General features: G+C 42.7%; 2 non-coding genes and 4 pseudogenes across 2 annotated transcripts; 3 read left to right on the plus strand and 3 right to left on the minus strand.

Annotated features, from left to right (window-relative positions):
• Window positions 1-8,769: 8,769 nt before the first annotated feature.
• On the minus strand, window positions 8,770-8,906 carry LOC119943135. Its single transcript, XR_005455613.1, has one exon. It is a non-coding gene; the product is annotated as a small nucleolar RNA SNORA7 (small nucleolar RNA).
• An 8,275-nt stretch (window positions 8,907-17,181) lies between these two features.
• Window positions 17,182-17,319, plus strand: LOC119942978. The gene has a single exon (XR_005455468.1). It is a non-coding gene; the product is annotated as a small nucleolar RNA SNORA7 (small nucleolar RNA).
• A 25,596-nt stretch (window positions 17,320-42,915) lies between these two features.
• Window positions 42,916-43,608, minus strand: LOC119942166 (annotated as a pseudogene).
• Window positions 43,609-52,352: 8,744 nt separating this feature from the next.
• LOC119942167 lies at window positions 52,353-53,318 on the minus strand (annotated as a pseudogene).
• An 8,186-nt stretch (window positions 53,319-61,504) lies between these two features.
• Window positions 61,505-63,684, plus strand: LOC119941849 (annotated as a pseudogene).
• Window positions 63,685-67,019: 3,335 nt separating this feature from the next.
• On the plus strand, window positions 67,020-70,595 carry LOC119942168 (annotated as a pseudogene).
• Window positions 70,596-72,089: the final 1,494 nt, after the last annotated feature.

Consider the following 72,089-nt stretch of genomic DNA (forward strand, 5'->3'; position numbering starts at 1 on the left):
TCAAAGAAATGCCCAGCAGCCTTTCTGAAACTGCTGGATGGTCACCAGGTCTTTTCATAATAATAATAACAATAACACTAATAATGATACTTGGTATGTACACACTATGTGCCAAGAATTGTTTTAAGCACTGTAGTCCCTGTCCCATATGGGGCTCAAAATCCTAATCCCATTTTACAGATGTGGCAACAGAGGCACAGAGAAGTTAAGTAACTAGTCCAAGGTCACACAGCAGACAAGTGCTGGAGCTGGGATTAGAACCCAGATCCCCCTGACTTGTAGGCCTGTGTTCTATCTACTAGGCCATGTTGTCTTTCAAAAAGTCTTTTGGCTTCTGGAATGCAGTATCTGCCTACCATATCAAGGCCAGAGTCTGCAGCTGGTGGGAAGGAGGCCAGAAGTAATAATAATAATAATAATAATGGCGTTTATTAAGTGCTTACTATGTGCAAAGCACTGTTCTAAGCGCTGGGGGATACAAGGTCATGAGGTTGTCCCACGTGGGGCTCACAGTCTTCACCCCCATTTTACAGATGAGGGAACTGAGGCACAGAGAAGTGAAGTGACTTGCCCAAAGTCACACAGCTGACAAGTGGTGGAGCCGGGATTTGAACCCATGACCTCTGACTCCAAAGCCCGTGCTCTTTTCCACTGAGCCACGCTGCTTCTCTAAGTACATCCCTTTGGGGGAGGCAACACTGTTACCAACGTTGTGGCAGAGTAATAAAGTCTCAATTCTGCTTCAAAATAGCCAATTATTTTTCCCCATGAATAATATAGTGCACAGTTCTTTACTCTCTCAAGAAATTGTCATGAAATAAGATTAAAGAGATAATAATAATTATTATTATGATATTTGTTAAGCGCATACTAGTGTTCCAGGCACTGTACTCAACACTGGAGTAGATACAAACAAATCAGATTGGACACAGTCCTTTGTCCCGTGTGTGGCCCACAACCTCAATCCCCATTTTGCAGATGAGGTAAATCAATCAATCAATCAATCAATCAATCGTATTTATTGAGCACTTATTGTGTGCAGAGCACTATACTAAGCGCTTGGGAAGTACAAGTTGGCAACACATATAGACAGTCCCTACCCAACAGTGGGCTCACAGTCTAGAAGGGGGAGACAGAGAACAAAGCCAAACATATTAACAAAATAAAATAAACAGAATAGATATGTACAAGTAAAATAAATAAATGAATAGATGAATAAATATGTACAAATATATATACATATATACAGGTGCTGTGGGGAAGGGAAGGAGGTAAGACGGGGGATGGAGAGGGAGACGAGGGGGAGAGGAAGGAGGGGCTCAGTCTGGGAAGGCCTCCAGGAGGAGGTGAGCTCTCAGTAGGGCCTTGAAGGGAGGAAGAGAGCTAGCTTGGCAGATGTGTGGAGGGAGGGCATTCCAGGCCAGGGGGATGACGTCGGCCGGGGTTCGACCGCGTGACAGGCGAGAACGAGGCATGGTGAGGAGAGTAGCAGCAGAGGAGCGGAGGGTGCTGGGTGGGCTGTAGAAGGAGAGAAGGGAGGTGAGGTAGGAGGGGGTGAGGTGATGGAGAGCCTTGAAGCTGAGGGTGAGGAGTTCCTGCCTGGTGCGCAGATTGATTGGTAGCCACTGGAGATTTTTGAGGAGGGGAGTAACATGCCCAGAGGGTTTCTGGACAAAGACAATCCGGGGAGCAGCATGAAGTATGGATTGAAGTGGGGAGAGACACGAGGATGGGAGATCAGAGAGGAGGCTGATGCAGTAGTCCAGACGGGATAGGATGAGAGCTTGAACGTGCAGGGTAGTGGTTTGGTTGGAGAGGAAAGGGCGGATCTTGGCAATGTTGCGGAGCTGAGACCGGCAGGTTTTGGTGACTGCTTGGATGTGAGGGGTGAATGAGAGAGCAGAGTCGAGGATGACACCAAGTTTGTGGGCTTCTGAGACAGGAAGGATGGTAGTGCCGTCAACAGTGATGGGAAAGTCAGGGAGAGGGCAGGGTTTGGGAGGGAAGACAAGGAGTTCAGTCTTGGACATGTTGAGTTTTAGGTGGCGGGCAGACAACCAGATGGAGATGTCCTGAAGGCAGGAGGAGATGCGAGCCTGGAGGGACGGGGAGAGAGCAGGGGCAGAGATGTAGATTTGGGTGTCATCTGCATAGAGATGATAGTTGAAGCCGTGGGAGCGAATGAGGTCACCAAGCGAATGAGTGTAGATCGAGAACAGAAGGGGACCAAGAACTGAACCGAACCTTGGGGAACCCCCACAGTAAGGGGATGGGAGGGGGAGGAGGAGCCTGCAAAAGAGACTGAGAATGAACGACCGGAAATGACTTGCCCAAGGTCACCCAGCAGACAAGTGGTAGCGCAGGAATTAGAACACATGACCTTCTGAGTTCCAGGCTCATACTCTATCCACTACAACATGCTACTTCTCTTTTGAACTGCAAACAATTTGTAACCATCTGAATCGTTTAAATTCTGAATCTTTAATCTTCCCTGAATTTTCTGATGCCTTCTCCCCCTTTATTCCTCTAGACCATAAGCTCTTTGTGGGAAGGGAATGTGTCCACCAACTCCATTGTATTGTACTGTTCCAAGCAATGTTCTGCACATAGTAAGCTGAATAAATACCACTGATTGATTCCTCAGATCATTAATCCCATGATTTAGCACTTTAAAACATCATTCGTATTCTGAGCATAGGAATCATTTTAATATCAATCAATCAGTGTTTTTTATTGAGTGCTTACTTTGTGCAGAGTACAATATTAAATACTTGGCAATGTACAATACAACAGAGTTGGTAGATGTGCTCCTTGCCTATAAGGGTAAAGCCACCTGGAATTTAGTCCACTAAAGAAGTTGAGAGTTGTTGCTTCTTCCAGGAATTAAGCTATGTTTCCCAACATCCTAATAGAGAAATGAGACATAGAACCCTTCTGGGCTCCTGTGACTTTACCCGTTGAACTGGTCTCTGGGTTGAGGTATGAAATTTAGTTGCTATTAAGAAAAAGTGAAAGCTTTTTGTTTGTTGCCTGAGCCAGCAGACCATATCTTACATCTTCCTTTTAACTTCCCCATTGCCTAGAACAATATGGTGTCCATCTTAAGAAGTCACATGATTGATTAAAGTTTGAATTTCAGGTTTATTCAGTTTCCTAGCTACCAAGTTAAAGGAATGAACATTGGCAAGAAACAGAATGTTACCCTAGTAAAAAGATAGGGAATCCTACACAACCATGAATACGTTGGACATAAAACATCTGGAATAGAGAAAAGGAACTTGCTGACAACTCACAGTGAATAGTTTGATTGGCAGTGCTAGTAGTTGCTTAATTTTGGTTTGAGTATTACCTTTCCTGTTGAACTATTTTCCTATTTATCACTTGTTTGAAGGCATTTTCACTACTTTGTTTCTCAAACTGTAGGTAAGGGGGTTCAACACGGGGACCATAATGGTACAGATCACAGAGGCCACTTGGTCCCTATCCAAAGAGTAGGATTTACTTGTATTTAAATAAGTAAAGATCATTGTCCCATAAAATAACATAACCCCCATCAAATGGGAGCCGCAGGTGGAGAACTCTTTTTTCCTACCCTCTTTAGAATGTGTCTTCAAGACAGCAGAGAGGATGGTGACATTGGAGAAGAAAATGATGATCAGAGATGGAACGTGTCAAACCCCCTAAAATATATATGAAAATTTCTGTCTCAAGTGTGTTCTTGCAGGACAGAGATAAGATAGGAGAAGTATCTCAGAATAAAGTCATTCATTCAATCGTAGTTATTGAGCACTTACTGTGTGCCAAGCACCCTACAAGCGCTTGAGATTAGATTTGAGATGGATGAGATTTAGCTTGCAAAATGGTAATCCAGATATAAAAACTTTAATGACCAGAGAGTTGATAGTGGTGACTAAATATGTCCCAGCCAGGAGCCAGGCACAAACTCTCCAGGATATCACAACCATGTTAAGCAGTGGGCTGCAGATGGCTACATAATGGTCATAAGCCATCGCAGCAAACAGAAAGCATTTGGCGTCAGGTAAGGCAACGAAAAAGTACACCTGGGTAAAGCACCCGAAGAAAGAGATGGTCTTCTGGGCTATTAATAAATTCATCATCGTTGTGGGCGTGATGACTGAAGAATAAGTCAGGTCGATGAAGGACAGGTTGCTGAGGAAGAAGTGCATGGGGGTGTGAAGTCGGGAGTTTAGCCTGATAAGCACGATCATTTCCAGGTTCCCCTCCAGGGTGATAGCATACGTGAAGAGAAATACAATAAAGAGGATCAGCTACAGATCTGTAAATTCTGTCAGTCCTGCGAGAATGAAGTGAGTCGCTAATGTGCTGTTCCCTTCAGTCATTTTCCTCAACGTCTGAAATCTGCTGGAGGAGGAATAAAGAAAGTGGTTTTGGTATTGATATTGGACAAGAAAGCCATTGAGGACTCCAGTGCATAAAGGACAAAGTGGATTAAAAAAGCATTCCTTCTGGTGAGATTTCTGATTGGTGTTGGGGCACTAATTATTAAAATTCTCTCTCATGATTAGAAAATAGTAAATCATATCAAATTTAGACAAAATCAAAAATATTTAGGGATGCTAAGGGAATATATCACTTTAAACCCAAAAGTCTTTTCTTATTTTTGAAATTAGTTCGTTTCTGTTTACATCAATTTCATGCCTTTTGAATATGAGAATTACCAGAAGCAGAGTTATCAGGGGATCCAAATAACTTCCTGGAAAGTTCTCTTTGGAAAGTCTCCTACCGACAGACGCTCTGTACTTCACCCTCCCCCCTCAAAAAAAGATCCAAACTTCTAGACTTTGTTGGTTTATTTGACATCTGCATACCTTTTTAAATAATTAAAACTATTAATCCATAAGAAAATATGTGACAGCTGAAAATATGTTTAGCTGTTGCAGACATCAGGGTTTCACAACTGTGATTTCATTAAACTGTGTTTCAACTCTGTTGATATCATGACCATCCAAGGCAAAAGGAACTCTGCTTCTAACTGTTGTTTTTTCCCTAGTTGAAAAACAAATATACTTTCTTTCAGTGACTGGAAAAGTTGTGAAGGCAAAAGTCATTTTAAAAAATATTCCAATCATTGCCTTATATATGTAGTTCATGCACCCTCAGAATCAAATTCCTCTGTTTTCCGGGCTGTCCCTCCCCCTCCAATCTCATTACATGCCACAGGCAGTGTTTTAATCACTACAGAACAAAGTTTTGTCCTTCTGGGATGGATGGGGAAAATAGTCACGTAGATCAGTTTGACTATTTATAACTTGCCAAGTGCATTAGTCGTATCTCATTTCTCCTTACCTGAAACATCAGTTTTTGAAGTTGAGTTTGGATACGACCTATCCACCCATCTATCCATCTTCAGTTTATTTCATTCTTCTTGCTAATGTCAGTAGAACCCCAATTCCCCTAATACATCACACCAAAGAAAAAATAATTCCTTGGTTGTCATTCCCCGACTATTAAAAAAGGTTATGAAAGTGCCTGTTTCATACTCAGTTTTACTGAATAGTCAGATTATTTTTCGTCCTAGATTAAAATAAAGAGCTTTTCTAATCAAATACGAGCCAGAAGAAGCAAAAAAAAAAAAGTGGGCCTGGAAGGATTCTCATTATTCCAGTTTAGTTCAAGTACTTTCAAGTACTGAGAAGCAGCATGTCTCAGTGGAAAGAACACGGGCTTTGGAGTCAGGGGTCAGGGGTTCAAATCCCAGCTCTGCCAGTTGTCAACTGTGTGACTGGGTGAGTCACTTAACTTGTCTGTGCCTCAGTTACTTCATCTGTAAAATGGGGATTAAAACTGTGAGCCCCCCGTGTTAAAACCTGATCACCTTGTAACCTCCCCAGAGTTTAGAACAGTGCTTTGCATATAGTAAGCACTTCACAAATGTCGGTATCATTATTATTTCAAATGTGAGGTAGCATGGTGCAGTGGAAAAAACAAAGATCCAGAAATATGAGGAACCAACCTCTAGACCCAGCTCTGCTTCTGACTTGCTGAGTGACCTTGGGCAAGTCACCTCAGTCTCTCTATGCCTTGGTTTCCTCATATATAAAATGGGAATAATATTATCTGACTCTACCGCATAGAAATGGCTAGGAACAAAACCAATGTGAAAATATCTTGGGAAAAAATGCTATATAAAAAATACAAGGTATGATAATCCAATTCTTCCCTCATTGGGGATAACAACTTAATTAGATAACATCACTAAATTCTATGCATAAGAGAGTTTAATGGAAATATGTAGATTGACATATTTAATACAGGTCGTAGTTATCAGTTTTAAGTGAGCTGAATGGGCATTGAATAACTTTAACAGGGACAAGAAATAACAGAAGTAACAATATACAGGTTTAGGAGCCCCTCTTTCATTAATCTAAAGGATTATCTATTGGATTTTAATTTACTTATTCACACAGGCTTATTTTCATTTTCACTCCACTTTAACAACTGAATGTCATATTTCCTGAGTATATCCCCAAGCTTCTAGTACCACGATGGACATTTAGAGAAGCAGCCTGGCTCAGAGGAAAGAGCACAGTCTGTGGAGTCAGAGGTCATGGGTTCAAATCCCGGCTCTGCCAATTGTCAGCTGTGTGACTTTGAGCAACTCAACTTCTCTGTGCCTCAGTTAACTCCTCTGTAAAATGGGGATTAAAACTATGAGCTCCCCGGCAGACAACCTGATCACCTTGTAACCTCCCCAGTGCTAAGGAACAGTGCTTTGCAAATAGTAAGGGCTTAATAAATGTCATCATTATTATTTAAGTCGATGCTTAATAGGTAATTTCAGAGAGAGCTATGTACATTTCAAATGTAATGACTCCTTTTCGAATGAACGATGTGGAGTCAACATTCTCAATATGACTGGAACAGGCAGAAAAAAAATATTTTTGATTTGTAGGTCACACGTATGTGCTCTATCCTCCTCTTCCTTCCCTCAGAAGATGGGGTGTTTTTCACTCTGGCCCCCTCTCCAGCTCCTCATTAACCTTTCAAGCAACGTTCATTAAGTATTTCCCTCAACCCCAACTCTCCCTCTTTAATCCATCAAACACTCACTCGAATCATGAGTTGGGGCAGATAGGGAAACTCAGAAGAGGTCAAGTCTTTAGGACTTAAAGATAGATCTTTTACCTGCAGAGCTAAAGAGCAGATAGGATTAGAATGAATTGTTTACAAAGAACTTTCCAAGACATTTCATAGTTCTGTATTACACTTTAATATGCTTAAAAATATGTTTCCCATTGAAAGTTGAGGCTGCCTGAAGTGTTAAGTGAAATGGACTCTTGGGTATTGGTTTTGTTATTTCATCATTTTAGACTGAGTTCATTGTGGATAGGGAATGAGAATACCAGCTCTGTTTTATCGTACTCCCCCAAACCCTTAGTACAGTGGTCTGCACACAGTATGTGTTCAATAAATTTGACTGACTGATAGAATGAGTATTTTATTTTGAATTCCCTTCTCATTACAATATGCTCTAACTTGCTGTGTATGTTGCATCATTAGGCTGATGCTGTGCATGGGTTTTTGAATGTTTAATTCGGAATCATCAGGCTCCAATTTTCCATTCACTGTGGTATTTGCCTCTGAGAAGATTAAGCACTTTTCTCCTCCTGTTCCTTCCCTCTCCCTTTCACCACTGGAGGTGGTGGTAGTGATACTGGAGGTATCCCAGTTACACTTCACTCCTCTAATGCTAACTAATTCACTGTCCCTCATTTTCATCTATCTTGCCACCAACCTCTTGCCCACATCCTGTCTCTGGCCTGGAAAATTCTCCCTCTTCTTATCTGATAGACAATTACTCTCCCCCATTTCAAAGGCTTACTGAGGGTACCTCTCTTCCCTGACTAAACCCTCTTTTCCTTCTCTTAGACTCCCTTCTGCATCACCCTGACTTGCTTCTTTATTCATTCCCTCCTCCCAGCCCCACAGCACTTATGTACCTATCTGTAATTTATTTATTTATATTAATGTCTGTCTCCCCTTCTAGACTGTAAGTTTGTCTGGGCAGCAAATGTGCTTGTTATATTGGACCCTCTCAAATCCTAAGTACACTGCTGTGCACACAGTAAGTACTCAATGAATGTGACTGACTGACTGACTGATGGGATGGGGAGGGGGAAAGTGTTTGAGATCCACATTGCAGCAGCTTAGGAACCTCTTGGCCCTGCCTATTTCCTGACAAAAATGAAAGAATGCATTTACCCAATTTGTCTCACTTCATATAAATTCCAAGCCCCTAGTTTTGAAGTGAAGATTCCAAAGATTTTGACAGTGAAGATAGGTGTTCCAATCAACAACCATCCACAAAGTGGATGAGGCACCGTAGCTCTTGCTGTGGCTAAATAGACTTCTGGAAATGCACTTCAGTCCTCCTCCCATTAGGGCATTTCACGCTAAAGGCCGTTGGCCACTGGACAGTTAGTTTTCCCTCCTTCCATCCAATGCTATTTAACTTCAGCCTGTATTTCTGAGGCACTGATATATTTCTCCATGCTTATTCTCTGTCTGTCTTATGCTGGTAGGTCGTGTCCGATGCGTAATGACACCATAGATACATCTCTCCCAGAACACCCTATCTTCATCTGCAATCATTCTGGTAGCGTATCCAGAGAGTTTTCTTGGTAAAAATGCAGAAGCAGTTTACCATTGCCTCCTTCTATACAGTAAAAGAGTCTCTGCCCTCGACTCTCTCCCATGCCGCTGCTGCCCAGCACAGGCGAGGTTTGAACTTATAGCAGATTGCCTTCCACTCTCTAGTCACTGCCCAAGCTAGGAATGGAATGGGCATGCCTCTGTTTTAGAATCCCTCCCATTGTCGAAACTGGCAGAGTACTGGAAACTCTCCAGGTACGACCTGAGAGGGTCCATACTTATTACCTCCCCCAAACTAGGACCAGGGACCATGTCAATCAATCGTACAATCACTTGATAGTGTGGTGTAATGGAAAGCCCAGGCCTGGAAATAAGAAGAACACGGTTTCTAATCCTTGCTCCACCACTTCTCTGCTTTGTGACCTCGGACAAGTCACTTCACTTTTATGTGCCTCAGTTACCTCATCTGCACAATGAAGATGAAGACTGTGAGCGTCAAATGAGAAGATGACTGTGGCCAAACTGATTTGTTTGCATACACTGCAGTGCTTAGTGCAGTGCCTGACACGTAATAAGCACTCAAAAAATACCACCGGTATTATTATTATTATTCACTTCCATATAAAAATCTCCCCAGTACTTAATTCAGAGCCTCTAAGTTTGGTAAATGTTTGTCATAATTGAGACGATTCTTTAGCGCTCTTCAAATATTAAGTCGAATCTGGTGGACTCAGATAAGGAGACATCTGATTCATCCAGTTTAGACTGAATATTTTTCACCTTTATTAGGCAACGACTGGGAAATCACTAAGGCTTAATAGGAACATTATTCATCTAGAGAGTAGACTGATATAAAACTTTATTTCCAATAGCATACAAGCAAGGGAGGCCAGAAGGTGTCCAAAGCTTATTGGAGAAATTCAGATAGCCTATGAAGGTGTTGTGTTGTGTAATAGGTTTAATTTTGCACCACTGAGTGAGAGCAGATCACAGGATTATTTAGCCAAATGTGTTTGTGGGTTTATTTTTGTTGAAAAAGTATAGAACTGTATTTGGCCAGTTAAATGTTGACATGACAAGCATTTACAAACTCTAACATTTAATTATTCAGGAACAAAAATACCACTTGACAAAGAAATGGATGATGATTGCATTTATAAGTTGCTATTTGTTTTGCTTCCTTACAATTATTATATTAATTAGACAAAAATGCCATGTTGAATCATGCCGGTGGTCCTTCGAACTTGGTATCCTCTCCCACACGGTTCCTCTAAATGGTACTTGGAGGAGAAGATTCTAGATTATAAACTCAGTGTGGGCAGAGAATTTGTCTACCAACTCTCTTATACTGTTTTCTCCCAAGTTCCTAGTATAGTGCTCTGCACACAGTTAACACTTGATAAATATGTTTGATTGATTGGAACAGACCAATGATTGTTTCTTTGTTATTTACCCATATGGAATGTCCTTCCAACATCTAATATTTCCCCTAATAATTCCTCTGGACTAAGCCCATGAATCTGTAGAAATTCTTGTTGAGCCCTGAATCATCTGTAATTTTTTCCCTTGATATCACTGATTTTCACTTGTCTAGGAATTAGCAACTTCAACTTCACTGAATATCCTTCATTTTTCATGTTTCAGTATTTTAATGGTATTTTATTCATTCAATCGTATTTACTGAGCGCTTACTGTGCACAGAGCACTATTTGTTAAGCACTTACTATGTGCCGGGCACTGAACTATGCACTGGGGTAGATACAAGCTAATTAGTTTGGACACAGTCCATATAATAATAATGGTATTTGTTGAGCACTTACTATGTTCCAAGCACTGGGGGTATACAAGGTAATCAGGTTGTCCCACAAGGGGCTCACAGTCTTAATCCCCATTTTACAGACAAGGGAACTGAGGCACAGAGAAGTTAAGTGACTTGCCCAAAGTCATACAGCTGACAAGTGGCTGAGCCGGGATTAGAACCCATGACCTCTGACTCCCAAACCCGTGCTCTTTCCACTGAGCCATGCTGCTTCTTCATACCCCACCTGGGGCTCAAGGTTTTAATCCCCATTTTACAGATGAGGTAACTGAGGCATAGAGAAGATAAGTGACTTGCCCAAGAACACACAGAAGACAAGTATCTGATCAATAACAATGCCAAATTCAACTCCATCCTCACCCTTGACAATTTTTTATCGATTTCAAGCATGCTCCCTTCTTAGCATTCATCTTTCTAGATGGAAGTGTTTTTCTTGTGAGATTATGTTCCTATAATAATAATACTCTAAACCTGGGGCAGACACAAGATAATCAAGCTAACCTGCCCCACACGGGACTCACACTCTAAGAGGCAGGAAGTACAGACCCTAGATGCCGCTTTTAGGAACAGAAGTAACCCATAAACATTGGAGATGGAGGCAGAAGACCCCTTTTAGGCTTGGGAGTCAAAAGCACCTGCGTTCTAATCCCAGATCCACCACCTGTCTGTTGTGTGACCGTGGGCAATTCACTTAACTTCTCTGTGCCTCAGTTTCTTCATCTGTAAAATGGGAAATAAAACCGTGAACTCCACGAGAGACAGGGACTGCAACCAAACCTTGTGTCCAGCCCAGCACTTGGAACATTGCTTAGCACATAGTAAGCACTAAACATTATCATCATCATCAATCATCATCATCACGTAGAACAAGCAGAATAAGGTCAGAGAACTAATAAGGTGCATAGCGGTTGGAGGAAATCATCTTGAGTGGTGGCTAATCTAGAAGACATTGAATTTTACCAGAATAAGCTTATACAACACTCCTCTGTTGCCTTCATTCAACAATACTATCCCCATCATTTAGTCACACAGTACTTTGCTTGTGGCCCCACTGAATGGATTTCACAGTGAAGTCATTCAAGGCCAAGTTTTTCCTTCTTGAAGTTTCTGGGATGAAAGATGCCATGAGGAGGGGGCAGTGGGCAATGACCTGGACCTCCTGTTCCCCCCATTCTTGGATCTTCCTATCAGAGGTTTGGGGGATGCTGGGTTCTTCTGAACAACCCCGTACACAAGGCTGAGGAGATGGGAGTTCTGATCTGAGGGTCCTTGCAGGTGTTCTCCTTTCTAGGACTGGGTGAAGTAATGAGGCTGCCCCAGCTCCCCGTTGCTTTGGGCCAGGGGAGATCAGCAAGATGGGAGCTTGTCCTAAGGTCGTTTGTACCCTGATTGGTGCCCCCCTGGGGGAACCAGGGGTAGCAACAGGAGGTGGTGGTGGTGACCGGACTCAGACCGCATGGGCAGGAGCTGCAGAAGAGACCGATGGAGAAAAGGCCCACTGAGAGGTCCAGAAGTAGGGAGGAGGTCACACAGAGAGTCTGAGCTTGAAGTACTGGTCCAGAGCCTTCCTCCTGGGTCTCGGCCCTGATGACTTCCCCTTCCTTCTCGAGCCTGTCATCCTGCTTCCAGCCACATCATTATAGGGCAAAGACAAATCACCCTGCTCAAGGCATTTTTCACCTCTTTGTTTCTCAGGCTATAGACAAAGGGGTACAACATGGGGACCACGATGGTGTAGAAAACAGAAGCCACCTGTTCCTTACCTAGGGAGTAAGATTTACACGGCTTTAGGTATGTAAAGAGTAGAGTCTCCTGTGAGGTGGGAAGCACAGGTGGAGAAAGGTTTTTTTTTCTTCCCACAGTGGAGTCGATCTTCAAAATGGCAGAGATAATAGCCACGTAAGAGACTGTAATCATTATCAGAGACATTGCAAGGGTGGAGCCAGCTAAGATAAACGTCATGATTTCCATGGTGTGTGTGTCAGTGCAGGACAAAACCGAGATTAGTGAGGTATCACAGAAAAAAATGGTGAATTACATTTGAGTTGCAAAATGGCAACCTAGCTATGAATAGAAGACTTATCAGGGAGTTTGTAAAAGCAACTCCAAATGACCCAACCATAAGCCACATGCATAATCTTGAGGACATAACAGAGGAATAAAGCAGTGGGTTACAGATAGCTACATAATGTTCGTATGCCATTGCAGAGTGGAGAACGCATTCTGTTCCTGCCAAAGAAATGAAAGAATACATTTGGAAAAAGCAGGCAATGAATGAGAATTTCTTTCTGGATGTTAATAAATTCTCCAAGGTTTTGGGAGTAATGGCTGTGGAGTAGCTCAGATCAACAAAAGACAAACCACACAGGAAAAAGTACATGAGCCTGTGAAGCTGAGAGTCTTTCTGGATTATCAGGATCAGCCCTAGGTTCCCCACCACAGAAATCATATAGTTCAAGAGAAATACTGTGAAAAGGACCAGTTGGGCTCTTGGAGAATCTGTCAGGCCCATGAGGATGAAGTTGGCCATTCCGGTGTCATTTCCTGCAGCCAGTGGCTTCAGCATCTCTCCTCTAGTGAGAAATGCATATTGAAATTCAGGGGGAAAATGTTCCTACAGTTTGGGGGATATTAGGAGAATTAATAGAGAAGCATACTTAGGGATGGAAACTGCTATTTGATCACATTTGGTTTGATATCGGTGCTTGAAGGGAAGAGGGAAGTCACAGAAGCCCAAGTTTTCCCTTCTCGGGCAACAGCGATGGGAGACGTTTATGTTCACTTTGAATGGAGAAAGCTTTCGACACTGCAGAGTCATTGAGCAACTACATAGAATTAAAACGATGTTGCAATAATTCAGTTTTCTCTCACCTGTTCCCAAAGTTCTGATAATATGAGTTCAGCACTTACAACGGGGTTCTGAATGTTTGTACGTGTGTGTGTGTGTGTGTGTGTGTGTGTGTGTGTGTGTGTGTGTGTGTGTATGGGGAACAAAAGATGGCCATGGGAGTGAGCATGGCCTAGTGGATTGAGCTCAGACCTGGGAGTCAGAAGGACCCGAGTTCTAATCTTGGCTCCACCACTTGTCTGCTGTGTGACCTTGGATAAGTCACTTAACTTGTCTGTACTTCATTTACCTCTTCTGTAAAATGGGGATTAAGACTGTGAGCCCCATGCAGGACAGGAACTGTGTCCAACCTGATGAGCTTGTGTCTACTCCAGCACTTAGAACAATGCTTGACACATAGTAACTGTGCTTAATACAGTGTTCTACTCACAGTTAGCACTCAGTAAATACAATTCAATGAATGAATGAATGAATGAATGACAGAGAGCAACAGACAGACAGATAGACCACTCAGGCTACTGGGTCGAGGGGGATGGCAGCTGAAGGAAGCGCTTAACAAACACTATTGATATTATTATTATTATTATTATTGTTATTATTATTATTATTATTATTATTATTATTATTAAACACATATTATTATTACCCACCCTGTGAACTCCTACTCTTAAAAAAGGTATTAGAATGTGATTCTTCCCTCTATTTCCTCTTCTGATTTACCTTTTCTGGTTTCTCATCTTTCAACAGGTTTCAGCCTAGGTTAAAAAAACTGATAATTATTTATTAAGCATTTTCTATGTTCCAAGTGCTGGAGTAGATGCAAGGCAATCGGATGGGACCCTATCCATGTCCCACATGAGGCTCACAGTCCAAGCTGGAGCAAGACAGGTATCTTATTCCCATTTTACAGATAGGAAAATTCAGGCACAGAGAAGTTAATTAACTCTTCCAAGTTCACAATGAAACAAGGAATGGAACCTCTGTCTACTGACAGACGGTCCAGTTCTGTTATCTCTAGATAGCAAGCCTCGGGTATGTAGGAAACACCTCAAGCATGAGATTAGGAGAGTAGAGAGTACGCCCCAGAGAATCGTGGGAAGGCCATCTATACATCCCTGACCCCATCTTGTTACTGATTCCTTGCTATTTTGAGACCTGGTTACGGGAGTTCCACACAAGTGCTGAATGCAATCTCCATCTTGGATGAACGTGGGCTGGCGGTGATCTTGCATCCCTATTCTCCTTTCTCAAGTCTCAAGACAATTTCGATTATGAGAGCAGAGCCGGAGGGATCTACCTCCTGTATATATATATATGTATCTTTAAATTATATATAACGAATCATTTATTTATAATACTATCTGTCTCCCCATCTAGACTGTAGGCTCACTGTGGGCAGGGAATATGTCCACCAACGCTGTTGAATTGTACTCTCCCAAGTGCTTAGTATATTGCTCTGTACATAGTAAGCTCTCAATAAATACCACTTTTAATGATGATGATCATGCAAGTTCTATTATTGTAAACTCTGAAACTCACTGGAAATTTCAGTTGAGACTTTAAAAAAGAATGAATTCATTGAGAAATCACACACATGGCTTTAACTTGCAAAAATCTCTTCAGTGAAGCTTATTTGTTTATCCTCCCTCCTCAAATTTTCAATTTACTGAAGTCAAATTTGTTCTCATGTTTAAATGAATCAGAGAGGATACACCATGAAGAAACTTTGAGGGGTTTCACTTTAATTTAGATTTTGGCTGCCATTTCAAGACTTTTTACAAAACTCCAAGAACCTAGTTATTATGGAAACTTTCCAGGGCACCAATATACAATCATAGAGCATTTGCTACAAAATTGTAACTGAGCAGAGACATAATCTCTTACCCTTTATAGTAGCTGCCAATTCTCATTAGGCGATATGACAGAGTTAAGGAAAGGGTCTACTTGAAATCCCAACTCTCCTTACTCAATGGGATCATTCCAAAAGGATAATGAGTAGAAAAATGCCATATATTAAAAGAAATGTTGATGTTCTTTTAAAAGAGAAGGATGCCATCAGAAGGTTTTTGTCTACTAATATGATATAATATCAAATTGTCACCCATTTGTGAGCACTGAATTATCATTATGTGGTTAAAGAAAATGCATCCCTCCAAGAATACAGTGATTCAGAGTAAGGTGATAACTTTCCCGAAGAAACTTCTCTCTACTAGTTTGCCATTGCAGATTTTCCTTGGCTACAAAATGGATTTAGTCCCCAAGAACTATCAGAGCCCTGTGACTTAAATCTTTTCTTATTTGATTTAATTTTGGTCATACATTTTTCATGTGCTTTCTTATCCCCTATCCCTGGGCAAATAAAATATGCAGATCAAATCTAGAGCAGCATTAGTCATTTCCAAGAAAAGATCTTGCCAGCATCATTAATAGGGATTCTGGGCAGTGTCAGATTCTGATTTGTTCAACAGAGTGCTGATGGCCTCAGAGCATCTCTCCAACAGAAAGTTAATAACTAAACAAGCCTTATTTCTCCGTAGGGAGGCAGGGATTAAATTGCTCACATGGGTCATTTTCAAAGTAAGATTATGAGAAAGTTTTTAAAGACAAATGTTCAGAGCAGGATAAACCCAAGTGCACTCTGTTTCTCCATAATGTGTGATTTCCCTCAGGATTTTGGATAGGACACTATTGGGAAATTTGGGGATGTTCTTCAGATACATTCATCAATTTAGAGAAAATGTGTTGTGTTGGATGAAACAGATAAACCCAAGGTGTGGCAACAGACTTGAGACATAAACTATCATGTGTGTGTTCTTTGTTGAAAAGTTCTGTAAGCTTGTAATCTCTTCATTACAGTAGAAATAAGGGGTCTAAATATTTTTCATGATATTTGTTATGAATTTACTCTCTTCCAGGCACTGTACTGAGTGCAGAGGTGGATATAAGCTTCAAGCTAATTAGGTTGGACACAGTCCCTGTCCCATTTGGTGCTCACAGTTTTCATCACCATTTTACAGATGAGGTTACTGAAGCACAGAGAAGTAAAATGACCTGCCTAAAGTCACATAGCAGACAAGTGGCAGAGCCGGGATTAGGACCCATGTCCTTCTGACTCCCAGGACTGCATTCTGTCCACTAGACTATGCTTCTTCTCATGGTTTGCATGATTGACCTTGATATTTATCTTTCAAAATAGGCCCTGTACGGGGTCTTCATTGACCCTGAAAGGATTTTTGTAAATCATGAAGACCTGGGAGTCATCTTGCTCAGGTTTGGCTTTCCTGAATTTGTTATCAACAGAAGGTCATGCTCTGTTGGAACGGCTGTCAGAGTTCTGGATAAAAGGTGTTTAAGGACACCCTTTGCTGTCACAAATGGTGTTAATCATTGCACCAATGTTTTTCACAGAATGTCCTAGATTTTTTTATTTTCAGGGACTTTATGCCAAGACTCTCATTAATGAGCTCCTGAATGCTCTGGGCTGACAGCCTGAAAAAGACTGACATCATACTTCAGTTAAGGTCCAATTTCCTAACTCCTGCTCGAAATGCTATCCACTGATGGTGGGTAGTTTAATTCTGCTCCCTGAGGTGCAGGAACCAAATGCTGTTCCGAATGGCCAAGTGAAAAGAACATAAAGAGGCTGAGAATCAGAGTTCTATTAGCAGTTTTTCCACTTGCCTGTTGTGTGACTTGTCTGCAGTGCGACCTTGGGCAAGTCACTTCACTTCTCTGGGCCTCAGTTACTTCATCTGTAAAACGAGGAATGAGACTGTGAGCCCCAAGTGGGACAGAGATGGTGTCCAATCCCGACTAGCTTGTATACACCTCAGCGCTTAGTACTGTACCTAGCACACAATAAGATCTTAACACATACCACTCCCTCTCAAGGTCGCATCTGGAGAGTTTCCAATGCTCTACCAGTCTCAACTGTGGGAGGGAGAGTCAAGCAGAGGCATATCCATTCCATTCCTAGCTTGGGCAGTGGCTAGCGAGTGGAATGAAATCTGCTACAAGTCTTATCTCACTGTACTGGGCAGCAGCGGCGTGGGAGAGAGAAGAGGGCAGAAAATTGAGTTTACTGCATGGAAGGAGGCAGTGGTAAACCACTTCTGGATTTTTACAAAGAAAACTCTATGGTTATACTACCAGAAAGATTACAGATGGAAGTGGGTCATGGGAGAGAGGTGTCTGTGGCATTGCTATGGGTCAGAGATGAGTCAACAGCATAAGGCAAAACAAGCACATACTGAAATTATTATCATTATTACCTTACATTGTAAACTCCTTGAGGGAGAAGATCTTGTCTGCCAACTTGATTGAATTGTACTCTTCCAAGCACTTAGTAGAGTGCTGTACACACAGTAAGCACTTGATAAATGTCATTGGTTAACTTCTTTGTGACTGTTTCCTCATTTGTAAAATGGAGATTCAGTAACTATTCTCCCTCCCCCTTAGAATGTGAGTCCCACACGGGACTGGGACTGTGTTTGACCTAAATACCTTGTATCAACCCCAGCACTTAGTACAGTGCTTAATAATAATTATTATAATGGTATTTGTTATTATTATTAACATTATTATTATCTTGCCGCATAGTAAGCGCTTAACAAATACCATCATTATTATTATTATTGTTACCCCAGTGCTTACTACAGTGCTTGGCTTGACTATCAATAATGATAGTTGTGCATTTGTTAAGCATTTACTTTGGGCCAAAGACTGCACTAAGACCTGTTCAGCATTTGGAGAGTTGCCCTTGGATTTGCAAACTTTACTCACCCATTCTCAGCCCCACAGCACTTATATGCATATCTGTAACTTGTTTATTTCTATTAATGTCTGTCTCTTCCTCTAGAATGTCAGCTCATTGAGAGCAGGGAACATATATTACTAACTCTGTTATCTCGTAGTCACCCAAGCACTTAGTATAGTACTTTGCATGCAGTAAGTGCTCAGTAAATACTATTGATTGATTGATTGGAACATTGCCTCTGGAAAGAAAGGGATGCCATCCTGTTGACAAAGATGTGATATCTGAGTTGTTATTGTCAACACAATATTGTTAAACTGTAAGCACCTCTAGACTGTAAACTCATTGTGGGCAGGGAATGTGTCTGTTTGTTGTTATATTGCGCCCCCCAAGCACTTAGGACAGTGCTGTGCACACAGTGCGTGCTCAGTAAATACAGCTGAATGATTGAATCAATATAACCATGAAGAGGGGACACCACATGGATAGTATGAACAACAACTTCATCAATTCCATTTGCATTGATTGAGACAAATTACCAGCAAAGACTGACAAGAACACATCCCACACTCCAAGTTCCTATACTGTAGTGGAATCATAAGTGGCCAAATAGTCCACAGTTAAAACAAACAATGGATAGAGATGTAGCAGGCTCTCCAAAGCAGGGGAGAGTTTTTAAGCAGAGGAATTTAATAATTACAAGAGGGTGGTTCAATTCAATATTTGTTTAACATTCTGAGACGTGTCCCTATAGAAAAGATTTTTCACTTCATGGCTCTCAGAAGAGCATTTTTATTGTCTTTCTTCTTCAGGCTGTAGAGTGAAGGATTCAGGATGGGAATGACTTCAATATAAAACACAGAAGGACCTTAATCATTCTGGCGGGGAAGTGATATTATCCAGTTGTAGGTAAGTGAAGAAACAGGGTCCTTTACATTAGTGTCACCCCCATGAGTGGGAGGCAAAAGTGAAAAGGCTTTATATTGGGCATCAGTAGAAGAGATTGTTGGGAAGGCAGAGAGAGTTGAGCTATAAGAGTTGGTGAAGACGCCAGTTAAGCCCTATTTTTCCTTTGTATTCATTCATTCATTCAATTATATTTATTGAGTGCTTACTGCGTGCAGCACTGTACTAAGTGCTTGGAAAGTAAATTTGGCAACATATAGAGACAATGCCTTCCCAACAACGGGCTCACACTCTAGAAGGGGGAAGACTGAAATCAAAACAAGTAAACAGGCATCAATAGCATCAGTATCAATAAACAGGATTATAGATATATACACATCATCAATAAAATGAATAGAATATTGAATATGTACATATATACACAGGTTCTGTAAGGCCTGGAGGAAGGTAGAGCAGAGGGAGTGAGTCAAGGTGATGGGAAGGGAAGGAGGAGCAGAGGAAAAGAGGGGCTTAGTCTGGGAGGATTTTAGGCTCTTTGTAGGTTCTGAAGTAAGGTTGTGTCAAAAGTGTGATGATTTCATAGCAAAAATGATGAGTACCAAAGTGAGAGAACATTAGCCTCCTGAGATTAAGGAGTTGGTGAATCCTATTTAGTGAGATGGGGTTCAGTTATTTGCAGACCATTTGGGACACAAAGCCTGGAAAAAGCAGCGGCCTATGGATGGCTCGCCTCTCGGGGTCACACCTGGAGAGTTTCCAGGACTCCACCAGTCTCGACTATGGATGGGAGAGTCAAGCGGAGGCATTTCCATTCGATTCCTTGCTTGGGCAGTGGCTAGTGAGTGGAAGACAATCTGCTACAAGTCAAAACTCGCCTGTGCTGGGCAGGAGCAGCATGGGAGAGTCGAGAATGGAGACTCAGGTTTACTGCATGGAAAGAGGCAGTGCTAAACTGCTTCCGTATTTTTACCAAGAAAACTCTATGGATATACTACCAGAATGATTGCAGATGGAGGTGGGGCATTCTGGGACAGTTGGGTCCATGGCATCATTATGGGTTGGACATGACTCCACAGAATAAGACAACAATAGATGGCTACACAAAAGTCAGAGCACATTGAGTCCAGGAGGAAGCACTTATTACAGACTAAGCCAAGAGTTAGGTATGTATGGCCAAAACACTCAATGTAGGGAATGGTTTTCTATTTGAATAAGAAATTGATTAGGGTCTGGATAATGGTAGAGGAATAAAAGATATCAATGAATACCAAGTTGCTGAGCATAATCAATCAATCAATCATATTTATTGAGCACTTACTGTGTGCAGAGCAGTGTACTAAGCGCTTGGGAAATACAAGTTGGCAACATATAGAGACAGTCCCTAACCAACAGTGGGCTCACAGTCTAAAAGGGCGAGAAAGAGAACAAAACCAAACATACTAACAAAATAAAATCAATAGATATGTACAAGTAAAATAAATAAATAAATAAATAGAGTAATAAATATGTACAAACATATATACATATATACAGGTGCTGTGGGGAAGAGAAGGAGGTAAGATGGGGGGATGGAGAGGGGGACGAGGGGGAGAAGAAGGAAGGGGCTCAGTCTGGGAAGGCCTTCTGGAGGAGGTGAGCTCTCAGTAGGGCCTTGAAGGGAGGAAGAGAGCTAGCTTGGCCGATGGGCAGAGGGAGGGCATTCCAGGCACGGGGGATGACGTGGGCCGGAAGTCGATGGCAGGACAGGCAAGAACAAGGTACGGTGAGGAGATTAGCGGCAGAGGAGCGGAGGGTGCGGGGTGGGCTGTAGAAGGAGAGAAGGGAGGTGAGGTAGGAGGGGGCGAGGTGATGGAGAGCCTTGAAGCCGAGGGTGAGGAGTTTCTGCCTGATGCGCAGATTGATTGGTAGCCACTGGAGATTGTTGAGGAGGGAAAATGCCCAGAGCGTTTCTGGACAAAGACAATCCGGGCAGCAGCATGAAGTATGGATTGAAGTGGAGAGAGACACGAGGATGGGAGATCAGAGAGAAGGCTGGTGCAGTAGTCCAGACGGGATAGGATGAGAGCTTGAACGAGCAGGGTAGCGGTATGGATGGAGAGGAAAGGGCGGATCTTGGCAATGTTGCAGAGCTGAGACCGGCAGGTTTTGGTGACGGCTTGGATTTGAGGGGTGAATGAGAGCAGAGTCGAGGATGACACCAAGGTTGCGGGCTTGTCAGACGGGAAGGATGGTAGTGTCATCAACAGAGATGGGAAAGTTAGGGAGAGGTTTAGGAGGGAAGACAAGGAGTTCAATCTTGGACATGTTGAGTTTTAGGTGGCGGGCAGACATCCAGATGGAGATGTCCTGAAGGCAGGAGGAGATGCGAGCCTGGAGAGAGGGGGAGAGAGCAGGGGCAGAGATGTAGATCTGGGTGTCATCAGCGTAGAGATGATAGTTGAAGCCGTGGGAGCGAATGAGGTCACCAAGGGAGTGCGTGTAGATCAAGAACAGAAGGGGACAAAGCACTGAACCTTGGGGAACCTCCACAGTAAGGGGATGGGAGGGGGAGGAGCAGCCTGCAAAATAGACTGAGAAAGAACGACCGGAGAGATAAGAGGAGAACCAGGAGAAGACGGAGTCTGTGAAGCCAAGGTCAGATAGCGTGTTGAGGAAAAACGGGTGGTCCACTGTGTCGAAGGCAGCTGAGAGGTCGAGGAGGATTCGACAGAGTATGAGCTGTTGGATTTGGCAAGCAGGAGGTCATTGGTGACCTTTGAGAGGGCAGTTTCCATGAAATGTAGGGGACGGAAGCCAGACTGGAGGGGGTCGAGGAGAGAGTTGTTGTTGAGGAATTCGAGGCAGCGTGTGTAGACAACTCGTTCAAGGAGTTTGGAAAGGAATGGTAGGAGGGATATGGGGCGATAACTAGAAGGTGAGGTGGGGTCAAGAGAGGTTTTTTTTAGGATGGGAGAGACATGGGCATGTTTGAAGGCAGAGGGGAAAGAACCAGTGGAGAGTGAGCTGTTGAAGATGGAAGTTAAGGAGGGGAGAAGGGATGGAGCGAGAGATTTCATGAGATGAGAGGGAATGGGGTCAGAAGCACAAGTGGCCGGAGTAGCACTTGAGAGGAGGGAGGAGAGCTCCTCTGCGAATACTGCTGGGAAGGATGGGAGAGTAGTAGAGAGTGTTGAAAGCCGGGGGGTTGGAGTAGGGGGGGAAGTGACTTTGGGGAGGTCGGATCTGATGGATTTAATTTTGTTAATGAAGTAGGAGGCCAGATCGTTGGGGGTGAGGGAAGGAGGAGGAGGAGGAACTGGGGGCCTGAGAAGGGAGTTGAATGTACGGAAGAGTTGGCGGGGGTGATGGGCATTGGTGTCAATAAGGGAGGAGAAATAGTTTTGTCTGGCAGAGGAGAGGGCTGAGTTAAGGCAGGAAAGTATAAACTTGAAGTGAACGAGGTTGGCATGGTGTTTAGACTATCGCCAGCAGCGTTTGGCAGCTCGAGCATAAGAGCGAAGGAGGCGGACAATGGCAGTGATCCAGGGCTGTGGGTTAGTGGTACGAGAGCGGAAAGGGGAGCGAGTGAGTCTAGCTGAGTAGAAAGTGTAGAGTTGAGAGCAGTAATCTGATCATCAAGACTGGGTAGAGAGGAGAGGGCGGCGAAGTGGGGTGTGAGGCGCTCCAAAAGCTGGATGGGGTTAAGAGAGCTGAGATCTCTGTGACGGAGTAATATGGATTTACAGGGGAAATGAGTGTGAGTGAGGAGGCAGGTGAGGAGATTATGATCAGAGAGAGGGATTTCAGAGTTGGTAAGGGTGGACACAGTGCAGCGATAGGAGATGATGAGGTGGAAGGTATGACCTGTGATTCTGACCCCATTCCCTCTCATCTTATGAAATCTCTCGCTCCATCCCTTCTCCCCTCCTTAACTTCCATCTTCAACCGCTCACTCTCCACTGGTTCCTTCCCCTCTGCCTTCAAACGTGCCCATGTCTCTCCCATCCTAAAAAAACCCTCTCTTGACCCCACCTCACCTTCTAGTTATCGTCCCATATCCTTCCTACCATTCCTTTCCAAACTCCTTGAACGAGTTGTCTACACGCGCTGCCTAAACAACAACTCTCTCCTCGACCCCCTCCAGTCTGGCTTCCGTCCCCTTAATTCCACGGAAACTGCCCTCTCAAAGGTCACCAATGACCTCCTGCTTGCCAAATCCAACGGCTCATATTCTGTCCTAATCCTCCTCGACCTCTCAGCTGCCTTTGACACTGTGGACCACCCCCTTCTCCTCAACACGCTATCTGACCTTGGCTTCACAGACTCCGTCCTCTCCTGGTTCTCCTCTTATCTCTCCGGTCGTTCTTTCTCAGTCTGTTTTGCAGGCTCCTCCTCCCCCTTCCATCCTCTTACTGTGGGGGTTCCCCAAGGTTCAGTGCTTGGTCCCCTTCTGTTCTCAATCTACACTCACTCCCTTGGTGACCTCATTCGCTCCCACGGCTTCAACTATCATCTCTACGCTGATGACACCCAGATCTACATCTCTGCCCCTGCACTCTCCCCCTCCCTCCAGGCTCGCATCTCCTCCTGCCTTCAGGACATCTCCATCTGGATGTCCGCCCGCCACCTAAAGCTCAACATGTCGAAGACTGAGCTCCTTGTCTTCCCTCCCAAACCTTGTCCTCTCCCTGACTTTCCCATCTCTGTTGACGGCACTACCATCCTTCCCGTCTCACAAGCCCGCAACCTTGGTGTCATCCTCGACTCTGCTCTCTCATTCACCCCTCACATCCAAGCCGTCACCAAAACCTGCCGGTCTCAGCTCCACAACATTGCCAAGATCCGCCCTTTCCTCTCCATCCATACCGCTACCCTGCTCATTCAAGCTCTCATCCTATCCCGTCTGGACTACTGCACCAGCCTTCTCTCTGATCTCCCATCCTCGTGTCTCTCTCCACTTCAATCCATACTTCATGCTGCTGCCCGGATTATCTTTGTCCAGAAACGCTCGGGGCATATTACTCCCCTCCTCAAAAACCTCCAATGGCTACCGATCAATCTGCGCATCAGGCAGAAACTCCTCACCCTGGGCTTCAAGGCTCTCCATCACCTCGCCCCCTCCTACCTCACCTCCCTTCTCTCCTTCTACTGCCCAGCCCGCAACCTCCGCTCCTCCACCGCTAATCTCCTCACTGTACCTCGTTCTCGCCTGTCCCGCCGTCGACCCCCGGCCCACGTCATCCCCCGGGCCTGGAATGTCCTCCCTCTGCCCCTCCACCAAGCTAGCTCTCTTCCTCCCTTCAAGGCCCTGCTGAGAGCTCACCTCTTCCAGGAGGCCTTCCCAGACTGAGCCCCTTCCTTCCTCTCCCCCTCGTCCCCCTCTCCATCCCCCCATCTTACCTCCTTCCCTTCCCCACAGCACCTGTATATATGTATATATGCTTGTACATATATTTATTACTCTATTTATCTATTCATTTATTTATTTATTTTACTTGTACATTTCTATCCTATTTATTTTATTTTGTTGGTATGTTTGGTTCTGTTCTCTGTCTCTCCCTTTCAGACTGTGAGCCCACTGTTGGGTAGGGACTGTCTCTATGTGTTGCCAATTTGTACTTCCCAAGCGCTTAGTACAGTGCTCTGCACATAGTAAGCGCTCAATAAATACGATTGATTGATTGATTGATTAACCACGTTGGTAAGTGGGGAGGTGGGGTGGAGTAAGAGGTTGGCAGCGTCGAGGAGAGATAGAAGGCGGGTGGCAGAGGAGTCATCAGGGATATCCATGTGGATGTTGAAGTCTCCGAGGATCAGAGTGGGCATGGAGAAGGAGAGAAGGAAGGTGAGGAAAGGGTCAAAGTTGTTAAAGAAGTTGGAAGTGGGGCCGGGAGGGCGGTAGATGACGGCTACAAGAATCTGGAGGGGTTGGTAAGGCGAATAATGTGGGCTTCAAAGGAAGGGAAGGAAAGGGAAGGGGGAGGAGGGATAGTGCGAAAGCGACATTGGGGGGCGAGAAGGAAACCGACACCTCCTCCTTTTCCGGTGAGTCTGGGGGAGTGGGAGAGGAAGAGTCCTCCACTGGAGAGAGCAGCAGAAGAGACCGTGTCGTCCGGAGACAGCCATGTTTCAGTTAGGGCGAGGAGGAATAGAGAGCTGGAAAGGAATAGGTCCAGGATGAAAGGGATCGTACTTAAAACGGAGTGGGGGTTCCAGAGGCCACACTTGGCAGCAGCTGTCGAGGGAGGGGAGGGAGGGGGAAGGGTGCGAGTCGTGCGGTGGGTTTGGATTGGGATGAGTTGTCGGGGGCTTGGGCGGGGAGAGTGGGAAGGGGGTGGCGATGGGAAAGGAGAACTGGGATGGGGTGGGGCGGGGAGAAGGGGAGGGAGGGGGCCGGGAGGGAGGAGTGGAGGACTGGCGCTGGTACAGAGGGATCCTTGGTAGGGGGTGAGGGGGAGTGGTCTTGGTGAGTGAGAGGGAGGGAAAAAGCTGGGTGGGAGAGGGGAAGGGGAAGGTGAGGAATGGGAATGGCAGTTGGGAGCAAGGGAATTGAAGGTTCATGGTGAGGTCAGCAGGGCGAATGACAGTACAGCGGGAGGTTAACAATTGAGATGCAGAAGCAATAAAACAGTAGCAATGATATAAGTAGGCGATGGCATCACAGGGTGTAGTTAAACAATTAATATGCTATGGCAATAATAAAATTGACAGATAATGATGTCACAGAGAGCAGATACAAACTATTATTTGCTGGAGTAGGGTGGGCCTGTTAAGGGGGGTCAGGGAGCAGAGATACCTGGGGAGAGGAGCGAACAGCTAACTAGCATGGGAGGCCTGAGTAGGTGCCAATGAGGTTGTCGTTAATGTAACTTGGTGCTAACAATGACCTTTTTCCCAGGGGAGGGCGGGGGAGAGTCAGTCAGGACCGGACCGGGAAGTGGGGGGATGGGGGGCACTTTAAGGAAGGTCACTTAAATCGTGGGGGGTGGAAGCAGAGGGCGTCTATGGGGGCGCTCTGAGGAGGGGAGCCTCCCGGGAGCAGCGGGGGCCACGCGGTGGGATGGCGGGCGGGCCGGCCTCTCGGGAACGGAGCATAAGCGCCTTGTAACCAGAGAACGGGTCACTTCTTTATTCTGTATTTCCCAAGAGCCTCATGCAGTGCACCTCGCCATGTAGGACCTCAATAAATGCTACTACTGAAGCAGCATGGCTTAGTGGAAAGAGCATGGTCTTGGGAGTCAGAAGTTGTGTGTTCTAATCTCAGTTCCACCACTTGTCAGCTGTGTGGCTATGGGTAAGTCACTTAACTTCTCTGTGCCTTAGTTACCTCATCTGTAAAATGGGAATTAAGACTGTGAGCCTCAATTGGGACCACCTGATTACCTTGTATCTACCCCAGCACTTAGAACCCTGTTTGGCACATAGTGAGCAATTAACAAATACAAGATTTATTATTACTACCAGTCTTCCTCCTCCTTTTCCTAATTCTCCTTCTCCTCATACACCTCCTCCTTCTCCTTCTTCTCATCCTGCTTTTCCTCCTTTCCTCCTCCTCTTCATCCTGCTTTTCCTCTCCTCTTTCTCTTCCTCCTCCTACTCGTGTCCTACCGCAACTGAGGAAAAAGTGCATAAATCTGCGAAGACGTGAATCAGTTCTGATTAGGATGATCACTCCATGACTCCTCCAAATTATAAATAGATGGATGAATAGAAGCATTCTAAGGAGGATGACTTGCAGCTCAGATTGTTTTTCAATCCTGAAGAGTGAATGTTTCAACATCAGTCACAATTACCCCATCCATGGATCTCTATTCAATTTTATGCCTAATCTTATTAATAAAGAAAGGCCAGGGGTAAATCTGTAATGCAATTCCCAGAAGGGAATGTGTGGTGTATGAAGGCACTGACTCCGGCTAGGGTAAGCACGAAATCGTTTATTGGGTTAAGCAGCAAGACTTTTATATCTTTCAGTCACATTCTGTAATTTTCCATGTTCCTGTGTTTATAACTAACACAGCAATTCTGTAACCTTCAAAGCCAGTAACAAGTAACACCCGTCTATGCAAGGCCGTAGGGGCGATAACAAGTAACTCTTGCCTGTACAAGGCTGTGATAACAGAGACCAGCCTTTTGGCCACAGCTTTCCTCTCGGTTCCTTGTTTACCTGGCCCTGCTGTTCCCCACAGGAATGCCTAAAAGCACATCTGCTATGATGAAAAAACATCGCAACAATAAGTACCTTATTAACAACATCGAGGAGAAGATGGTTAGGTCATCTGCAGGTCTCTAATCCCTTTTCAAGACTTTTTGAGCCAGTGGATACTGAAGGGGGGGTGTTGGAGGTGCAGTGACATTTTCACCTATCTGTTCCTATCTGTTGCTAAGCCAGCTGCATTGAAGATACATTCAAATAAACACTGCCTGCTGTCATTTTCAAAATTGCTAATAATTCTATGTATGCCAATCAAAATCTGTAAAGCCCAGTTGATTCTCCTCGGGATAATGCAGAATAAAAATAAAGTAGGCTCTAATGGCAAGAAAATAGGCCTGAGAGTCAGGAGACCTTTGTTCTATTTCCAACCCTGGCTACTGACCTGCCTTTTGTCTTCTGGCAATACCTTTAAACTCTCTGGGTCTCCTCGGGCTAATGAATATGACAATCCCCATTCCCTTCTTGGTACATTATAAGAATAAAATCGGAAGCATTATGGCCTAGTGAAAAGAAGACAGAACTGAAAGAAGACCTGGGTTCTAATTCTGGCTCTGTTGCTTGTCTGCCGTGTGATGTTGGGCAAGTAAGTTAACTTCTCTGTATTTCTGTTTCCTCATCTGTAAAATGAGGAGTCAATCTTACACTCTCATCCTTAGAATGTGAATCCCACCTTGGACAGCAGAGACTGTATCCAACCTGATTATCTTGTACGCAGCCCTGTGCTTCATACAGTGCTTGACACATAGTAAGCGATTTACAAGAGTCATAAAAAGAGGAAATGGAATGTGAAAAACCCAAGGCCTTGGTGAGTTGATATTCAGCATAATTTGGCTAGCTCAGAGTGATGTAAGATAAATTGATTAAAAATATCTTCACCGCTCTTGTATTAGAATATCTAGGTGACTCTATCCAAATGATCAGGCTGATTATCAACAATCTATGTTTTGTAGACTTGGCCCAGTGGTGTTACTGAGCATGTCACCCTCCCCCTGTGGCTTCTCAGAGATTCTCTTTGGAGCTGCTTTTAATGCACTTATTTATTTTGGTATTTGACAAGAGCTTACTATGTGTCCGACACTGTTCTAAGTGCTGGGGTAGACACAAACTGATCAGGTTGGATGTAGACGATATACCGCATGGGGCTCACAGTCTTAATCCCCATTTTCCAAATGAGGTAACTAAGGCTCAGAGAAGTAATGAAGTCGGGATTAGAACCCAGGTCCTTCTGGTCCCTGCTATATCCACTAGGCTGCACTACTTGTGTTGATGATGAGGTTTTCTAAATTCTGGGAGCCAGTTGCTGTAGATAGTCCAGCATGGCATTCTGCAATCTGGAAAGAATTGGCTCTGTTGCAACAGAAGAGAAAACAGTGTTAAAGACTGCCAGCGAACTAGGGTTGACTAGCTTTGAGGGTTCCCCAGGGAACCTTGTTGGGTGACTGCCTACGTTACTCATGGCTTGACTGTTGGTAGTCTAGTTGCCGACTTGTACTTCCCAAGCGCTTAGTACAGTGTTCTGCACAGTCAGCTCTCAATAAATACAACTGAATTAATGAACACTAAATCAAACCTTCAAAAATCTGTAAACTTTGAAGATTCCAGACATAGAATCTGACCAGCTAAAAAATTGGTTGTTGGAATGTCATGAAGAACAGAACAAAAACCCCAGATTGAGTCCCCTTTTCCCAGACTGAGCTCCTTTTTTCCTTTCCTCCTCCCCACCACCCCTGCTCTACCTCCTTCCCCTCCCCACAGCACTTGCATATATTTGTACAGATTTATTATTCTATTTAATTTACTTGTACATATTTACTATTCTATTTATTTTGTTAATGATTTTGACACCTGTCTATATGTTTTGTTTTGTTGTCTGTCTCCCCCGTCTAGACTGTGAACCTCTTGTTAGGTAGGGACAGTCTCTATATTTTGCCGACTTGTACTTCCCAAGTTCTTAGTACAGTGCTCTGCACACAGTAAGCGCTCAATAAATACAATTGAATGAATGAACAAAAACTCTTCTGTCACCTTATTTTAGTTTGTCTAAGGGCCTAGGGTAAATCCCTTAACTTCTCTGTGCCTCAGTTGTCTCGTCCGTAAAATGGGGATTAAATCCTCCAGTCCTCCTCCTTTCAAATTAGACCGTGATCCCCATGCGGGACAAGGATTGGGTTCAACCTGATAAATTTGACATCTACCCCAGCTCTTAGAACAGTGCTTGACACACAGTAAGAACTTAACAAATAGCATTAAAAAATGAAATTGTGGAAATGATGCTTTTTGGTGTCTCAGTAGGCCTATTTCCCGTAGGGTGGAAACTAGGGCCTGTTTTCAGTGATTGGCTAGCAATGACTGTTTAATATTTCCACCCAGGAAATCATCATAGGCGAAGTCAGTCAATCAATCACTGAAATTTATTGAGTGCTTATTGTGCACCCAGTGCTATACTAAGCACTTGAGAAAATACAAAACCACTGAGTTGGTAGACATTATCTTTGCCCACCAGGAGTTTATAGTCTAGAACATACAGTCTGGAGAAGGAGAAAAACATTAAAATGAATTATGGATCTGTATGTAAGTTCTGTGGGGCTAAGGGCTGGGTGAATATCGAGTGCTTAAAGGGATCAGATCCTGGTGACACAGAAGGGAGAGGGAGTAGGGGAACCAAAGAAATTGGGTGTAAAAAGAGGAAACTGGAGACACAAATATTCTGGTTCCATTCATTTGTTCTATTCCTTGGAGTTGTTTCCTATCTCCAGAGCACAGCCTAGGATGTCAGACGTCGTGGTTTCTAATCCCTGTTTTGCCATTGACTGTGTGACCTTGGGAACTTCTCTGTACCTCAGTTCCCTCATTTGTAAAAGACTGTGAGCCCCATGTGGGACAACCTGATAACCTTGTGTCTTTCCCAGTGCTTAGAACACTGTTTTGCACTTAGTAACCGCTTAACTAATACCTTTATTATTATTATTTTATTCTCTTTCTCTGTGAGTTTCCAGTCACAGATCTATATCATTTGGTGATCATCTATCTCTTTACCAAATGATGCTTTGGGAGTTCACTGGAGGTGATTTCTGAGCACATCAAGAAGCAAAAAACAGTGTGTGTGTGTGTGTGTGTGTGTGTGTGTGTGTGTGTGTGTGTGTTTTTTCAAGATAATCATCACCATCCTTAGTTAAAAAGGACCAACAGAAATCCAGGGAGGTTATATTTACAGGTTTGCTGTCTCAGGCTGAGAAATGTTCAACTTCAGAATTTATTCATCTCCTAGGCAACTGTAAAGATGCAACTGCCAATGGAATGATTATAATAGCCTTGTCCACTGGGCATGATTAAAAGGTTAAGTGACTGTGAGGTGCAATTACTGAACTTTCTAAGTAAGTTTAAGAGAGTCAGGAAGTTGGGTCCTCTGGGTCTTGTTAGGAACTGAATGGCAGCCAAGAGCATGAAAACAGCCACTGAAATTAGGCCCTGGCTCTCTGGGAGAGATTAACTTGGATTTTTGTCATAAACTGTGGGGGTGATCAGAGACTTATTATAGGCAGAGGCTACGTTCCTGGGAAGACAGTCTGTTTGATTTTCAAGTTATTTTCCTTAGGATGCTCTCTCCCCTCTCCTATTTCACTATCCCCTATCTGGAGCAGTTATGAGAGTCTTACATTATAAATAGTCATAACAATACATTTCCTCCCTAGCTGAGGACCTTATAAGTAATGCAAGCTGGCATAAACAAAGCTTATTAACATTTACAAGTTGGTCTCACTGGTTGCAAATATTCTCAAGCCTTCCAGAATTTTCGTTCTCCTCCTGATTCCATTCTGACAGGACTCTTCTGCCTCCCCGAGGGTACAACTAATTGGATTCCTCATGACTGACTAGCTGACATAAGCCCCTGGCTTGAAATGAAACTCTATAAGGTCTTGCCACAGAGTAGCCACAGGAGTTTACAGAGGCAGGAATCAACAACAAACTCAAACTGCTCTCGTCTGGTCCTTTATCACATCTCTTCTGCCCCTAAGACTATATCTGGCTCAACTGAAGGCCTCGGCTATGGTTTGGGAGAAATGGATTGAAGAAAGAAAAAACAACCACTGCCCCTCAAAAAATAGGCTCCATCCCTCTTTCCATCTTCGTTACCCTTCTCCCAAAAGTAATGGTACCAGACCTCAATGAGCATAACATAAACACATATGGGAGAATCAGCATGGTTCAGCGGAAAGAACACAGGCTTGGGAGTCAGAGGTCATGGGCTTTAATCACGGCCCCGCCACATGTCTGCTGTGTGACCTTGGGCAAGTCACTTAACTTCTCTGAGCTTCAGTGACCTCATCTGTAAAATGGGGATTAAGACTGTGAACCCCATGTGGGACAACCTGATGACCTTGTATCCCCCCCTCAGCTCTTAGAACAGTGCTTGGCACATAATTGGTGCTTAACAAATGTCATCATCATGCCGTTGTTATTATCATTATTATTATCATATAAATATAGTTACTACCTCATCTGTAAAATGGAGGTTAAGTCCCACTGTCACCTACTTGAATCGTGAGCCCTATATGGGACAGGGACTGTGTCCAAACTGATTATCTTATGCCAGCGCCAGCAGTGATCACAGTGCTTGGCACATAGTAAGTGCTTAATAATGATAAATATACTAATAATAATAACTAAAATAGCTATCGGTTTCCAACAATACTTCTCCTTCATTGTATAATAATAATAATAATGGTATTTTTTAAGCACTTACTATATGCAAAGCACTGTTCTAAGCGCTGGGGGGGTTACAAGGTTATCAGGTTGTCCCACGGGGGGGCTCACAGTCTTAATCCCCGTTTTACAGATGAGGTAATTGTGGCACAGAGAAGTTAAATGACTTGCCCAAAGTCACACAACTGACAAGCATGGAGCTAGTATTAGAATCTATGACCTCTGACTCCCAAGCCCGTGCTCTTTCCACTGAGCCATGGATATATATAGAGTTATATAGCTGTATGGTGTGTATCAATTACTATATTGTCACAGGCTGGTGTTACTTGGCAAATGTATGCCTGAAGACCTGAAAATACTACATTGTCACAGTGGAAGTGAGAATACTGAGATTAACAGGTCATTAAAGTAAAGCATTCTGACTTTAGCAGCACTGTTGCCCTCAAGAATTACATCTTACTTTACATTACATTACATAGAAGCAGCGTGGCCCAGTGAAAAGAGCCCAGGCTTGGGAGTCAGAGGTCATGGGTTCTAATCCTGATTCTACTGCATGCCTTCTGTGTGACCTTGGGCAATTCACTTAACTTCTCTGAGCCTCAGTTCCCTCATCTGTAAAATGGGGATTAAGACTGTGAGTCCCACGTGGGACAACCTGATCACCTTGTATCCCCCCAGCGATTAGATCATCATCATCATCATCATCAATCGTATTTATTGAGTGCTTACTGTGTGCAGAGCATTGTACTAAGCGCTTGGGAAGTACAAATTGGCAACATATAGAGACACTCCCTACCCAACAGTGGGCTCACAGTCTAAAAGGGGGAGACAGAGAACAAAACCAAACATGCTAACAAAATAAAATAGAATAGATATGTACAAGTAAAATAAATAAATAAATAAATAGAGTAATAAATATGTACAAACATATAAACATACATACAGGTGCTGTGGGGAAGGGAAGGAGGTAAGATGGAGGGGATGGAGAGGGGGGCGAGGGGGAGAGGAAGGAAGGGGCTCAGTCTGGGAAGGCCTCCTCGAGGAGGTGAGCTCTCAGTAGGGCCTTGAAGGGAGGAAGAGAGCTAGCTTGGCCGATGGGCAGAGGGAGGGCATTCCAGGCCCGGGGAATGACGTGCCCCGGGGGTCGATGGCGGGACAGGCGAGAACGAGGTACGGTGAGGAGATTAGCGGCGGGGGAGTGGAGGGTGTGGGCTGGGCTGTAGAAGGAGAGAAGGGAGGTGAGGTAGGAGGGGGCGAGGTGATGGAGAGCCTTGAAGCCCAGGGTGAGGAGTTTCTGCCTGATGCGCAGGTTGATTGGTAGCCACTGGAGATTTTTGAGGAGGGGAGTAATATGCCCCGAGCGTTTCTGGACAAAGATAACCCGGGCAGCAGCATGAAGTATGGATTGAAGTGGAGAGAGACACGAGGATGGGAGATCAGAGAGAAGGCTGATGCAGTAGTCCAGACGGGATAGGATGAGAGCTTGAATGAGCAGGGTAGCGGTATAGATGAAGAGGAAAGGGCGGATCTTGACAATGTTGCAGAGCTGAGACCGGCAGGTTTTGGTGACAGCTTGGATGTGAGGGGTGAATGAGAGAGCGCAGTCGAAGATGACACCAAGGTTGCGGGCTTGTGAGACGGGAAGGATGGTAGTGCCGTCAACAGAGATGGGAAAGTCAGGGAGAGGACAAGGTTTGGGAGGGAAGACAAGGAGTTCAGTCTTCGACATGTTGAGCTTTAGGTGGCGGGCAGACATCCAGATGGAGATGTCCTGAAGAAAGGAGGAGATGCGAGCCTGGAGGGAGGGGGAGAGAGCAGGGGCAGAGATGTAGATGGTGTCATCAGCGTAGAGATGATAGGTGAAGCCGTGGGAGTGAATGAGGTCACCAAGGGAGTGCGTGTAGATTGAGAACAGAAGGGGACCAAGCTCTGAACCTTGGGGAAACCCCACAGTAAGAGGATGGGAGGGGGAGGAGGAGCCTGCAAAAGAGACTGAGAATGAACGACCGGAGAGGTAAGAGGAGAACCAGGAGAGGATGGAGTCTGTGAAGCCAAGGTCAGATAGCGTCTTGAGAAGAAGGGGGTGGTCCACAGTATCGAAGGCAGCTGAGAGGTGGAGGAGGATTAGGACAGAGTATGAGCCGTTGGGTTTGGCAGACAGGAGGTCATTGGTGACCTTTGAGAGGGCAGTTTCCGTGGAATGTAGGGGACGGAAGCCAGACTGGAGGGGGTCGAGGAGAGAGTTGTTGTTGAGGAATTCTAGGCAGTGCGTGTAGACAACTCGCGTTTAGATCAGTGCTTCGTACATAGTAAGCACTTAACAAATTCCATTATTATTATTATTATCATCTAAAATAACTTTTTAGCATCTCATGAGATAGAAGCAAGAATTTATAATCCTAAAACAAGCTGGCCAGATAATAGTACAGACCAAATATTAATGCACAAAATATGAAAATAGATTAAATGCATTGAAGTACAACTAAGCTGGTCCTTGGTGTCAAGATATATTGAGCATGGGCTTGAGAGTCAGAGGACGTGGGTTCTAATCCCAGCTCCACCATTTGTCTGCTGGGTGACCTTGGGCAAGCCACTTCACTTCTCTGTGCCTCAGTTACCTCACGTGGGACAACTTAATTACCTTGGAACTACCCCAGCACTCAGAACAGTCGACGGCGTATAGTAAATGCTCAACAAATACCATTATTATCATTATTATTATTATTATTACATACCTGTAGCATCAGATGTACTAAACATTAGGCACAGAACAACAAGGTAAGACCTTTCTGTGAGCCCAATGTGACCGAGATTGTTGTCCTCCACTGACCCTTTGAGCCACACATGAACTAATAGGTGAACTTCACCTCAGAGGTATCTGCTTCAACTAGGAAGGACAACTACATAAATAAACTATACATATAAACATCTGTATTATATTTATTTATGCAGCTAAATAGTAATCTATTTTTCCTGCAAAAAAAAACCATCCAGAAGAATTTAATGTTTAGATCTAAGAAAATCCATTGTCTACTATACAAAGATCTTCTTGTGATTTATTCACTTGCCATTTTGAAATATTCATTTTTGTTACCCTTTAATTAGGCATTTGCAAATTAAAATATCATGTGCAACACCTGATGATGTAAAACGATGAAAACATTTATATTTTTCAGGTGAATATGTCCTTAAGATGGACAATATAGAATTCAGGTAAGTGTATTATAATCAGGGGCACGAACTACATAGGGGCCCTGTAGCCATGACCCATGAGGTTACCATCGAGTAGTTGTTTACTATCCTGCCCATTCATCCTACTCACCTAAAATGTAGCATAACAAGTATTGCTTCCATGCTGAAACACTGACAGCATTCCATCATGCACAAAAGATCTCATCGTTTGTGACTGTATATTGTCATTTGATGTTAAGTAGGTGTAGCATAGCCTGGGGATAAAGCATGGTGCTGGTCATCAGGAGACCTGGATTCTAATCCTGGCTCTTCCATTTGCCTGCTGTGTGACCTTGGGCAAGCCACTTAATTTATTTGGGCTTCAGGTTCCTCATTTATTAAATGGGGAGAAAATATCTGTTTTCCCTCCCCTTAGACTGTGAGCTTCACGTGGAACAGGGACTGGGATTGTACCCAACATGATTATCTTGTATCTACCCCAGTGCATGGCACATCATAAGTGCTTAACGAATGCCATTATCAATATCATCACCATCATCATCATCGTCATTACTAACGAGGTTATTTAGTTGTCCTTCAGATTTGAAGAAGTCACCACTGATCGTGAAATTCATCGATAAGTGCATAGGTGACTGAAAATGTTAATATGGAGCCCACAGTCTGGCCATATTGTTAAGCTTAATGTTTGGACTACTACTCCTTTCTTGATAGCAGTAGTCCAGGCTGGTGTATCCTAAACAACTTCCCCCCAGGTTTTCAGCTGAGATGCAGAATTGTCTGAGTTTTTGTTTTTACCAAATGATTAAAACATTTCTCCGTTCTCCTTGCTTTTGGTTTCCTGATTTCAGCTCTCCATACAGCAGTTGTCTGAGTCTCCTGCTGGCATTTATTAATAATCATAATAATAATGATGGCATTTGTTAAGTGCTTACAATGTGCAAAGCACTGTTCTAAGCACTGGGAAGGATACAGGACGATCAGGTTGTACCACGTGGAGCTCACAGTCTTAATAACCCTTTTACAGATGAGGGAACTGAGGCACAGAGAAGTTAAGTGACTTGCTCAAGGTCACACAGCTGACACGTGGTAGAGCCGGGATGAGAACACACGACCTCTGACTCCCAAGCCCGTTCTCTTTCCCCTGAGCCACTCTGAAGTGCTTTAGAAGTCTAGCAGAAGCAGAGATATTACAACTACTCTATAGAAATTCAGTTTGGTATTAATTTAATGCCATGTTGGAACCATACTCTGACAGTCTACCAAGCAACATGCTGGCATTCTGGGTTCAAGTCTCTACCATTTGTCTCTAGTTGCACAGTGTATTGCCTAGGTAAAAAAAAATGCAATGACAGTAATTGTATCACTGGCATTTTTGGGTTTTGCTCAATATTCAGTGGCAATACAAGAGTACAAACAGTGCAATCAGGGAACAAAGTCTCCTACCATTGAAGTTATGATCACCTTTCAGTAACTCAAATAAGATAAGTAAAATGAGTGGATGAAAGTAGGTTACCCAAAAAGTTGCTGAAAGATGAGCCGAAAATGGGCAGATGTTAACAAAGGGATGAGAGAAAGTGTTTTAAGGATACCACAAAAAAAATCACAACCTACAATGCATCTCAGATAATGGGAGACAACTATGGCAGACGGGTAAACAGGATGCACTGGAATTGAGAAAGAAGCAGTTCTTTTCAAGGCAAAACGCTCAGAGGATCATGAGACAGAAGCAAAAACAAGACAACCCCAGATGCTAAAGATAACAACCACAACAGCACAACAAAGGATAATTTTTGCCTGCAAACAATGAAGGTGGGACTGTGGATAATGCATTAGGATTTTCAGACACATCACCACAGAATTCTACTCAAAGGGATATTCTTAGAATACAAAGAACTCTGCACACAGTAAATGCTCAATAAATATGATTGAATTAATTAATTAATTAATTTAACTTTCAGAATTTGAACATCTGGTACTGATCAACACAGCTACTCCCCTCCCCTCCAAATTATTGCTTCAAAGACTGTCCTGGGGATATCATGTGCACCCTTCTTAGTGATTGGGGCTGAGCCATGCACAAAATAAGGGCTGGATGACATAATTGCTTAGGTAGTGGGTTCAACCATGGTGTCTTTATTTTATTTGGAAGGTAAAAGACATTTTTGGTAATGGTAAGTTGAGATTTGATTCATTCATTTTTTTTTTTAGCTTTCCACTCTCACATAGTTTAATGATCACTCACTATAGCATCACTAACCACCTGGGCATTAAAGCACCCCAAGGTGATCAACTTCCTATGAATATTTCCATGTTCTTGTGGAATTTTTCTTTCCTTTCATCTGGATGTGTCAGTGTTGGGACATGGGTGCTAAAAATGGATGCCAAACTCTTAGCAAATGTAGGGTTATGGGTTGGTTGCTAGACATTTTGGGATGTGGTCCTTAGCTTGTCAAGTTCACATGTGAAAGATGCCCAGTTACCAATCAGTCTATTTAATGAGAACTTACTATGTGAAGAGCACTGTACTAAGCACATTGAAAATAGAGCTCCCTAGGAGAAGGTGTAGCTAGCTCCAGATTCCTTGAGCTGTTAATTCGGTAGTATTTACTGAGCTCCTACTGTGCGTAGTTCACTGAACCAAGTCCTAGAGAGAGGACAACAGTAGTAGAAGACATGGTCCTTATCTTTGAGGAGCTGACCATGTAATAATTAAGTAATTTGATTTCACTCAGTGCTTATGATATCAACTCCATATCTGGCTAGTTTGAAGGCACAGTCCTTTTCCTGGAATCTGTTGTAATCAATATCATCGAGTGATCTGTTGTTCTACACCACAGTGGTTATTTTCTTAGCTTTTGATAGTAATAACAATTATAATGATAACAGTGGCATTTATCAAGTGCTAAGTGCTGTTCTGTGGGGTAAATGGGTAATGAATTAGACGCATTCGTTCTCCATCATTGGGCTCACTTGGGTCCCAAAGGTTGTGAGGATAATAATGATGATATTTGTTAAGAGCTTACTATGTGCCAAGCACTGTACTAAGCGCTGGGGAAGATGCAAAGTAATTAGGTTGTCCGACGTGGGGCTCACAGTCTTAATCCCCATTTTCCAGATGAGGTAACTGAGGCACAGAGAAGTTAAGTGATTTGTCCAAGGTCACACAGCTAACAAGTAGTGAGAACCCATGACCTGACTCCCAAGCCCAGGCTCTTTCCACTGAGCCATTCTGCTTCTCTGTGAGGATAATTTGCATGTAGCCAGTTTGGAGGTGGTTTAAGGATGAGCCAGAAAAAGGTTGTAGTGCCAGGCTGGGAAGGGGTGGGAAGGCTCTTCAGCATTGGCTTGGGAGTCAGAAGGACCTGGGTTCTAATCCTAACTCCGCCACTGGTTTGCTGTGTGACCTTGGACAATTCACTTAACTTCTCTGTGCCTCAGTCGCATCATCTGTAAAATGGGGATTAAGACTGTGAGCTCTTAGTGGGACAGGGGCTGTATCTAACTCAATTATCTTGTATTCAATCATATTTACTCAGTGCTTACTGTGTGCAGAGCACTGTTTTAAGCGCTTGGGAAGTACAAGTCGGCAACATATAGAAACGGACCCTACCCAACAACGGGCTCACAGTCTAGAAGAGGAGACAGACAAAAAAACAAAACACATAGACAGGTGTCAAAACCGTCAGAATAAATAAAATTACAGCAACATGTGCATCATCCAGCACTTAGTATAGCGCCTGGCACATAGTAAACACTTAAATAAGCAGCCTTCCCAGACTAAGCCCCACTTTTCCTCATCCCCCACTCCCTTCTGTGTCACCCTGTCTTGCTCCCTTTGCTCTTCCCCCCTCTCCCAGCCCCACAGCACTTATGTATATATCCATAATTTTATTTATTTATATCGATGCCTGTTTATATGTATTGATGTCTTGATACCTGTTTACTTGTCCTGATATCTGTCTCCCCCCTCTAGACTGTGAGCTCACTGTGGGAAGGAATTCTCTCTATTGCTGCATTTTACTTTACCAAGCTATTAGTACAGTGCTCTGCACACAGTGAGTGCTGAATTAATTAATTCATTCAATCGTATCTATTGAGCGCTTACTGTGTGCAGAGCACTGTACTAAGCGCTTGAGAAGTACAAAACAGCGACATATAGAGACGGTCCCTACCCAACAATGGGGGACAAAAGAAGTGGTTGTTTAAAAACCTTTTATAGCTTCCCAGAAAATTTACTTCCTCTTATTTATAATAATTATTATGGTATTTATTAAGCACTTACTAGGTGCCAAGCACTGGGGTTGATATAAGAAAATCAGGGGATCCCTCTCCCAGATGTGGCTCTTAGCCTAAATTGGAGGGAAAACAGCTATTGAATCCCCATTTCACAGATAAGTAAACTGAGGCACAGAGCTTTGTCCAAGATCACAGAGCAGATAAGTAGAAGGGCGGGGTATAGAACCCAGGTCCTTGGACTCATAGGCCCATGGTCATTCTAATAGGCTAAAGTGCTTCTGTAATTTCTATCTCTCTCTTGTAGGATGTTACTGGAGAAACCAACAGCCTGTCACAAATTGTGTTTCTGCTGCAGATAATATCACCATATCTCAAATGGTGAAAACTCTCTCCCCTTCTGCTTTAACAAAGTGGAGGGCCATTAGTCGCATTCTCAATAGCCATTCCTTCCCTTTTGTCATGTCTGTTTAAGCTTATTCTCTTAAAATAATAGTAATATTATCATACTTATTAATGGCCTCTGCGATCTTGTCTGGGCCAAAAGCTCAGAGCAGGCCGTGATCCAGTGAATTCAAGAGATAGAGTGGCATTTCGGCTCTACCTAGTTCCCCTTTCTACCTTTGAGGGATGTTGCCAGTAGCAACTCTGTCTTCTTACTTTATTGTCCTTTCCCAAATGCTTAGTGTAGTGTTCTGCACATGGTATAAACTCAATAAATATCATTGTTAGATTGTTGGGAGCATGGGAAGCTATTGTCTCTGTCTTCTCCATGTCCCCCCTTCTCCCCACCCTCTCCGGATATAGTGACCTTGCTTTCTAGCATGGCTTAGTGGATAGCACACAGGCCTGGAGGTCAGGAGGACCTGGGTTCTAATCCCAGCTCTGCCACATTTCTGCTGTGTGACCTTGGGCAAGTTACTTAATTTCTCTGGTCCTCAGTGCCCTCATCTTTAAAATGGGGATTGAGACTGTGAATGTCATGTGGGACAGGAACTGTGTCCAACCTGATTACCTCGTATCTACCCCAATGCTTAGAACTGGGCTTGGAACACAGTAATCACCAAATGAGTACCACAATTATGATTATTATTATCCTTTTATTCCTGTCTTCCAGTACAGGCAGTGGAAGATAGTTAGCCCCAGTTACAAGTGGAATTGTGCTTATAGAAGGGAATATCTTTGCCTGCCCTCCTCAGCAGAAGTCACTGATGTGGCCTCTCATCAAAGAAAACAGAGCAGCATGGCTCAGTGGAAAGAGCACGGGATTGGGAGTCAGAGGTTACATGTTCAAATCCTGGCTCCACCGCTTGCCAGCTGCGTGATTTTGGGCAAGTCACTTAGCTTCTCTATGCCTCAGTTTCCCCATCTGTAAAATGAGGTATTACTCATTTACTCATACTATTACTGTAGTATTTTACTCTCCCAAGATCTTAGTACAGTGCTTTGCACAAAGTAAGCACTCAATGAATACGACTGAATGAAGAAAAGAGCAGAAAATGAAGAAGACGTCTACTAAAGGGACTTGAGTGCCCACAAAAAAATTACATTCAAGAAAAAACTTTTGTACCATGCAGAATCAGCTAAGGTAAGTAGTAACCATGCCTAAAGAAAAGGATGGACAAAATATCTCTAAGAAAATCTATGCTTTTCTTTAATAATAATAATAATTATAGCATTTTTAAATCACTTACTATGTGTGAGACAAAGTACTGAGCACTGGGGTACAGCAGCTGGGGTACCACACCTGCCATCTGATTTATGGAATACCAGTTGGAAAGATTTGCCGAAGTTTCACAAGTGAGTTCCAAAGGGCAAACAGTAGCTCCTTGTGTTTTTTTTTTAATAGTATTTGTTCAGCACTTGCCATGAGCCAAGCACTGTACTAAGCACTGGAGTAGAGACCAGCTAATCAGGTTGGACACAGTCCATATCCCACATGGGGCTCACAGTCTTAATCCGTATTTCACAGATGAGGTAACTGAGGCACGGAGAAGTGAAGTGACTTGCCCAAGTTCACACAGCAGACAAGAAGCAGGTGGGATTAGAAACCAGATCCTTCTATCTGGCCCATACTCTAACCACTAACGCTGATTCTCCTGGGAAAAGGGAGTCCAGGGAGAGAAGCTGGGCAAGGAGATAAACGAGAGTAGGCAAAATATCTCTCTGATACATTCCACTGGAGACTCTGTGATATAATCGGATTAAACTCAGGTGTAGACAAGATCCCATTTCACTCATTCATTGTTTCAACTACGGTATAACACAAGAGTTCCGGACTGCCATAATACCATTCAATGGAGATAGTTCTGTAGAAGGTAAAGTACTATAGGAGAGCCTGAAAATAGTGTTCAAAGTCCCGTAGAACAAGCAAATACATTTTCTTAGCGTAATGCTAATTAGATGATAATGTCTGGAAAGTATGAAAATATTCATTTTTCACAGCAATATATAATGGAAAATATTAATCTGTCCATTTAAATACCACAAGAGAAAGGACTCTTCATAGATGCATTCAAGGACTACATTTGTTTCTTTGAAAATGAGATGGAAAAGTTTCCACCATTTAAAAGCATTGCTCTCAGGATTTGGCGTTCAAAGGAAATTTGTTCTGTCCTGTCAATGTTCTAAACATTTTTATTATGCATTGATTTGCAATCCCTATGCAGTCATGTCGTTGGGATAGTTGAAATTGTACGTGACTGTTGATTAGGCATCATCAGACTCACTACTTGCTAATATTTCCCACTCATTCTCCTTTTCCATTCAGATCCCAAACGTTTTTATTAATTATGGTCCTTATTCATCAGTGGTATTCATTGAGTGCTTACTATGTGCATAACACTGTACTTGGGAGAGTTCAGTACAATAGAAATGACAGGTGTGCCCTACCCACAGTGAGCCTACAGTCTAGAGGGGAAAACAGATATTAATATAAAAAAATATAATTTGAAGTTATGTAAAAAAGTGCTATGTGGTTGAGGATGGAGCAAATATCAAATGTCAAAGGTCACAGATCCAAGTGCACAGACGATGCAGAAGGGAGAAGGAGCTGGGGAAAAGAGGACATAATTGGAGTAGGCTTATAAAGTGCTTATTAATTATCAAACACCATGTAAAACGTACTGGTCTAGAAACGCTGGATATGCTAGGAAAATCAGAAATCAGGTAATTTTTGCTGTAGTTTCCTAGCTACATCTACTTCCTAGATTGATAATAATAATAATAATAATAATAATAATAATAATGATAATAATAATAATGGTATTTGTTAAGCACTTATTTTGTGCCAAGCACCGTTCTAAGCTCTGGGCTAGTAAAGGGTAATCAGGTTGTTCCCCGTGATGCTTACAGTCTTAATTCCCACCTTACAGATGAGGTGACTGAAGCACAGAGAAGTGGTTTACCCAAGGTCACACAGCAGAGAAGTGGCAGAGCTGGGATTAGAACCCACGTCATCTGACCCCCAAGCCCGTGTTCTTTTCACTAAGCCACGTGCTTCTAAGTATTAAGATTAAGTATTCCTAGGTTAACACTATTTTATTAACTAAATACATTCATTGTGACACTTTGCCATCTAGCACTTTATTCAGTGTGGCCTTCACTTCCGTGTTCCTCAGGCTGTAGATTGGGGGTTAAGCATAGGAAAGACTGTAAAACACAGAAACCTCCCTATTGTACTTCCAGGAGTTCCCTATCCTAGGCTGTCACAGGTACATGAAGAAAAAGAGGGTGACTACTGTGAGGTGAGAGGTACAGGTGGAGAAAGTTTTGCACCTTCTTTCAGAAGAAGGAATCTTCAGGATGGAAACCCGGATGCAAACATAGGAGACAAGAATGGTCCAAAGAGAACTGGAGAAATTTAGGGCAGAGAAAATCAAGAGCTGATTCTTCTTTGCAAGAATGTCATAACAGGAGAGGGCCAGAAGTTGTGGGTCAGCACAGTAGAAGTGATGAATGATGTTGGAATCACAGAAGGACAGCTGTGATCCAGAATGCAGGAATCCATAGGTGTAAACTCCCAACACCAGCTCTCTACAAACGCTCTTGGTCATAATAGCCATGTAAATCAGGGACTTATAGATGGCCATGTAGCGGTCATAGGCCATGGTACCCAGTAGGAAACACTCTGTGATGGAGAAAGCACTTGAGAAATATAGCTGGGCAAAACATCCAGAAAAGGAAATAATTTTTTTCTTCCTTAAAAAGTCTTGCAGCATCTTGGGAGATATGGAGGAAGAGTAGCAGAGATCGATGAATGACAGGTGACTGAGGAAATAGTACATGGGAGTGTGAAGTTGGGAGCTGACCTGGATTAAAGGAACCATCATCAGATTTCCTAACCAGGGTGGTGAGAAAAATAACTAAAAACACCATGAAGAGTGGCAGCTGAAACTCTGGATGATCTGAGAATCCCATGACGACAAATTCAGTCATGGTGGAATGATTTCCTCTTGCCATTTTGGTTTAAAATGTTCCTTTAGTGTTACAACAAGAAAACCTTATGGTAAAATACCCATTACGATGAGGTAATTCCTCCCTCACTATCTCAGCAAGAACCTAATAATAATAATATTGGTATTCATTAAGCGTTTACTACGTGACAAGCATTATACTAAGCAATTGGGTATATACAAGAGAATTGAATTGGACACAGTCCCTGTCCCACATAAAGCTTGCAGTCTTAATCCCCATTTTTCAGATGAGATAACTGAGGCACAGAGAAGTAAAGTGACTTGGCCAAGTTCACCCAGCAGACAAGTGGTGGAGCCGGGATTAGAACCCGGGCTTTTCTGACTCCCAGGCCTGTGCTCTATCCACTAGGCCTGCTGCCTCTCTACTCACTACTCACTTTCATTCATTCATTCATTCATTCATTCATTCATTCATTCATTCAGTCGTATTTATTGAGCACTTACTATGTGCAGAACACTGTACTAAGTGCTTGGGAAGTACAAGTCGGCAACATACGGAGACAGATCCTACCCAGTAACATCCCTTACTCTCATCTCAACACACCACCAACCCCTTATGCCCTCCCTCCTGCATGACGCTTCTTCCCCATCCATATCTGACAGCCCACCATGCTCACCATTTTTAATGCCCTACTAAAATCACATCTTCAGGAAATTTCCTAGACTAAGCTCTTATACCATCACCCTATTTTTCCTTTCTACTGCCTCTTCCATACACTTAGTCCCACCCCACATCCCCACCCTCATAGCATTTATGTACATATCCTCATACTCAGAGGCTACCCCAACCTGTAATGTTTTAAAAGTCTGCTTCCCTCATTAAACTATAAACTTTTAGAGGGTCGGGACTGTATCTACTAATGCTATTGTATTGTACTTTCCCAAGAACTCAAGTAAGTAAGAGTTGAATAAATACCATTCCTGGTTGATTGCAATTGAACTCCGGAGGATTATAGATCACCACTGGTGACATTTTTTCAGTAGCGTTTATTGAATCCCTACTGGATGGAGACCACCATTTTAGGTGCTGAGGTGAGCATCATACAAGCAAAAGACATCATCCCTACACTTGAAATCTAATGGGAGAGAATGGAAGACATAAATCGTGTGTATTTTCAATCCTTATATACAACAGGATGGACATTGAAAGGGGCCCTGACGTAATCTTAGCATTTAATGTAATCAATAAAAATCAGTGACAATATCCTTAAAGTTTTATTAGGTGAATTTGCTTTTCTAAATATATTCAATTGTTTACATTTTTACAAGTATATCATCATACTCAAATAGAGAAGCAGCATGGCTCAGTGGAAAGAGCACAGGCTTTGGAGTTAGAGGTCATGGGTTCAAATCCCAGCTCCACTAACTGTCAGCTGTGTGACTTTGGGCAAGTTACTAAACTTCTCTGTGCCTCAGTTATCTCAACTGTAAAATGGGGATTAAAACTGTGAGCCCCCCGTGGGACAACCTGATTGCCTTGTAACCTCCCCAGCACTTAGAACAGTGCTTTGCACATAGTAAACGTTTAGTTAATGCCAACATTATTATTATTATTGTTATCATCACTGGGTGATCAGCTTTGTTCTGCATACCACAGAGCTACACTTTTTAATTGAACTTAATTTATCTCCCTTTTAATATTGAACTTAAAAATATCTCCCCATATTTTTGGGAGCTCTTGGTTTCTCCTAGAAAGGAAAATAAGAGGAGAGTTTGAGTTTGTTGGAATACCCATTGTCACACTACAGTTTGCTTTGACACCGGGTCCTTATTTTCTTTCTGCTCTATATTCATAGATTTCCCCTTTTTACCCAAAGCTTTAGCAGAACAAAAAATACTGTTCCTGTTTGTGAAGTTCAGAATTATGTTATCAGTTCTCTCTGCAGCTGGTGGTCGGTCTAAAGGGATTCACAGATCAATCAATCAATTAGAAGTCTTTATTGAGAACCTACTACATGCAGAGTACCATACAAAATGTGTGGGAGAGTATAATATTATTAACAGACATCACCCCTACCCTCAAGGAATTTACAATATATTGGGGAAGACAGGCACTTAAATTACAGTCTCATTTAGACTGGTCTCATTTAGGGGAGTGACGATAAATACTGACAAATGGCCTCATTTAATAATTGTGCTATTTATTATTTGTGATGTCACTGAACTACCAATATACAGCCTACTTCTAATTTTCAGGCAGTCAATCAATCATATTGATTGAATGTTCACTGTGAAAAGTGCTTGGGAAGGTACAACAGAGTGGGTAGGCAGGCTCCCTGTCCATAAGGAGTTTACAGCCTAGAAGGAGCATTCAGTCTAACTATATAGCAAATCAGGTCAAATCCACATTGACTCACATCTTCCAAGTGCTTAGTATAGTGCTCTGCACATTGTAAGTGCTCAAAAAATGCGACTGAATGAATCTTCTGAGTGCGGTGCTGTTTATAAAATAAGTGATTCACTCTGTATAACTTAGAGACCGATGTTTGCTTGAAACGTTAGGGTTAGAACCTCAAGTCAAACTTCGAACTATACAGCAGCTAAGGCTACTCAATGTGTCACACATGGTAAGTGCTCAATAATTGCCATTGATTGATTCATCAATTGTTTCAGTGGGAACAGGACTGGCCTGGCCTACTGGATAGAGCACAAGCCTGCGAGGCAGAAGATAATGAGTTCTAATCCTGGCTCCGCTACTTGTCTGATGTGTGACCTTGGGCAAGTCACTTCAGTTCTCTGTGCTTCGGTTCCCTCATCTGTAAAATGGGGATGAGACTGTGAGTCCTCTGTAGGACACGGACTGGGTCTAACCCAATTACATTGAATCTACCCCAGCCCTTAGAACAGTGCCTGGCACATAGTAAGCACTTAACAGATACCATAATTATCATTATTATTGTGAATGTCACTATTTTATGGTTATTTTCTTCATACAGGGTCTCAACCGTGACATTTTAGGATCAAGGCTCATTTGTCACTCTTAATGGGATGTCATTATCATTATAAAGAAGGCTTATAGAAGGATGTAAGTGTTGTTGTAATGTGACAGATGATTGGAAAAGTTGTTATTTTTTCATAATTGATATCATATTCGGACAATTCGTGTTATAAGAGCCCAAGAGAAGATACATCATACGTGAATGCTCTGAAAATCCTGATTGAATGAAGATGTATGTTTCTGAATCATGCTGTTTTGGTTTCCAAGGGAGAAGCATAAAAGATCACACACTGTGAGTTATGAGGTCCATTTTGGTGTTGAGATAAAACCAAGGGCTTATTTCCAAGAAAGATTTGAAGGGTAACAACTGAATAATGGGATGAAGGCCTTCTTGTTTCTCTGCATGAGGGTAGTGAAATGGGAGGAAGAAATACCACAAAATAAATGCAAGTTGAGTTTGGCTAGTACATGCTTAAGTGTACCAAAGCAAAGGCATCCAATTGCTTACATGGTCATCCTTTTTAAAATACTGAGACCAATTTTGATTTTTTTTATATGGTTTATTTTATTTTCCCTTACTATTATCTTGTTTTCAAAAAATGTCCCTTCAGATTGATAATTTAATTTTAATTTAATCTCCTTCTACAGCCCAGCCCGCACCCTCCGCTCCTCCGCCGCTAATCTCCTCACCGTACCTCGTTCTCGCCTGTCCCGCCATCGACCCCCAGCCCACGTCATCCCCCGTGCCTGGAATGCCCTCCCTCTGCCCATCCGCCAAGCTAGCTCTCTTCCTCCCTTCAAGGCCCTACTGAGAGCTCACCTCCTCCAGGAGGCCTTCCCAGACTGAGCCCTTTCCTTCCTCTCCCGCTCTTCCCCCCTCCATCCCCCCATCCTACCTCCTTCCCTTCCCCACAGCACCTGCATATATGTATATATGGTTGTACATATTTATTACTCTATTTATTTATTGATTTATTTTACTTGTACATATCTATCCTATTTATTTTATTTTGTTGGTATGTTTGGTTTTGTTCTCTGTCTCCCCCTTTTAGACTGTGAGCCCACTGTTGGGTAGGGACTGTCTCTATGTGTTGCCAATTTGTACTTCCCAAGCGCTTAGTACAGTGCTCTGCACATAGTAAGCGCTCAATAAATACGATTGATGATGATGCACATCAATGTTGACTTTGCAGGGAACATATTTGTGTTGGTTTTGGTTTGGTTTGTGTTTGGTTTGATTTAGAGAAGCATGGCTCAATGGAAAGAGCACAGGCTGTGGAGTTCGGGTCATATGTTCAAATCCTGGCTGTGCCAATTGTCAGCTGTGTGACTTCGGGCAAGTCACTTAACATATCTGTACCTCAGTTAACTCATATGAAAAATGGGGATTAAGACTGCGAGCCCCCCAGGAGGCAATATGATCACTTTGTAACATCCCAGCACTTAGAACAGTGCTTTGCACATAGTAAGTGCTTAATAAATGCCATTATCATTATTATTATTTTTATTATTTTTCTTCTTCTTCTTCTTCTTCTTCTTCTTCTTCTTCTTCTTCTTCTTCTTATCTCTTGGGGATGGGATATCTGGAGGACCCAGTCTCCACTGCTTAGGTTAAAATAATACAAGTTCACATTCAAACAAGTGAGAAAATCGCATAAACACAGACACATTTATTATGAGTAAACACTTCCTTATTCTCTTAGGAATCATAATTGTAATTTACCCTAAGCCTTTCCAATCTAATGCTTGAAATACTGTTTCATGGAAACAAATTTCATTTGAATTGGAAGCATTTATTCAATAGAACTTAATACTGAAAGTTCCAGTTATTTGTAACTTCTTGGTTCACTTTAGATCATGGTTTCTGTTTTCCCTAACCCGGTAACAAGGGTAGTAACAAACTATGGTGTTTTATGTATTTTTGTCATCTTCTTCTGATGCACTCTCTGTCATAAATTGGAAAGAATTGTTTCAAAAATGCCACAGGGTGTAAGTGACAGATGAGTGAGGAATTATGAGACTCTCAAACTACTCCTACACTGGAAAAGTTGACAGAGAGTTGAACAATATCTGGTGATTTTCATCAGTGCCATTAGACAGGAAACCTGGATAATGCAGACCCAAAATGACACTTTTTTCATCAAATCATGGTTTTTGACCTGTTCTCCCTTGCCCTTAGATTGTGAGCTCCATGTAGGACAGAGAAGGTGTCCATTCTGGTGATCTTGTATTCTCTAGTGCTTAGTAGAATGTTTGGTACAGAGTAAGCGCTTAATGAATAGCATGATTACTATTATTATTAGCTCCAAGGAAACCTTGAAAGCCAGTCAATCAGACAAACAAGGTTGTACTCTCTTTGACAGAGCAATAGATTGATCTCAGGAAAGATCTCGCAGAAAAATATTAGTAACTGAACTCATGCTAAATCATATGCATTCTCTAAACTGTAAGCTCTTTGTGGGCTGCAATGTGACTACCAACTTTATTGTGCTGTACTCTTCCAAGTGCTTAGTGCAGTGCTCTGCACGCAATAGGTGCTCAATAAATAATACTGACTGATATGCTATTACAAGTAGATCTGCTAGCATGATTAAAGAAAACCATGCCCAGAAGTAGGACTCTACACATTGAACACTCATTGAATACTGATTTATTTTCTGTTGTACTATACATTATTTATATTTAAAACAACCTGTGTATTCTCTCCTGGTGCTTAGGAGAGTGATCTGTACATGGTAAGTGCTTAATAAATTGGCTTTAAAGCACTCAGTCACTTTGTTCCCTCATACATCACCTCTCTGCTCGCCTACTACAACACAGTCCACACATTTCTCTCCTCTAAAGCTAACCTACTCACTGTACCTCAATTTCGTGTATCATAATATTGACCTCTCATCCATGTCCTACCTCTGGTCTGGAGCGCTCTCCCTCTTCATATCTGACAGACAATCACTCTCCCGGACTTCAAAGCCTTATTGAAGGCACATCTCCTCCAGGAAGCCTTCCCTGACTAGGCCTTCTATTCCTTTTCTTCCAATAACTTCTGCATCATCCTGACTTGCGCCCTTTATTCATCCCCTCTCCCAGCCACACAGCACTTCTGTATATGCCCATAATTCATTTATTTATGTCAATGTTTGTCAACCCCTTTAGACTGTAAGCTCATTGTGGACAGGGAAGTGTCTGTTATAGTGTTTTATTGTACTCTCCCAAGCACATATTACAGTGCTCTGTACACAGTTAGTGCTCAATAAATACGATGATGATGATGATGACATTTTATTAAGCATTTACTTCGTGCCGAGCACTGTTCTAAACACTGGGGAGGTTATAAGGTGATTAGGCTGTCCCATACGGGGCTCAATCAAAAAATCAAATATGATTGATTGATTGAAATAAATACTGCTGCTACTACTACCATATGTAATAATATAGAAGAACAGAAGTAATCAAAAATCTGTTCATTCATTAAAGGAGATCCCATCTCTAGCTACAGTTTCTAATGGGAGGCAGGGTGGCTCAGTAGAGGAGACAGTGGAGAGAGCGTGGGGCAGGGAGTTAGGAAAATCAGGTTTAAATCTCACTGCCGCCACTTGCCTGTTTTATCGCTTTTGGCAAATCACTTAATTTATCTTTACCTAAGTTTCCCCATCAGTTAAAGGGGGTTATGATACCTATTGTACTTCCTTCTTAAGGAATGACTCCCCAGTGAGAAAGGAACTATGTCTGATATGATTATTTTATATCTATCCCAGTGCTTGGTTCATTGAGTAAATACCATCATTATCACTTTTTTATTGTGATTAATAATAATAATCAACCAATTATGGAAAGTAAAAAGGAAATCATTAATCAGCCAATTAAGAAGGGTAAAACGGAAATTGAAATGTTAATCTGAAGTGAACTCTGCAAGGTGTCCTTTACTCGGAAAGTCTCTCACAGGTCAGATAACAATTTTCTTCAGTGTCAGGGACTTAGAAATAGTCTCTCATCTAATGAGGTAATCATAATAATAACAATGATAATGATGGTTTTTATTACATGAACCAAAGATTGGGGAAGGTATAATATAATCATATCAGACATAGTTCCACAACCTAATTCTAACCAGCTACTGCTCCCTGACCACTTAGCAATGTGGCTTAGCGGAAAGAGCACAGGCTTGGGAGTCAGAGGTCAGAGGTTCTAATCCCAGCTCTGCCGCTTGTAAACTGTGTGACTTTGGGCAAGTCACTTAACTTCTCTGTGCCTCAGTTACCTCATCTGTAAAATGAGGATTAAGACTGTGAGCCCCACTTGGGACAACCTGATTATTTTGTATCTACCCCAGCACTTAGAATGGTGCTTAACAAATAGCATAATTATTATTATTAAGAAATGAAATATTTTTATTCTATCATCATCAATCGTATTTATTGAGCGCTTACTATGTGCAGAGCACTGTACTAAGCGCTTGGGAAGTACAAATTGGCAACATATAGAGACAGTCCCTACCCAACAGTGGGCTCACAGTCTAATTGATTGTAATGGGAAGAAGTCCATTCACTCATGGAAAGGGTGGGAGGTTAGGAAGAGAAGAAGGGGGGAGAGGAAAAGGTGAGTGAATCAGTATCTCTTATGGTTTGCTTGGTTGACATAACATATTCAGGTAGAAAGTAATTACTTGAGCAAGATTTGTGGAGAAAATTCCAAGCTCCAACATAAGCAATTTGTTCCAAACCAACTTAGTGAGTTCCTAATATTTTCAGGTCCTTGCTGCATCAGGAAGAGTCGGTAAACTAGACCTTTAATACATAGCTGGGCATGAATGCAAGCTCTCTGTGGTCAGGAAATGTAATGATAACATTAGTGGTATTTGTGAAGCACTTACTATGTGCCAAGCAGTCTACTAAGTGCTGGGGTGGATACAAGCAAATCGGGTTGGTCATAGACCCTGTCCCATGTGGGGCTCACAGTCTCATTTTATAGATGAGGTAACTGAGGCACAGAGAAGTGAAGTAACTTGCCAAAGGTCACACAGCAGAGAAGTGGCAAAGATGGGATTAGAACTCATGATCTTCTCATTCCCAGGCCTGTACTTTGCCCTCTACGCCATGCTTCTTCTCTATCAACTCTGTTGTACTTCTATATTGTACTTTCCAAGTGCTACTGACAGTAAATACAATTGATTGATTGCTTGAATAGCCTGGGAATATAGGTTGGGTGTGGGGTTTAAGGTCCAGTAACTCCGTAGAGCCTTAAACTTCACCCAAGAAACTTTACACAGAACCATAGAGTTGCATCACTGGCCCAGAATTTAATCTGTCACGATTAGAAAATGAAACCACACTAGATGCAGTGACATAGAAGATGACACAGTCTGCATGTTCTTCCTGAGCCATGTTTTCACTCTGCATTTTAGCTAGAATGTGACAGGAAAATCTGGTAACATTCTTCTGGAAACGTGTGTCTTACACTGCAGTGCAGTGTTGGGAAAAACAGTTTTACACACAAAGATATGGTGTTGGACACAGGTTGAGTACCACAGTGCAACTTTTACTTAACCCGGAGCTATGGGAAGGCCATCCCAATGTATTTAATTTTAAAAGGTAAAATTCCACTGTTACAATTTTAATAACCAGTAATTTCAGGGAACACTGAGAAATATGAGTTTATTGTTTTATAATATTGCTGCTGAACACGTTAATTCACCCAAAACTTTCATCTCTATCAATTTTCTCAAGGCCTCCTTCACATCTCTGTTACACAGGCTATAGATCAGGGAGTTCAACATGGGAACGATGAGACTATAAAACACAGAGGCTGCTTTGTCAAAAGGCAAGATGTGATTTGTATATGGCTGTTGAAAGTACATAGAGAAGAGGGTCCCTTAAAACAAAGCAATGATGGTCAGATGGGTTACACAGGGAGAAAAAGTCTTGCACATTTCCTCTCCTGAAGGGAATTTCAGAACCACAACAAAGATGCAACAGTATGAGAGAAATACCACCAGCAGAGAGCTGACAAGATTCAGTGTGGAAATAATGAAGATCTGTTTCTCTTTCACATGGATGTCAGAGCAGGAAAGAGATAGCACAGGTGGATCGGCACAGTAGAAGTGATTAATGGTATTGGAGTCACAGAATGAGGCTTGCAAAGTCATAGTGGTCTGTATCAGTGAATTGAGGAAACCGTAAATACACACTGCAACAGCCAGCTCACTACAGACTCTGTTAGACATGATGACTGCGTAGACCAGTGGATTACAGATGGCTACGAAACGATCAAAGGCCATGGCCGCCAACAGAAAACATTCCATAGTCGCCAAAGCACTGGAGAAATGCATCTGAGTGAAGCAACCAGTAAAGGAAATGTTTTTTTCCTTCACGAAGATGTTTGCCAATATCTTGGGTGCAATAGAGGAGGCATAACAGATATCAACAAAAGAGAGGTGACTGAGGAAAAAGTACATGGGAGTTTGGAGTCGAGAACTGATCCTGATTAGCCCTATCATCCCGAAGTTCCCTATCAGGGTGATGAGATAAATTACTAGAAATATCACAAAGACCAGAATCTGCAGGTCCAGCTGAACTGTAAATCCCAGAAGGATGAACTCAGTAACCATGGTTTGGTTCTTTCCCGCCATTTTTCTCTTCAGACTTCAATCTTCACTCTAGGATTGAAAAGGTCTATTGAACAAAGGTCCAGTGTGTACAGGGAACTGTACTAAGCGCCAGGGAGAGTACAATATAACAATAATTCAATGCTGATAATGTTTAATGCTCCAAGGCATCTCTAACTCTCCCCTACCATTCATTAATTCACTCACTCAGTAGTATTGAGTGCTTAATGTATGCAGAGCACTGTACTGAGCACTTGAGAGATTACAACACAACAATAAACAGACACATTCCCTTCCCACAACAAGCTTAAAGTCTAGAATGAATGGCTGGGCTCGGTAGCCATGTGCTGGAAAGCCAAAATTCTGAATTCCTAAATCCCAGTTTTCTCTAGTTTCTGTTATTTAACAGGATAGCAACTCAGAAGGATTTATGTTGGAGAATAAAGGGCACCGACGGTGTCCTCTAGATTGTAAGGTAATTGTGGGCAGGGAATGTATCTGTTCATTGTAGTATTGTACTCTCCCAAATATTTAAAAATGCTTTGCACACAATAAGCACTCAATAAATATAACTGACTGACTAACTGCATGACCTGAGTCATGATTCCAGCTGAACTTTCATGGGGCTGTTCTAGCTGAGCTCCATTTGATTATGTTCCCAGGTTCAGAAAGCTCGTTTCCTCAGAAATGCTAGGAATAGGTTTAAGGTGCTTTCTCAGGTATTTTGCTGTATTTCTGAGTCTGAATTTTTCATTCAATGGATTCCCATCCCAGGATATTTGTGTAGTCAATTATATATTTTGATCACAATAGTTGTAAATATTTTTGTATCTGTCTCATCCGTTGGAACATAAGCTTGTGTCGGAAGGGAACATGCCTAATAATAATAATAATATACTTTCCAAGCGTTTAGTACAGTGCTCTGCACACAGTAAGCGCTCAATGAATACAATTGAATGAATGAAAGGTATTTGTTAAGCACTTACCAAATGCTAAGTACTGTTCTAAGCACTGGGGTAGATACAATGTAATCGGGTTGTCCCACACTAGGCTCACAGTCTTAATCCCCATTTTACAGATGAAGTAACTGAGGCACAGCGAAATTGTGTCTTACCCAAGGTCATGCGGCAGAGAAATGGTGGAGCCAGGATTAGAACGAATGTCCTCTGACTCCCAAGCCCATACTCTTGCCACTAAGCTATGCTGCTTCTTTATTCTGCACTTCCCAAACACCTAATTCTTCAGCACATTGCATCAAGTGGGCATTCAATACATTCTGCTGGGTCTAATGCTACTACTACTGCTATCATCATCATCATCATCAATCGTATTTATTGAGCGCTTACTGTGTGCAGAGCACTGTACTAAGCGCTTGGGAAGTACAAATTGGCAACATATAGAGACAGTCCCTACCCAACAGTGGGCTCACAGTCTAAAAGGGCGAGACAGAGAACAAAACCAAACATACTAAGAAAATAAAATAAATAGAATAGATATGTACAAGTAAAATAAATAAATAAATGAATAGAGTAATAAATATGTACAAGCATATATACATATATACAGGTGCTGTGGGGAAGGGAAGGAGGTAAGATGAGGGAGATGGAGAGGGGGACGAGGGGGAGAGGAAGGAAGGGGCTCAGTCTGGGAAGGCCTCCTGGAGGAGGTGAGCTCTCAGTAGGGCCTTGAAGGGAGGAAGAGAACTAGCTTGGCAGATGGGCAGAGGGAGGGCATTCCAGGCCCGGGGGATGACGTGGGCCGGGGGTCGATGGCGGGACAGGCGAGAACGAGGTACGGTGAGGAGATTAGCGGAGGAGGAGCGGAGGGTGTGGGCTGGGCTGTAGAAGGAGAGAAGGGAGGTGAGGTAGGAGGGGGTGAGGTGATGGACCGCCTTGAAGCCCAGGGTGAGGAGTTTCTGCCTGATGCACAGATTGATTGGTAGCCACTGGAGATTATTGAGGAGGGGAGTAATATGCCCCGAGCGTTTCTGGACAAAGATAATCCGGGCAGCAGCCCTACTACTACTACTATTACTACTACTACTACTACTACTACTACTACTACTACTACTACTACTACTGCTACTATTACTACTAAGCAGCATGTCCTAGTGGATAGAACATGGGCTTGGGTGTCATAGGAACCCAACCTGTACTTCCCAAGCGCTTAGTACAGTGGTCTGCACACAGAAAGCACTCAATAAATAGGATTGAATGAATGAATAGGAACCTGGGTTCTAATCCTGGTTCCACCATTTCTCTGCTGGGGACCTTGGGCAAATCACTTAACTTCTCTGTGCCTCAGGTGCTTCATCTGCAAAATGGGAATTAAGATTGTGAGCACCATGTGGGACAGGAACTGTGTCAAACCTGATAAGCTTAAATCTATCTCAGTACATAGAACAGTGTTTGACACATAATAAGCACTTAACAAATACAACTATGATTATTATTGCTATTACTACTACTACTTCTACAACTACTACAACTTCTACTGTTACTACTACTAAAATCATGTTTAAGTGTTCTTAGTTTGCAATATTTCAAATCTCCTCGATGCCACTAAAATATTTTCAGTCCCATTCTCATGCATGGTTGGATCTCATGACATAAAAAATAGTTTGATTAATGGCTCTGTCATTGCTATACCTCTTAGAGCACATTACAGACATTTGGCATAATGTTCTTAAAGGTTCATCTTCTTAGATGTGTTTTCTGTGCTTTCCCAAAAAATAGCTGGAAGATGAAATAGCTGCAAGATGAGATTTTCAGTTATTTTTTCCCATGCGTGCTTTTTTCTTTTTTTTTACAGTTGAGGAAACAATTGAAATGACTTTTTGCTATCAACTGGACAGCGTTTTAAGATGTTTATCTCACTAGCTCCCTGTGGGTGGGGAACATATTTGCCAAATCTGTTTTATTTGATTCCTCCAAGCTATTAATGCTCTGCACAAAGTAATCACTCAATAAATACCATTGATTGATTGATAGGTTGATAGTAAAGGCTCAATAAATACTATCCAAGAATGAACTCCTTATCTTCCCTCCCAAACCCTGCCCTCTCTCTGACATTCCCATCACTGTTGATGGCACTACCATCCTTCCCGTCTCCCAAGCCCGCAACCTTGGTGTCATCCTAGACTCTGCTCTCTCGTTCACCCCTCACAACCAATCCATCACCAATAACTGCTGCTCTCACCTCCGCAACATCGCCAAGATTTGCCCTTTCCTCTCCGTCCAAACTGATACCCTGCTGGTTCAATCTCTCATCCTATCCCTACTGGATTACTGCATCAGCCTCCTCTATGATCTCCCATCCTCCTGTCTCTCCCCACTTCAATCTATACTTCACGCTGCTGCCCGGATCATCTTTGTGCAGAAATGCTCTGGGCATGTTACTCCTCACCTCAAAAATCTCCAGTGGCTACCAATCAACCTACACATCAGGCAAAAACTCCTCACTCTTGGCTTCAAGGCTCTCCATCACCTGGCCCCCTCCTACCTCACCTCCCTTCTTTCCTTCTACAGTCAGCCTGCACCCTCTATTCCTCTGCTGCTAAGCTCCTCACTGTGCCTCGTTCTCGCCTGTCCCACCGTCGACCCCTGGCCCACGTCCTCCCCCTGGCCTGGAATGCCCTCCCTCTGCACATCCGCCAAGCCAGCTCTCTTTCTCCCTTCAAAGCTCCTGCAGGAGGCCTTCTTAGACTGAGTCCCCTCCTTCCTCTCCCCCTCCTCCCCCTCTGTATCTCCCCTCCCTACCTCCTTCCCCTCCCTACAGCACCTGTATATATGTTTGTACATATTTATTACTCTATTTATTTTACTTGTACATATTTACTATTCTATTTATTTTATTTTGTTAATAAGTTTTGTTTTGTTGTCTGTCTCCCCCTTCTAGACTGTGAGTCTGCTGTCGGGTAGGGACCGTCTCCATATGTTGCCAACTTGTACTTTCCAAGCACTTTGTACAGTGCTCTGCACACAGTAAGTGCTCAATAAATGCGATTGAATGAATTACTGAATGAATGAATGATGATGATGATTATTAAATAATTGGAATATTATATCTGTCGTTTTATATTCCTATCATTTTACATCTTAAAATCACCACTAAAAAGTTATTTGGGCAACAGATATTGGAATATTGAAAACTGAAGTAATAACAATAGGGATTATTAATGTGCTCTTTCTTATTTCTTGCTTTCATAAACCAATTTTGAAGTCATTATATCTTTTCCACAGTTACAGCCAAAGTTAGTATTTTTAAACAGCAGTTTCCATCAGTTATTTCACTAAACATGCTAAAACTTTCAAATGCTGCATTCCTGCACAACTGTTATGTAAAAAAGGTTTCCAGATTCCATAATTAAGAAATTTAAATTTATGATGGCTTTTTATATTCTGGGACCACTTCTAATAGAAGCCAAAATTTGGCATCTTAAATTTTGCTTTCATTTCCATTAAACATATTTCCCCACAACTTTAGCCCTGTTTAAGTCACCTGTATATCAAGAAAAAATGTTATTCATGTTATTCATGAAAGTTAATCCTACTAGAAAACAACATGTCTAAAGCCTCTGGACATACTTTATTCCACTTTTAATTTCTGGAAGAGAGTTTTATCATAAAAAAGCCACCAAGTATGCAAAGAATTCATAGCAATCTAATCAGTCTGCCCTTTAGAAATGTGCTTTGCCTTGGAATCCAGTGGGAAAGGCAACTAACAAATGATTTCAAAATAATTTCCCTATGTACAATATCCAGTACTGTTCGATATCATTTTAAAATATTGATGCTTTTCTTCTCTTTGGCAACTATATATTACAAAGGAATAATACATGGACACACACTGAAAGACCGTGTGGATATCTATATTTATATCTGTCTATAGCTACTTATCTATATATATCCATATATATGTACTTGCAATGTCAGCTAATTTTTTATTCTCTCTTCTAAAACATTTGTAAACATTTATTTACAACTAACTATAATCACAAATAAATATACTATTGGAGAGAATGCATGTGCCATCTTAAGCTATTTTGAACAACTGAGGAAAAAAATCCCAACTTTGTCATAGTGTATTCTCCCCAACTTTTGTACAGTGCTCTGAGCACTGTAAGCACTCAATAAATCCGATTGAGTGACTTAAAAAATCTAAATTCCCTTTTAGAACAAGGCTTGATAACTCCAGATACCGAATCAGTGGTTAAGAATGGAAGCTTATGAGTTACAAAAACTTACCAAATACCTTGGATGGATATTACAAATGCCCCACCCATAGCCATTCACGAATCCACTTCATGCTGGGAAAAATAAACCTTATCTTCTGTTGGATACCTTAAAGATATATGATCTAACTGGCTAAGAGTCAAAGGATTAAGTATTGATAGTATAGTTATATTCATGTATGTGTGCTATACATAGATTATACATACATACACATATGCATATATATATATATATATTTATGCAGACTCATAAAGGTTTTGATATTCATTAGCATCCTGAGTTAAACTCAAGAGTCTGTAATGTACCTTGGGAGTACTGAACTGTATTTTCAGCTGGCAATTCTACCAACTTTTTGATTTGTTGTTGAGAAGCTAGATATAATTTGTTTTATGTCACTTGGGCCCTACTGCCTGAAGCTATTTTTGATATCACGATGGAGCTATGCTCAATTTCTCTTTCATCTCTGTGTGTCAGAAAATAATCAATTTGGATGAGTCTAGCTGAAAGAATATACTAAATAGTAATTTTTCCCACATTAAAAATAATGTTGGTATTTGTTAAGTGCTTACTATGTGCCAAACACTGTTCTAAGCGCTAGAGGAAGTGTTGTAGCACTATTACTTGCTACCTTCCATTCTCAGAACAAAAAAACAGAACATGGCATGGTGGTTGCATCCATGCAAACAATCACAATTGTGTCAGCCCAAACAAACTTTTTATCAGCCTACCTTCTACCTTGAAGATCTAGTATAACTAAAATGTATGAAATCAGCAGATTTTCTATTTTCTACTGCATCAACCTTCTTGCTGGCTTTCCTGCCTCCTGTCTCTCCCCCATCCAGTCCATACTTCATTCTGATGCCCAGATCCTTTTTTTAAAAACTTCTCAGTCCTCACAACTTCTCCTCAAAAACTTCCAATGGTTGCCCATCCGCTTCTGCATCAAACAGAAACTCCTTACCACCGACTTTAAAGCACTCCTTAGCTCTCATCCTCCTTCCTTTACCTCCCTGATCTCACACTACAACCCAGTTTGCACATTTTCCTCCTCAAATGCAAGCCCACCTACTGTATCTCGATCTTGTCTTTCTCATTGCTGACCTCTTTCCCATTTCCTCCCTCTCACCTGGAACTCCCTCCTCCCTTATATCTGACAGATGATAACTGTCTTCCCCTTTACAGGCTTACTAAACTCAGATCTTCCCCAAGAGGCCTTTCATTCCCTGTGTAAACTCTTCCTTCTACATTACCTGTTCACTTGGCTCTCTACTCATTAAATGCTTTCAGAGTCACCCTTTCCCAAGCCCACAGCATTTATGTACATAAACAGCTGCAATTCATTTTAAAGGCTGTCTCCCTGTACAGACTGTAAGCTACTTGTGGGCAGGGATCATATTATTGTTATTATTATTATTATTATTATTATTATTATTATCATTATTACTATGGTATCTGTTAAGTGCTTAGCCATGTGCCAGGCACTGTACTAAGCACTGGAGTGGATACAAGCAAATCGGGTTAGACACAGTTCTTGTCCCACATGGGGCTCACAATCTCAATCCCCAATTTACAGATGAGGTAACCGAGTCCCAGAGAAGTGAAATGACTTGTCCAAGGTCACACAGCAGACAAGCAGCAGAGCCGGGATTAAAATGCATGACCTTCTGACTCCCAGGTCTGTGCTCTATCCACTACGGCATTAAAATCACTTCTCTTCCAGGAGGTCTTTCATGACATCATAATGATAATAATAATAGCATTTGTTAAGCGCTTACTATGCACAAAACACTGTTCTAAGTGCTGGGGATGATACAAGGTAATCAGATTGTCCCACGTGGGGCTCACAGTCTTCATCCCCATTTTGCAGATGAGGTAACTGAGGCACAGAGAAGTTAAGTGAGTTGCCCAACATCACACAGCTGACAATTGGTGGAGCTGGGATTTGAACCCATGACCTCTGACTCCCATTCAGTGCTCTTTCCATTGAGCCATGCTGCCTCTCTAGTAATGATACCAATACTAATGGTACTTGTTAAGTACTTACTGTGTGCCAAACATTATTCCAAGCACTGGGGTAAATACAAGTTAATCAGATTGGACACAGTCCCTGTCCTATTTGGGACTCACACTCTTAATCCCCACTTTACAGATGAGGTAACCGAGGCCCAGAGAAGTTAAGTAAAGGTCTGGAAAGAGATTCCAGGGCCTTCTGACTCCCAGGACCGTGATCTATTCACTAAATCACGCTACTCCACCTACCTGCACATTGTCCTTCCCCTCTGATTCGTCTTTACCCCTCGGTCCTTTCCTTCAAAGCATTTTGTTTGGCTCTCCATCCACTCAGCACTTATGTACAGATCCTTATTCTTTGTTGCCTCCCTTGGTTGTAATTTTTTTAATGCCTATCTTACCCAATAGACTGTAAACTCCTTGAGAGCAGGAATCACGTCTACCAATTATATTGCTATTATTATTATTAACTTTATGGTGCTCTCACAAGTGTTTAGTACAATGCTCTGCACACAGTAACTGCTCAATAATTAGAGAAGCAGCGTGGCTCAGTGGAAAGAGCTCGGGCTTAGCAGTCAGAGGTCATGGGTTCTAATCCCGGTGCTGCCACATCATCTGTGTGACTTTGGGCAAGTCACTTAACTTCTCTGTGCCTCAGTTACCTCATCTGGAAAATGGGGATGAAGACTTTGAGCCCCATGTGGGACAACCTGATTACCTTGTATCTCCCCCAGCGCTTAGAACAGTGCTTGGCACATAGTAAGCACTTAACAAATACCAAAATTATTATTATTATTATTACCATTCACTGATTGAGAGTTAGGGATGGTTACAATACTTGGCAGGTAGGACTAATGCTGGCAAATAGTGGGTGAAAGTGGAAGTTAAGTATGAAGGTGAGAGCTGGCAGAACTGGAACGCTTCTAAAATCTATCTTTTTCATCCAGAGTCTTCATCTTGTACAAAATGGCTGAAGGAAACGACACATCTATGACAGAGTTTATTATTGCGGGATTAACAGACAATCCTGTTCTCCCTGATCTTCTCTTCACATTGTTTCTCGTGGTTTATGTTGTCATGGTCATGGGTAATCTCAACATTATCATGTTAATCAGGGCCAGTTCCCAACTTCACACCCCAATGTACCATTTTCTGAGCCATTTGGCTTTCATCGATTTTTGGTATTCATCAACTGTCATTCCAAAGATGCTGAAGGGCTTCTTAGTGGAGAGAGACAGAATATCCTTTGCTGGCTGTGTTGCCCAGCTCTGTTCTGTCTTTGACTTTGGGACCTCAGAGGGCATCGTACTGGCTATGATGGCATGCGACCGTTTTGTGGCCATCTGATTGTACTTCCCAAACGCTTAGTACAGTGCTCTAAACACAGTAAATAAATACGATTGATTGAATGCAATCCCCAGCTCTATACCGTCTCTATGTCCAATGAAGTCTGCGTCCAGCTCATAGCTACCTCCTATGTCGGGGGTTGTTCAAATAGCATGCTATTTACCATTTGTGTGTTTAGTTTAGCCTTCTGTAGATCCAATGAAATCGATCGTTATTTCTGTGATTTCCCTCCCTTAGTGGAGGTTGCCTGCTCTGATCAATCAATCAATCAATCAATCATATTTATTGAGCGCTTACTGTGTGCAGAGCACTATACTAAGCGCTTGGGAAGTACAAGTTGGCAACATATAGAGACAGTCCCTACCCAACAGTGGGCTCACAGTCTAAAAGGGGGAGACAGAGAACAAAGCCAAACATACTAACAAAACAAAATAAATACAATAGATATGTACAAGTAAAATAAATAGAGTAATAAGTAGGTACAAACGTATATACATATATACAGGTGCTGTGGGGAAGGGAAGGAGGTAAGATGGGGGGATGGAGAGGGGGACGAGGGGGAGAGGGAGAAAGGGGCTCAGTCTGGGAAGGCCTGCTGGAGGAGGTGAGCTCTCAGTAGGGCCTTGAAGGAAGGAAGAGAGCTGGCTTGGTGGATGGCAGAGGGAGGGCATTCCAGGCCCGGGGGATGACGTGGGCCGGGGGTCGATGGCAGAACAGGCGAGAACGAGGCACGGTGAGGAGATTAGCGGCAGAGGAGCGGAGGGTGCGGGCTGGGCTGTAGAAGGAGAGAAGGGAGGTGAGGTAGGAGGGGGCGAGGGGGTGGACAGCCTTGAAGCCGAAGGTGAGGAGTTTCTGCCTGATACTCAGATTGATTGGTAGCCACTGGAGATTTTTGAGGAGGAGAGTAACATGCCCAGAGCGTTTCTGGACAAAGACAATCCGGGCAGCAGCGTGAAGTATGGATTGAAGTGGGGAGAGACACGAGGATGGGAGATCAGAGAAAAGGCTGATGCAGTAGTCCAGACGGGATAGGATGAGAGCTTGAACGAGCAGGGTAGTGGTTTGGATGTAGAGGAAAGGGCGGATCTTGGCAATGTTGCGGAGCTGAGGCTGGCAGGTTTTGGTGACGGCTTGGATGTAAGGGGTGAATGAGAGAGCGGAGTCGAGGATGACACCAAGGTTGCGGGCTTGTGAGATGGGAAGGATGGAAGTGCCGTCAACAGAGATGGGAAAGTCAGGGAGAGGGCAGGGTTTGGGAGGGAAGACAAGGAGTTCAGTCCTGGACCTGTTGAGTTTTAGGTGGCGGGCAGACATCCAGATGGAGATGTCCTGAAGGCAGGAGGAGATGCGAGCCTGGAGAGAAGGGGAGAGAGCAGGGGCAGAGATGTAGATCTGGGTGTCATCAGCGTAGAGATGATAGTTGAAGCCGTGGGAGCGAATGTTGTTTACCTGGTTCAAATCATTTCTTCCCCCTCTGCTGCCATCATAATATTTAACACCGTCCCCACCATAATCATCCCTTATGTATACATCATCTGTGCCATCATGAGGCTCCAGGCAAGCAACAGGAGACAGAAAGCTTTCTCTACTTGCACCTCGCACCTGACAGCCCTTATTCTATTCTACAGAACCGTCATGTTCACTTACATTTAGCCCAGCTCTAACCGCTCCTCGGAGCAGAATAAATTTGTGTCTCCATTCTACACTGTGGTGATCCCCCGCGGAACCCCCTAATCTATACTCTGAGGAACAAGGTTGTGAAAGGGGCAGTGATAAGGATAATACACAAGTATGAATAATTATCTGTAAATATAATTTGGGATAAGCCATTGATAATTCAAGGATGGTCAGAAAGAAGTACGTGCTTGTTGTTTTGTTGATGCATTCTATCTGTGTTTGAAAGAAATAAAACGTTGGACACAGCTCGTGGAAAAGTCTCATTTTAGTTAGGAAAACAGGCATTATAATTCACATCTATGTCCCAGGGATGTGCTCTGCAGTAATAATAATAATGTTGGAATTTGTTGAGAACTTACTATGTGCCAAGCACTGTTCTAAGCGCTGGGGGGATACAAGGTAATCAAGGTTGTCCCACGTGGGGCTCACAGTCTTAATCCCCATTTTAAAGATGAGGGAACTGAGGCACAGAGAAGCTAAGTCACTTGCCCAAAGTCACGCACCTGAAAAGTGGCAGAGTCAGGATTAGAACTCATGACCTCTGACTCCCAAGCCCATGCTCTTTCCACTGAGCCATGCTGCTTCTCTGTACTAATATTCTGATGCCAGAAAATTTATTTTTCATGTATTAACACTGCCTTTAGACCATGTTGGGAAGCAACATGGCCTAATGGAAAGAATACGGGCCTGGGAGTCATAAAACTTGGGTTCTAATCCCAGCTCCAACCACTTGTCTGTTATGTGTCCTTGGGCAAGTCACTTAATTTTTCTGTTCCTCAGTTACCTCATGTGTAAAGTTGGAATTCAGACTATGACTTCTTGTAGGACAGGTTATTTTGTGTTCACCGCAGCACTTAATACAATGGCTTCCAACAAATATCACAAAAATAAAATAAAAATATTTAAAAAATGAACTCGAGTCAACTTGAGTCTATGCCCTTGAGACTTTCTCCCATGCTGCTGCTGCCCAGCATCATCGAGTTAGCATTCTCAGAGAAGAAATAAAAAGCTATTGTATACTGGAATTTCTATTCAAATTTTGATAAACTTTGGAATTAGTTTTCTAGCTATTCAAAAAAAAATTTACTCTTCATGAAGAACATATTCAAGCCTTCTTATTAATTTTTGATCCACTGCTTTGGGCGGCCTGTGGATGGAAAATCACATTAATCAAGTTCCACTCATGTAAAGACCATTGCGGGTCTTAGAATCTCAATCTCCTGGCCTGGGCAGAATGCATGAAAGGGAAGAAGTAGTGTCACCTATTGGGTAGATTGTGGGCCTGGGAATCAGAGGGCATGGGTTCTAATTTTGGTCTGCTACTTCCTGCTGTGGGATATCGGACAAGTCACTCAACTTCCCAGTACCTCGATTTCCTCATCTGCAAAGTGGAGATTTAATACCCGTTCTCTCCCTCACAGAGATTACAAGCCCCATGTGGAACAGGGACTGGGTACAATTTGATTCTCTTGTATCAACCCCAGCACTTAATACAGTGCTTGGCACGTAGCTACCACTTTATAATTGCCAATATTATTATTATTATTTGGAGCTTTTATAAAAATGTCCCTTCAAACTACTAATTAGTCAAAATGCTCAACTGGTAAACTACAGCTGAGTCTCTGTTCAATCTTATCCACGTGGACAGAGCACGGTTCTGGGAGTCAGAAAACCTGGCTTAGTCCCTAGTCTCCTGTGTGATCTTGGACAAGGACTCTCACTTCCCTTTGCTTCAGTTTCCTGTTTTGTAAAATGGTAATGAACTACCTACTCTCCCTCCTTATTCTGTGAGAGTCATTAATTACTCAATCTATCAATGGTATTTATTTAGCGCTTACTGTGTGCAGAACACTGTACTAAACACTTCCATTCATTCAATTGTATTTATTGAGCACTTGCTGTGTGCAGAGCACTGTACTAAGCACTTGGAAAGAGCAATACATCAAATAAAGAGAGACCATCCCTGTCCTGAATGGGCTCACAGTCTAGAGAGGGGAAGACAGACATCAATACAAGTAAACAGGCTTTGATATAAATAAACAGAACTATGGATGTATACATAAGTGTTGTGGGGTGGGGAGAGGGGGGAAGAGCAAAGGGAGTGAGTCAGGGTGTCGCTGAAGGGAGTGGGAGCTGAGGAAAAGTGGGCCTTAGTCTGGGAAGGCCTCCTGGAGGAGTTGCATCTCCAGGAGGGCTTTGAATGGGGGAGAGTGACTGTCTGGTGGATTTAAGAAGGAAAGGCTTTCCAGGCCAGAAGAAGGACGTAAGCCAGGAGTCGGTGGCCAGACAGGCGAAATGGAGGCACAGTGAGAAGGTTAGCACCAGAGGAGCAGAGTGTGTGCACCAGAGGAGCAGGCTGGGATGCAGAAGGAGAGAAGGGAAGTGAGGAAGGAGGGGACGAGGTGATGGAGAGGTTTAAAGGCAATAGTGAGGAGTTTTTGTTTAATATGGAGGAGGATAGGCAATCACTGGAGAATTTTGAGGAGGAGGGGTGACATGCCCTGAACATTTCTGCAGAAAGATAATCTGAGCAGTAGAGTGAAGTATGGACTGGGGTAGGGAGACGCAGGAGGTGGGGAGGTCAGAAAGGAGGCTGATGCTGATGGGAAGCTGCGTGGCTCAGTGGAAAGAACACTGGCTTGGAAGTCAGAGGTCATGGGTGCTAATCCCGGCTCTGCCACTTGTAGACTGTGTGACTTTGGGCAAGTCGCTTAACTCCTCTGTGCCTCAGTTACCTCATCTGTAAATGGGGATTAAGATTGTAAACCCCAGGTAGGACATCCTGATCACCTTGTATTCCCCGAGCACATAGAACAGTACTTTGCACATAGTAAGCGCTTAACAAATGTTATTATTATTTTTATTATTATTATTATTATTATTATTATTATTATTATAAACACTTGGGAGAGTACTGTACAACAGAGTTGGTAGACACAATCCCTGCTCGAAAGAAGCTTACTCTGTAGCTGGGGAGACAGATATTAGCATACATCAATAATTTCCAGATATGTACCTAAGTGCTGTGGAGCTGAAAGGGGGCAAAAAGTAAGTGTCCAGAGGTCTACTAGAAATCTGGCAGCAGAGTGGAACCCTCAGGGATATTATCCCCAAATACCTCTAGGCCAACGTTCCCAAAGCACTCTTTTAACCAGGTAGTCCTTTGGAGGCATTGTTAAGATCAAAGGATGAAGGGAATTAGGACATTAACCTGGGAACTATGTTTCCCAAAGGCAAAGGTTTACACATCCCAGAAGCATCTGGGAGTGAGAGCCAATCAGGATGGGTGGAGGTATTTATCCTAAGGACAGAATGTTGTGGGCTCAGGCCGGCATTCTTCCCTCTGCCCATCCTACTGCTGAGCCATGCTGGGAGTCTTGAGGAAGAGCCTGCCCTGAGTGAGTTGTGAGTACAACCTCTAACTTTGCCTACTTCTTCTGTAAAAACATAGGAGTTCATGAGTTCATAGAAGCGTGGGTATTTAGGGATGAGTAATCATTTAGGTCTGGTTTGGTCTTCCCCTCTGGCTCTTTCTCAACGTAAAACTAAATGTTACCGTGTCTCTGGTCTGAATATTTAGGAATGTCTAGTACGACCCTGAATAAGAGTTTGGAAATTTGGGCCTGGGAGAATATGCTGAAAGAAATTGTGATTATTTAATCTGACCTGCCCTTCTCATACTCTTTTGTAGGATCCTTCTCTTCCTCCTGCCCCCTGACAGTGGGGACCTCTAGGCTCAGTTTTAGGTCCCCTTCTATTCTCCACCTACACCCCCACCCTTGGAGAACTCTTTTGCTCCCAGGGCTTCAACTACCATCATTAGGAAGACAATTCTCAAATTTACCTCTCTAACCCTGACCTCTGTCTTCTCTGCCGCCTCACATTTCCTCCTGCCTTCAGGGCATCTCTACCTGGATGTCAGCCAGCAGCGTGGCTCAGTGGAAAGAGCCTGGGCTTTGGAGTCAGAGGTCATGGGTTCAAATCCCGGATCCGCCACTTGTCAGCTGTGTGACTTTAGGCAACTCACTTAACTTTACTGTGCCTCGGTTACCTCATCTGTAAAACGGGGATTAAGACTGTGAGCCCTCCGTGGGACAACCTGATCATCTTGTAACCTCTCCAGCGCTTAGAACAGTGCTTTGCACATGGTAAGCACTTAATAAATGCCATCATCATTATTATTATTACCTCAAACTAAACCTATCCAAAACAGATCTCCTCATCTTCCCACCCAAACCCTGTCCTTCCCATTAATAATAATAATAATAATAATAATAATAATAATAATAATAATAATAATAATGATTCAATAATAATATTAAGACTCTGAGTCCCATGTGGGACAATCTGATTACCTTGTATCTACCCCAGTGCTTAGAACAGTGTTTGGCACATAGTAAGCGCTTAACAAATACCATCACTACTACAAGGGTTTGAGTCTTCGGTTCTCTTCCTTCTGAGAAGTGGAGACTTTCCTCTCCATCCAAACCGTCACCATTTAAATTCCGGAATTTAACCTATCCCATCCGGATTACTGTATCACCCTCCTTGCTGACCTCCCAGTCTCCTGTCTCTCTCAACTCCAATCCAGCTTCATCCTTAAGTTTGGATCATTTTCTTGCAAAAACATTCAGACCATATTTTCCCACTCCTCAGGAAACTCCAGTGGCTTCCCATTCACCATCACATCAAACAAATAAGGGAGCAAGTCAGGGATCAATAAAGGGAATAACTCCCCTAACCCCAGCCTAACAGTGCTTAAGTGCATTTCTGTAATTTATTCATTTATTCATTCAATCGTATTCATTGAGAACTTACTGTGCACAAAGCACTGTACTATGCGCTTATAATAATGATGGCATTTGTTAAGCATTTCTAAGGGCTGGGGTGGATACAAGGTGATCAGTTTGGCCCACGTGGCGCTCACAGCCTTCATCCCCATTTTACAGATGAGGTAACTAAGGCACAGAGAAGTTAAGTGACTTGCCCAAAGTCACACAGCTGACAAATGGCAAAGTCAGGATTAGAACCCATGATCTCTGACTCCCAAGTTCAGGCTCTTTCCATTGAGCCACTCTGCTTATGTTTGTCTCCTCCTCCAGACTGTGAGCTCTCTTTGGTCGTGGTATTTGTCTGTTAGTTCTTGTATTCCACTCTCCGAGTTCTTGGTACAATGCTTTGCACATAGTCAGGGGTCAATAAATATGAATGAATGAATGAAAGAAAGAAAGGGGAGGGAAGTAAATTATGTCTATTAGCTCTCTTTAATATGTATTTGGAGTCGTACCTTATAGTTAAATTAAATTAATCACATTGATACTTTAGCCCTGTAGCACCTATGTGAACACCCTTAAATTTATTATTTTCCCTGTCTGTAACTTATTTTAATAAATGTCTCCCCCCATAGACTGCATTGCTTGGTATTTTCCCGAAATGCTTATTACATTGATATGCACATGGAGCTAAATAAACACCATTGGTTGCTTGATTGATTTATCCAAGACAAGTAGTATGGCTCAATGGAAAGAGCCTGGGCTTGGGAGTCAGAGGTCATAGGTTCAAATCCCAGTCCACCAGTTGTCAGCTGTGTGACTTTGGGTAAGTCATGTCACTTCTCTGTGCCTCAGTTCCCTCATCTGCAAAATGGAGATGATCACCTTGATCACCCTGTATCCTCCCCAGCGCTTAGAACAGTGCTTTGCACATAGAAAGCACTTAACAAGTACCATTATTATCCAGCGCTTAGAACAGTGCTTTGCACATAGTAAGCGCTTAATAAGTGCCATTATAAAAAAAGCAAACAATTAAAATTTGTGGACAGAAAAAAACTAATGACCATTTTAGTTTCAATCTCGTAATATGAAATTTAATCTGGCTTTTTTTTCTGTTTTCAGACCTCTTCATAGTACCTGCATGATCTCGGTGGAACAGATACAGAGAAAACTATTCCACATATGCCTCCCTGAGTCTGACAAGCACACCTTAAAATCAATAGGAATTGTCAAGGGAAATAGTTCAATATTGCCTTGTTGATCTCTCCCTGAATTGAGGACCCCTTTTGTCTCAATAGAAACTATTTCTAGAATACCTTATGGGTGGCAGAAACCACAGCACTGTAACGGAATTCATTCTTTTGGGGTTAACTGGTGATGCCACCCTTCAAGCCATCTTCTCTGTGATATTCCTGGGGATCTATGTTGTGACTTTAATGGGAAATCTCAGCATCATCGTGTTAATTAGGGTCAATACCAAACTTCATACCCCAATGTACTTCTTCCTCAGCCATTTGGCTGCTGTTGATATTGGGTTTTCCTCCTGTGTAACACCGGTAATGCTCGGAAACTTCTTGGCTGATCTCCACGCCATACCCTTGGCCGGTTGCGTTGCTCAGATGTGTTCCCTGGTGACCTTTGGGACGACAGAGTGCTTCTTGCTGGCAGCTATGGCTTATGACCGATACGTGGCCGTCTCTAGCCCACTGCTCTACTCTGGTAAAATGTCCGACAAAGTCTGCACCTTGCTCGTAATTGCTTCCTACATTTGTGGCTGTGTGAATGCTTGGACATTTACCGGTTGCTTACTAAATGTACATTTCTGCGGGCCTAATCAGATAAACCACTTTTTCTGTGATTTTGCTCTATTGTTGAAGCTTTCTTGTTCGGACATTTCAGTTATTAAAATCATCCCTTCTGTCTCCTCGGGGTCAGTAATAACAGTCACCACGCTTGTCATAGGCATTTCTTATGTGTGCATCGTCTTGACAATCCTGAGGATGAACTCAAGGGAAGGGAGGCACAAAGCTTTCTCTACCTGTACCTCCCACTTGACTGCTGTCACTCTGTACTACGGGGCCATCACTTTCATATATGTGTTGCCTAAATCCAGTCAATCAGTCAATCAGAACAAAGTGGTGTCTGTGATCTACCCCATTATAATCCCCATGTTGAACCCTCTGATCTACAGCCTGAGGAACAAGGACGTTAAGGAGGCTCTGGGAAAGATGATTCACAGGGAAATGTTTTCTTCATCATGATGACGGTTTGGCTTGAAAGAAATCAAGTCTTAGAAAAAGCCATATTTTAATGACATTGAATATTATCCAGAATAATGGATCGTCTTTCCTTTTCCATCCCCACTGTCATTTCTACAATACTGAGAAGAATAAGAAGGAATGACAACATAGCTTGTAGTAGTCTAGGAGCACGAATTCATGCTTTAATTACAGAATTTAATGAACTGTAAATGTTTTCATGACCTACGTTTGTTTGAGATGAAACTATCAGTGATGAAGAATTGTGCTATGTATTGAACCTCATGTCAACCAGCCATACAAATATATCTTCATGACTAGAGAATTACAGTGACTGTCTCATTAAAAATTGAAATTACAAGAACCTATAACAATTGTGTTTGATGTGGGCAAGGAAGGTGTCTACCAACTCTGTTGTATTGTACTCTCCCAAATGCTTAATACACACTCAGCACAAACTAATCGCTCAATAAATACTATTGTTGGTGATGTTTCAATATCGGACTGTCACAAAAGGGGTGTTCACATGCCTAGGAGTGCCACAGGGTTGCCGAGTGGCTAATTACCAAGTGAAAACTGACAATTAAAATCGATTGGGAAGACATATTTTTTCAGTATCTCACAGAGCATACATTGTTGACTGTCAAATCTCCCTATCTTGCTTAGCCACATATTTCTAAGATATCTTTCTGTATACTCTCCTTATTTAATTGCAGTTATTTCCCTTTACAATCAAATGGTTTTTTAAATACAATTTGATGCAGTAGCCCAGAGGCAAGTGTGTTAAATATTGCCTTTCCAATCAGAATGTGCAGGAGAAAACACTAATAATCTGTGACATCAAATTGATATTTATGGAAGTAGCCCAGATAATCTTCTTACACCAATTCCATCTAAGTCCTCCCCTTAAGCCCTGATGCTTCCCACTTCATTGAGAGACTGTGACAATTTGGAACCTTACTCTGCTTTTTGTTTGGATTTTAGAAATATTTAGGCACTCTGGTTTTCTTGGGGAGCTCATAATTGAACTGATATAAATGAAACCCACATGACACATGTCCAAAATGTACTCATTCCACAATGGAGTTCCTTTAATATTATTCCCTTCTCCACCTTTTCCTTCACTCACTCTGACATTATACCTGAAACAGGCCTCTGTGTTGGCCACATGCAATGGAGCTTATTTTGCTTTCCTGAGTTAAGGGAAATGCTTGGAAGGTAACTCCAGAGTAAGAAGAGGAAAGTGGCTTCCTTCTCTCTCCTTCCATGTTCTCCCATCCAGTCTGGGTTACCCAGCTGGGCAAAAAATTACCCCAAACTCTGCTGGAAGCCACACTCTGGTTTGGTAGTTAAAAGGGATTAAGAGGAAAGGCGTCCTTTGTCCACTTAAATATATATTTCCCTCACTTCTCCTACCTGCAGAAATATAAGATAGTTCAGAAAGGCACTATCCAGTGGTAGTCCAAATGATATTATCCACCAAAATCCACCTGGGCA

This window comes from Tachyglossus aculeatus, chromosome 21, assembly GCF_015852505.1.
Source record: "Tachyglossus aculeatus isolate mTacAcu1 chromosome 21, mTacAcu1.pri, whole genome shotgun sequence".
Classification (NCBI taxonomy): Eukaryota; Metazoa; Chordata; class Mammalia; order Monotremata; family Tachyglossidae; genus Tachyglossus; species Tachyglossus aculeatus.